Below are 72089 nucleotides of genomic sequence, written 5' to 3'. Positions count from 1 at the left end.
TTAACAGACGGACTGCATTAAGACACAGATCTTAATCCAACAGACACATATAGGACCCTCGACCCACAAACATGACTACAGGCCTCTACAAATACAAAACGAAAACATATGACGGGACAGGGCCCCGCCGTACCCCAAATAGTCAAATATACAGATACATATACCTCACAAAATATTTATACCGACATATGGGCTCCGAATCAAAAGGAGCACTCTGTAATAGCAGGACGTGTGGCCTATGCTGGCAGATCACGGATCTCTGTACCTGCGGGCATGAAACGCAGCCCCCGAAGAAAGGGGGTCAGTACGAAAGATGTACTGAGTATGTAAAGCATAGAGTGCAGAAGTGTAAACCGTAACTGAAACCAAACAGGATACAAAAAAAAAGAATACTGACCAGTATATCAAAATCTGTACCAAAAAGTATGTACATAATGCAGTTAAAAATCGTGCAAAGCTCAGGAACGTGGTCACCCCTCCGACGCAGGTGCCACACACAGCATAACACCAGAAGGTTCAAATCTCCGTACATCCCCGAACACACATATCATCATAACATATCACCAGCCATATCACAGCATAACTCCAAACGGAACCCGGCCCTATGGCGAGGTCTCGGGAACCGTAACACAGCATGCGGCCGAATTAATCATAGGGCGCACGAATCATAACCGGCCCGGGAACCGGTGAACGAAATCATAATAAGGGCACGAGCAGAGTCGTGAGAAAACAATGCAATTCATATATCAAAATACTTTTGCAAACTTGATAAAATCACATGTTGACTCATTAGTCAAAATAGTTCGAACAATTAATCAAAATGGGGTTCATTTCACAAAAGTATTTCCAAAACGGTAATTATAGTTCAAAATATAATTTAGGACATCGTGGCAATCCAAACATTATTTTACAATAGCCAAGTTCATAAACAAAAGTCTCTTGCCGACGTTATACAAAAATGAGCTTTATAGGGCAAACAAAAGAGTTTCGGAGTTAGCGGGCCCACCTCGGGTCAAGTCGAGGTGGCGGACATGAGTTACGGATATTTGGGGTCTATGAGATCATACGGGGAAGTTTCGAAGCGATTCGAATACATTTACAAACGTTTCAGGCATTAGATCACTTTTTAACACAAATGAGAGTTTTATGCTTCAATTGAATTGAATGAATAGTACCCAATTTCTAGTTCGGATTTCCAAGAACAGAATGGCCTCCAAGGCTCCGATATCGACCTAGTATACCTAGGACATGCCAAAAGAAGGAATGGGGTAGCCTTACATACCTTTCTCACTTCGTACGCTCGTTCAAACTCGATTCCCGTTTCGTCCAAAATCTGCAATTGGTCATTGTTACCAATTAGGAATTTCAAGACTTAAGAATGCACTTAACTTCAGTTTTGTCTACCGAAATTTCGGCAGCACCTCCCCTATAAATATAGCGCCCCCGAGAATCATCTCGGCTCAAATAGTAGCAACAACAACCCAACAACATCAACAATGTCAACAATCATCGCAATATAAGGCAACTAGTTCTACTTTCCGACATAATGCAATAACGTTCATTCCGACTTCACACTTCCAAACTAAGCTCAATATTATCATATTCATCACTACTCAAGATCATTACAATACAATTTAGAAGCATTTCATATCATTTCTACAAAATATTCACAAGATATACATAATATACAAACTTTCCGCCCGAGTCATAATTCATTCAAAACTTCTAATCTTTAACATACTTATTCATAACATGCTTCCATATCCCAAATTCATCAACAATTATCATAATTTGCACCTTAACAACTCCATTTTCATAATGTCATAAAATCATACTAAACGACACAAACTTCTACATTCCATTTCAATGCAAACTTATATCATTTTATCTTCATTTACATTGCAAGCATCACAACAACACAACTAACATATTAAACAAAAGTGATTCATTCCCATTCCAATTCCAATACACCTCACGGCCACATATCATCTTTCCAACTCCAACCAAATTCATTCAACTTTCATTTCCAATATACATTCCACCCTACACACAACTAGAATACAACATAAAATTCAACACATCTTAACTACACAACCAAGCACTTACACGGCCACATATATACATACACACCCACTTTGCAAACTTCCATGTTTTCATGAATTCTACTCATTTTCATACACTACAACACAAACAAACCTTCATAACATAATAACATGGAATGAATTCTTACCTTTTTCTTCAATCTCCTTCACTCAACCATGTTGTCATATTGGAGGAACTAGTGCTCTTTCTTCCCAAACAATTGCACCATGTTGTAGAGGGCCTTTAATATAGTAGGAAAATCACAAAACAATAATTTTAGAGGCAAGATTTTGAGGGGTGAAATTCCCCTTGCCTTGGCCGAAATGGCCCTTATCTCCTTGCTCTTCATCTTTTGTTTTTCTCTCTCTTCCTTTTGCTTCTTGAGTCTTCTAATAGATGAAGACTCTTATATTAATTATGTCACATGGAAAAATATTCATTAACTTGGTGGTTGGGCCAAGGCACATGGCCGGCCACCCCACCTCATTTTGGGCCTCATTTTGCTCTTTTATTTGAGCCCAATTAATGATAATTCCCGAAACTAATTTTCAAAATTCCAATTTTTGCCCTTGGCCTTCCTCCGTGTTTCCACACCAATATCTTTCATGAACAACACACACATATACTAATTCAAATCAACATATGGCCTTATTCCTTACAAATCAAAATTATCTCAAATTTTTCCGAATACGCGAAAGTACGGGATATAACATTTATGATATAGCATATTATCGACACTCTATACCCACGACTCTGCCTGCAAAGTCTCTAACATCAAACAAACATCATGGCTCAGATACTCTGACTCGGCAGCACTCCTGAACAAGTGGAGCCTGCCAACTCCGCTGGAACATCTTCTATAACGGCTTTAATACGTCTGGGTGTACCTGCGCGGCATGAACGCAGCCCCCGAATAAGTGGGGTCAGTACGAGTAATGTACTGAGTATGTAAGGCATGAATAGTGACATAATAAAGGAATATACAGTATGAATAATGACGGAATAGACATATGGAGCTTATCTTGGGACAGAAGTAACCTGTACATATGAATGCCGTTCAGGCAGGTGCCATGCATGCTTAGTCCCTTTTTCAGAAAAACAGTACTTCTTATTTACATGTACAGGAAACAGAACATTTCAGAAAACGGTGTCCTTTATTTACATCCACAGACGCCGAGTACATCGGCTCTCCCACCCCTCTCCCCAACAGTGTCCCAACATATTATATATATATCGCATATACAGACGCCGTATCCGGCTCTCCCATATCCCGCGTCCGGGACGAAATCCAGCTGAATCAGGTGGTGATATAACAGTGGCCCTTCCCCTTTTTCCCCATATACATATACATATACATATTCACATTCATATACATATGTCATACCATTGGCATGCATGAGAGCTCAAAGAAAGTCATGTGTCCATCGGAGTGACGGAAGGTCGGTAGCCTCCGATTACATTATGGAACAACCATAGTCGCTTTGTCTCACCTTGAAGGAACGAGTATTGTGAGGCGAGACTACCAATGAAAAGTGTCATTATGAGGAAAACATCAAATAGGGTCATAGGGTACAGTTTCATATACCTAGGACCTTTAGAGTAGTCATTACCTGTAATAGAGTTGAGATATCAAGAATTAATTTAACGTTTCCATATTTTCCTTTTCATAGCAGAACATTTTGCCAACACATCTACCGTAGGCATTTTCTCGTCTTGGACTACATCGTTATCATTATAAGATCATATTCATCGTCTTAGTCATGGAATCATCTTTGTCATACTTATCATAGGCATATTCCCTTTCTTAACATCATCATTATCATTGTCATCATAGAAGTATCCTCGTTAGCATAGTTACAGTACTTGTCACTCGGTGAACGGGATAAGGATCAAAAGTTTTCTTTGGATTCTGCTTCAAAATAGATCAAACGGAACAATAAGGAAAATCCGGGGACCATGGGCCCACCTCGGGTCAAATGAGGCGGCGTACCAAATTTACATATGTTACATGTCATGGCGTTACTTGTGAGGGTTTTAGGGTAGTCGGGTCCTATTTATGCGGGTTCTAGAGGTTTAGGAAATTCTTCCAACATTTTGCACACTTTTTAGTTCAATTCTACTGATTGAAAAAGAGAAAACTTTAGGCGCGGATTCCGGAGGGTAGAGTTATTCTCGAGGCTCATATCCAACATATTCCGTCTAAGACATGCCATAGAAAGAAGGGTGAAGCCTTACATACCTTTTCTGCTTCTTATGCGACTCCAAATTCACGTTCCAAATCCGCCAAAATCTACAAATTGGTCATGTTTACCAAAACTTGATTAGAGCCTTTAGAAGTTGATTCTTTAAAGTAACACTTTGTCTGCCGAAATTTCGGCAGCATTTCCCCTGTAAATGCACCATCCCCGAGAATACGGCTCGGCCCCAAATCAACAACAACAATCCGGGAATTTGACCCGGCCACAATATCAACAACAATATTACCCATCATAATAGCAATATCGACAAGTAATTCAAAACGTCCAAACCAACACCCAACCTTACCCGAAACCTTTCAACTTAATGAATACAACAACAATGCCAACAATTATTCTAGCAATACTTCGATATCAAATTAAATTCACACAATATTTCGAGCAACTCAAACAAGGCTCCAACTCACCCGAAATTGCCTCCCAACCCGAGAGCTACACCAAACACATTCTTTTCCTCAAAATTCATAACTTACACCATCACCTCACACCTTAACAATACAATTCTCCTAAATACAAAAATTTTATAAAATTCACATAAATTTCCAAATCATCCCATAACCAACATAACATTATTTTAAGTCATTAAACTTACACTTCTCGTTATAGAATCCATAACGACGGCATCTAAAATGTCAAACAACATCAAGTTACCATAACTTTCCAAACCCTATTCCATTCGGCCACAACACAATCCATAGGTTTTCATGAATTTCCATTCTTTTCTACACATTACAACACATTACAACAACACATAATCATGCTAAATACATTAAATTCGCTATTCCTACACATTACACCCAACACACGGCCAAACTTGAACATGCAATACTTCATGAATTTCCATCATTTCCATATTCAACAACATGCACAAACCATTTATAACATATAAAAGAGATGAAACCTTACCTTTTTTTTCTTCAACTTCCCACTTGGTTTAGGGTTGGTATATGACATCAAAAAGTCTTCTACTTGCTTCAACAATTACTCCATGTTGATGAGGACCTTCCATTTGGGGGAAATACTAGAAGAAAATAATTTATTTTGATCAATTTCCATGGCTCCATTTGGCCACCCTTGGCCGAAATCCCCCCTCTCTTCATCCCTTCTTCATTCATTTTTTCCAAGTCTTCTTTTCTTGTGAGAATATGACTAATGATCATATATATATATATATATATATATATATATATATATATATATATATCATGTGCGGGGCACATGCCCTCTTTCTCTAGAATTCTCTAGGAATTTCTTCCTTTTTTCTTGAATTTTTCCCATATTAGTCAAAGAAGACTAATTGTCTTCTTATGAAAGCTTTGGCCCCATGTGTTTTTATTATTTACAATTAGCCCCCACTTAATATGAAATAACCACATGCCTCCCTTTCTTTCTTAGCCTAGAGTTTTCCTCCATTTTCTTGAAATTTTCTTAAATAAAAGGATGACCACTTAGCTTATCTCATAAGCTTTATCCATATGACTTATTTTTATTTTGTCCACTATTTACCTATGTATATACACTTAAGCCCCTCGACTTTCCTCAATATTACCATTTACCATTTTGCAATTTCTCCTTTTTGCCCTTAACCTTTCTCAATATTTCCATACTACCAATGTTCATAAATAATATTTATAACCAACTTGTGCATTAAAATAATTTTCGAAAATGGTCTCGCCCTTAACTTTCCACGACGACTTTGGAATTTCCAAACGTACAATATACGGGCTATAACACTTATCAAAGGCATATTCTCTTTTCTAACATCATCGTTATCATTATCATCCTAGAAGTATTCTCGTTGGGATAGGTATAGTACTTGTCATTTGATAATGGAATAAGGATCAAAGGCTTCTTTTGGATTCAGCTTCAAAGTAAGTCAAGCGGAACAATAAGGAAAATCCGAGAACAATGGGCCCACCTCGGGTCAAATGAGGCGGCGTACCAAATTTACATATGTTACATGTCATGGCGTTACTTGTGAGGGTTTAAGGATAGTCGGGTCCTATTTATGCGAGTTCTAGAGATTTAGGAAGTTCTTCCAACATTTTACACAATTCTTAATTCAATTCTTCTGAATGAAAAAGAGGAAACTTTAGGTGCGGATTCCGAAGAATAGGGTTGTCCCCGAGGCTCGTATCCAACTTATTACGTCTAAGACATGCCATAGAAGGAAGGATGAAGCCTTACATACCTCTTGCCGCTCCTTATGCTATCCCGAATTCAAGTCGCAAATCCGCCAAAATCTACAATTTGGTCACATTTACCAAATGTCAATTTGAGCATTCAGAATTGGAGTCTTAAGATAATACTTGGCTACCGAAATTCGGACAGCATTTCCCCTGTAAATACTCTATCCCACCAAGTTCAACTTGGCCAATTTCAATCAACAACAATCCCGGGAATTCAACCCGGCCAAATTATCAACCACAATGCCAACAACAATACTAACAATTTCCATATTCAATCAAAGTTACATTATAACAACTCAATCAATTTACTACTTCTTTCAAAACCTTCCAACTCCAATAATGACAACCTAATAATTCATATCTCAACAACATCATACTAACCACATTATCTTTCATGCATGCAAGAGCCTTACATTCAATTTACATAACTTCTAAAACAAGTCTCCACCTACTACAACTTCACAAGATTATTATGCATTCATTAACAACATAGTATCCACCACACAACAACAACCAAAACATTAAATAAAATTGACTCATTTTCTTCCACACCACTCTACAACTACACGGCCAACATCAAGCATACACACTACAACCCCTCCAAATGCATTCAACTTCCATTATCAACATAGTTTCCACAACAATAACACCCAAACACTAGATGAAATAATTAGAACACAATTTCTACACACACATACATATACTACACCTTACGGCCACAACATGATTTCCTCTTCCATGAGTTTCATCCACTTTTAACATGCTACAACACACAAAATCATCCATAACATGTAAGAAAGGATTAAACCTCACCTTTTTCTTCAATCCTTCACTTGGGTAGAAATCTCAACTTGCATGAACTTGTGTTTTTCTTGCTCTAATGAACCCTCCACCTTGTTAAGGACCCTTTAATTAGTTGTTTGGCTAGGAGAGAAAATTTTTGATGAAAATCTTCCAAGGGTTTGTGGTGGCCGAATGGTCCTAATGTTTTTCTCCTTGATTTTCTTGTTCTTCAACCTCTTGAAATTTCTAGAGAACTCTAGGAATATTTGGAAGACTTGGTCTTCTTTTAAATGGGTCACTAGACTTCTATGTGGGCTTAAGCCCATACCAACATGGGACGGCCAACTTGGCCCAAACCCAAGTCCACTCTTTTTTTTTTTTTGTTCTACAATTCATGAAAAATTATCCTCCAAATTCCAAATTTATCCCTAGCACTCCTCTATGTTTCTATGAGTCGTATTGCGAATTTCCCTTTATACCCTTGACCTTGCTTAACATTCCCGCTTCAAAATTTCCATAAATAACTTGTATGCCAAACAAAATAAAAATAAGGTCTTGCTTGTCATCTTCCCGCGATTATCTTGAATTATTCGATTGCACAAAAATGCGGGATATAACATCCTCCCCCCTTTAGAACATTCGTCCTCGAATGTTTAATTGGCCTCGTGATATATTATAATACTTCGGGGGAGGTCTCCTTCGTAGATAATTCACATATCGCTTAACATATCCATTTGAGGAGCTTAGGTTGCCTCTAAGTCGTAGGTCAATTGATTTAGCTCCGAACGCTGGCTTTGCGTTAACAAGTCCCCTTTATTTGATCTTGAATCGTCACAATCCATTTTATGTCCAACATGCTCTCCCTTCCTTTATTAAGGGGGTCTACGCACGCCTATGCCCTTTAAATAATTGTCGCCTTCCGCGATCTCTAATATTCGTCTTTTTACCTTTGTATAAGGCTACTTTTGTCCTAAATTTCCCGAATTCCTAATACGTTCAGTAATACAAGAAACGGTGCATGATAAAGTAAAATCTAGTTCAATTTAACACCCACATATCGTAGAAAAAAAAAATGCCGAAAGTGTACCTGTGGCCGCATCTGCGGAAGGTTCAGGATCCTGTCGTCCAGCCAATGCGTATATACGGTGCGGAGGGCCGGCTGAACTGGATGCCCCTCCTCTACCTCAGCCACGGCCCGCTGGAGCCTGGGAAGTCTGTCCACAAGGGCGCACAGTCGACGATGAACCGATTGCTGATCCGGCTGGCTGAGTTTGGCCTCCTTCATCCTTTAGTGGGCAGTCACGCACCAAATGGTCAGTTCGACCACAGGTAAAACAACCACCGGTTTCTAGGTAACACTGCCCAGAGTGTGGCTTGCCACACCGAGCACATCGTGGTGGGGGCAGCTCCGTCCTGCTAAAATCAGCTCTGTACTGGGATCCTGAAGCCTTGACACTCTGACCCGGTCCTGAATAGGTAGGACGATCAAACCCCCTATCTGCAAATCGAGGTGGCGCACTGACCACTGATTGGCCTGAATACCTAGGTTGCCCCTGTGCCTGCCCCCCTCTGTACTCACTTATAGTCCCGGAAAATCTGCCCTTTTTTCTGGAACCCTTATCTGAATAACGTTCCTCTCTCCGTAACTGATACTGTTCCTCCAGGTTTTGGGCGTGGGCCTGAATACGAGTAATAGTCATCCCATCCTGGAGTGAAGCCGTCAAGCACTCCTTGACTAAATGTGGCCCCAGCCCACTCACAAATCGGTGCACATGATCCCCCATATTAGCTATCATGGTTGGGGCGTACCTGGCTAACGAGTTAAAACGAAGACTGTTCTCACGTACGCTCATATTTCCCTGTCTAAGGTTCAAAAATATATCAGCTCGATCCCGTCGGACCTCTGGCGGTAAGAAATGTCGCAGGAAGGCCTCAATAAATTCTTGCCAAACCGGAGGGTGTGCATTTGCTCCCCTCGAAGATACCTAGCTATTATACCATAGGACTGCCACGTCCCGCAGCCTGTATGAAGCCAACTCTACGGACTCCGTATCCGAAGCATGTATGATTCTCAGAGTCCTCAGCATCTCATCTATAAAGCTCTGTGGATCCTCCTCTGGTTTTGATCCATAAAACTCCGGAGGCTTCAGGGTAATAAAGTCACGAGCCCTTGCACTCACCGCCCTGTCTCCCGGGTCTACATCTTGCCGCTGAACTTGTGCGGCAACTAGCTGAGTCAATAACTGGATGGCTTCTGTCATCTGCTGGCCTGGAGCTGCTGGCGGTGGAACTGGAGGTGCTGGGGCTGGAGCTGGAACTCTTTCCTGCTCTGCTGATACAGGGGAAGCAGGAGGAGTCTGAGGGGGAGCTTCAGTATAGGACTCGTCTTCTTCTGGCTCCTGTTCAACTCTGCTTCCAGCCGCCAACTTGCCCTTCTGGGCCGCCGTAGTCTTCCTCTTCTTCGGCATTACTGAAATCGTAACATAGAATTAAGAAAAGAACAAGGAAGCCTGGTAACATAGCTCTATCGCACGATCTAGAAGACAAAGAAGGTCATATTTCCTAAATTCCCTGCAGCCTCCTGTTTATAAGTGTGGCACGCTACACACCCATAAACAGGACTCTACTGGACACGGCTCGTAGAAAAACCCCTAGGACCAAACTGCTCTGATACCACTTTTGTCATGACCCAACTCGGGGCCGTGACGAGTACCTGATACTTGTACCGAGTACCCCTTATCTCGCATCATATCCTTATTACTAAGTGGGCCGCATGACCTATACCATTTTTTTTTTCGCCACATAACATTAACATTAGTAGCATAGCTATAAACATAGGCGAACAAACTTTACTAGCACATTATACATCGACGAGGACCCTCAAAAGTACGAAACATCTAACTGTACATGTCTGTCCACAAGCCTCTAAACATAGTACACATATACATAGGAAGGGCCGAATACTGCCGTGCCCGAATATATACACAAAAATAGTACCAAGGAACTGAAGCTCCGGGACAACTGGAGCGCTGCCAATACTGCTGATAGAACTCCTAGGAATCTGGTCCGTCTACCAGCTGACCTGCGCGGCATGAAACGCAGCATCCACAAGAAGGGACGTCAGTACGAATAGTGTACCGAGTATGTAAGGCATGAATGATAACATAGTAACTGCATATAGAGTATAAATAATAACAGAATAGACATACAGAGCTCATCCTGGAGTAGAAGTAACCTGTACATATGTATGCCTTGTAGGTGGATACCATGCAAGCTTAACCCATTTTTCAGAACACGGTGTTTCTTATTCTCGTACACAGAAAACAGTACATTTCAGAAAACGGTATCTTTTACTCACATTTACAGATGCCTAATACATCGGCTCTCCCACCCCCCTCCCCAACGGTGTCCCCATATATCATATCGTATATATCATGCATCACATATACAGACGCCGCGTACGGCTCTCCCATATCCCGCGTCCGGGATGGAATCCAGCTGAATCAGGTGGTGATAAAACAGTTGCCCTTCCCCTTTCCCCATATACATATACATATACATAGACATATTCATACACATATACATGTATCATATAAACAGCATGCATGGGAGCCCAAAGAAAGTTACATATCCATCGGAGTGACGTAAGGTCGGTGACCTCCGATTACATTATGGAACAATCGTGATCGCTTTGTCTCACCTTGAAGGAACAAGTATTTTAAGGCGAGGCTACCAACGGCGAATAGCATTAGAAATAAACATAGAATGAAATCATGGGCATCATAGACGTCAATCCATAGACTTCGAAATCCTTAGAAAATAGTGTCATAACTAAGAAATAGAAATAAGGATCAAGAACTAGTTTGTCACCTTCGTAATCACATTAAATTCTTAGCTTAGAAATCTTAATCATGAAATCATTATGTCATACTTATCATAGGCATATTCTCTTTTCTAACATCATCGTTATCATTATCGTCCTAGAAGTATTCTCGTTAGGATAGGTATAGTACTTGTCATTTGATAATGGAATAAGGATCAAAGGCTTCTTTTGGATTCAGCTTCAAAGTAAGTCAAGCAGAACAATAAGGAAAATCCGGGAACAATGGGCCCACCTCGGGTCAAATGAGGCGGCGTACCAAATTTACATATGTTACATGTCATGGCGTTACTTGTGAGGGTTTAAGGATAGTCGGGTCCTATTTATGCGAGTTCTAGAGATTTAGGAAGTTCTTCCAACATTTTACACAATTCTTAATTCAATTCGTCTGAATGAAAAAGAGGAAACTTTAGGTGCGGATTCCGAAGAATAGGGTTGTCCCCGAGGCTCGTATCCAACTTATTACGTCTAAGACATGCCATAGAAGGAAGGATGAAGCCTTACATACCTCTTGCCGCTCCTTATGCTATCCCGAATTCAAGTCGTAAATCCGCCAAAATCTACAATTTGGTCACATTTACCAAATGTCAATTTGAGCATTCAGAATTGGAGTCTTAAGATAATACTTGACTACCGAAATTTCGGCAGCATTTCCCCTGTAAATACTCTATCCCACCAAGTTCAACTTGGCCAATTTCAATCAACAACAATCCCGGGAATTCAACCCGGCCAAATTATCAACCACAATGCCAACAACAATACTAACAATTTCCATATTCAATCAAAGTTACATTATAACAACTCAATCAATTTAATACTTCTTTCAAAACCTTCCAACTCCAATAATGACAACCTAATAATTCATATCTCAACAACATCATACTAACCACATTATCTTTCATGCATGCAAGAGCCTTACATTCAATTTACATAACTTCTAAAACAAGTCTCCACCTACTACAACTTCACAAGATTATTATGCATTCATTAACAACATAGTATCCACCACACAACAACAACCAAAACATTAAATAAAATTGACTCATTTTCTTCCACACCACTCTACAACTACACGGCCAACATCAAGCATACACACTACAACCCCTCCAAATGCATTCAACTTCCATTATCAACATAGTTTCCACAACAATAACACCCAAACACTAGATGAAATAATTAGAACACAATTTCTACACACACATACATATACTACACCTTACGGCCACAACATGATTTCCTCTTCCATGAGTTTCATCCACTTTTAACATGCTACAACACACAAAATCATCCATAACATGTAAGAAAGGATTAAACCTCACCTTTTTCTTCAATCCTTCACTTGGGTAGAAATCTCAACTTGCATGAACTTGTGTTTTTCTTGCTCTAATGAACCCTCCACCTTGTTAAGGACCCTTTAATTAATTGTTTGGCTAGGAGAGAAAAATTTTAATGAAAATATTCCAAGGGTTTGTGGTGGCCGAATGGTCCTAATGTTTTTCTCCTTGATTTTCTTGTTCTTCAACCTCTTGAAATTTCTAGAGAACTCTAGGAATATTTGGAAGACTTGGTCTTCTTTTAAATGGGTCACTAGACTTCTATGTGGGCTTAAGCCCACACCAACATGGGACGGCCAACTTGGCCCAAACCCAAGTCCACTTTTTTTTTGTTCTACAATTCATGAAAAATTATCCTCCAAATTCCAAATTTACCCCTAGCACTCCTCTATGTTTCTATGAGTCGTATTGCGAATTTCCCTTTATACCCTTGACCTTGCTTAACATTCCCGCTTCAAAATTTTCATAAACAACTTGTATGCCAAACAAAATAAAAATAAGGTCTTCCTTGTCATCTTCCCGCGATTATCTTGAATTATTCGATTGCACAAAAATGCGGGATATAACACATTCATGACCCACATACATGTCTTCAGGCCTCTAAGAGTAACAACATTGTCATATGGCGGGATAGGGCCCCGCCGTACCCCTAGATAGACATATATATATACAACAGAAGGATCTGTACCAAAAGTATATGCTCTGGAACAAGGGAGCACTCCAAAGTAGCAGAATGGATATCCTAGGCTGGCGGGTCACCACAACGAGCGTCTGTACCTGCGGGCATGAAACGCAGCCCCCGAAGAAAAGGGGGTCAGTACGGAATATGTACTGAGCATGTAAGGCATGAAATACGGTAAAGAGGATCATAACTAAAATGGAGATTTACCAGAAACAAGTATGACTGTTAAAAACATCAATACACTTGCCTTATGAAATGAAAGTCATGCATATCAACATCATATATCATATATATATAACGTGTCCCGGCCCTCTAGTGAGGGACTCGGTGAATAAAGTCATCATATGTCGTCCTGACCGCCATCCCCGTATCATCATATCATCATGTACATATACATATAACGTGTCCCGGCCCTCTAGTGAGGGACTCGGTGAACAATGCAGTGGAATTACGCACGAGAACGTGTCCTGTCCCGGGACTCAGTGAAGGAACTAATGACAGCATGCACGAGCAGAGTAGTGAGAAACCATATACATATAAATCAATTTTTTTGGACTCAACAGATAAGTACACTAATCGACACTTGAAGGATCATAGACACGTTTCGAGTCAATCTGAGTTAGCATAAGAAAGTTATGGACGTTATTCATTACAGAAACCTCTACGAACGTACCAAAGCAATCCGAGACCGTCTATGAAAGTTAGGGACATCAATCCTTATAGAACCCTTTTAGGAATAGGGACTTTTTATGCTTTGCTCGCTATTCAATCATACAATAGGCTCGACTATACTAAGTATGCTAGTGTCAAGAAGTGAATAAGAATCGTAAACAAGCTCGGAACTAAAGAATAGAGTTACCCCAAGGTACGTGTCGTATCTTACTTACCTCTAGAACATGCCAAAAGAAAGAAAGGGTAAGCCTTACATACCTTGTCCGCTTCCTAAGCTAATCCGAATTTAAGTCTCGGCTTTCCCAAGATCTACAACGACGTCAGAAGATAGCAAACATTAGCTATAGGTATTTAGGAATCCGATTCTAAGCTAGTACTTCACCTATGGAAATTTGGGCAGCATTTCCCCTATAAATTCAACCAACCCCGAGAATTCAACTCGGCTAAATCATCAACAACAATACCAACAACCACATTAACAACCTCAACAATTAATTCAAAATGCATTCTAATGTTAGCAACCCCTTTCTACATAATTCGACGGCATTTCATTTACATTCAATTTAACCACAACAACCCAACTCACAATCTTTCAAACTCAATAAGAACAACAACAATACATTCCTCGCTTCCAAGTTCATGAATTATACCAACAACCACACGTTAACAACATCATTCATGCAAATATAAGAAACCATGCTAACGTCACATTAACTTCTACAACAACCCACAACGATTACAACTTCATTTTAAGCCATCAATCCTTCATTTTCATCATGGAATCCACAACAACAACAACCAAAAATATTAGATAAAATCAATTCATCACATCCTACTAAAGCAGCCCCTATACGGCCACAACCCACACACACATGTTTCATGAATTTCATCCATTTCTACATACTACAATTGTTACACCTCGGAAATTTTTTCGTTGGTACGAAAGTGAATGAACTAGTGATGAATATGAGTGCATGATGTCCATGAGCAAGAAACGACGTTTGATGACCTTAGGCGAGATTGCAAAGGTATCCGATGTGAAATGAGAAAGTTGGCTAAGTTAAGATGAGATATAAGGTGAGCAATGCATGTGCATGGACGTGGGTGATTAAAATGAGAAGTCTAAGAAATATGGGAAGTTGCAGATTTGCAACTGCCCAGTGGTCGTAAAGTGCTAGGACGGACCGTAAATTGGTATACGGTCCGTAAACTAGCAGGTCGTAAATTGGCATGCAAAACTTCAACTTTCTGCCAGTTGAGGAAATGGCTAAATACGACCTGGAGGACGGACCGTAAAGTGATTTACGGCCCGTAAACCATGGTCGTAAATCACCATCTTGCAGCCTTAAGTTTTTGGTTCTGAATATGGTTAAAGACGACCACGAAGGACGGTCCATAAACTGGAATACGGACCGTAAACCCCCATGGACGACCACTGTGCACTTCAGTTCAGATTTTGCAAGTCATTAAATAAAGGGACCAACACTTGTTTTATTTCATTTCAACATTACACCACTTCTCTCTAAAACATCTCTCTACATTTATTATCCAAGTTTTCAAGGATCATAAGTCATCAACAACATAAAACAAAGTGAATCAAGAGTAAGAACATCATAAACGGTCATCCAAGTCAAGAAATCCAAATGGAGAAAAACTAAGGCTTTGCTCAAAGTGGAGTATTATCAACTAAAGCTTGTTCCTACAACTTCTAAGGTAAGATTCATGATATTTATATGATGTTTAAGATATTGGAGAGTTGAAATGCATGGATTGTAGAAAATATGGTCAACTAGGTCATGAATGATGAATAGTGACATTTTGAGGAATAGTTTGAATTGAATCACGAATGTTGTTGTGTTGTGATATGAATGTGTTATAAATAGTATTGAGATCACGAACTCGACACTTTGGACGAATGGGCGAAGTTGAATGTTATGACCATAAATATGGGTGAATTAGAAGAAAATTGAGAAATCTAGATTATGTGGATGATATGAATGACTAATGACCATTGTTATGATATTAATGAAGGTAGAAACGCTAAGATTGGAAGGAAGCGTGCAAGTGTAGAATAGTCCGACGAAAAGGTATGTAAGGCCGACCCTTCTTTCATAAGGCATGGTTCCTTGGCCAAACACTTAAATCCTCTATATGAGTACGTTGTTTTCACTGGTTGATATTCCGAGCTCATAAGCTCACGATCCTTGATATGTACTACGATTGTACCACGCAATTCATACGACGAGTAGGCCTATGATATAGAAGTAACGATAATGACAACGATAGTAATGATAAGGATGATAATAATGATGCTAAAGGTGCCTATGGCTATTATACTTATATGTGTGCCTATGAAGGGCTATAATGAAACCCCGAGCTTATAACGCCGGGTAGAATATATGTATATGATTATGTATAAAGTATGTATACGGTTACGAAACACGCGCACACCTCTGAAGATGGTACGGATAACCCTGAAGCCTTGGTAGGGCCAGGTATGAGTAACCTTGAGCCTTGGTTGGCCAAGTATGTATGAAACACCGATCCTATGAGGTCGGGTATGCTATGTATATGAAATGACTAAGTATATAATATGAATATGAATGTGAAAAGACTATGTATGAGAATACGACTAAGGACGTGTATACGAATATGAGCACGAGTATGGTACGAGTACTATTATGGAATACGGATGATGACGTAGGTGTACGAATACGTATGAAAAATAGGAAGCCCCTATGAAAGGAAAGTAAGTGTAATGATGATGATGTTATTGTCTCCCCTCCTATGCTATTTCATATGTTGTTCATGATGCTTATTTATTGATATTGCTCATGCTTTACATACTCAGTACATTTTTCGTACTGACGTCCTTTTGTTTGTGGACGCTGCGTCATGCCCGCAGGTGCACAGGGAGACAGACTTAATCCATAGCTGCCTATTCAGAGATTGCATAGAGAGCTCCATTTCCTTCGGAGCCATATTTTTTGGTACTCATTCTTTTGTGTATATAATTATGGGCATAGCGGGGTCCTGTACATTGATATGGCATAAATGCCTATGATGATATAAGTGTGTTGTTGTCCAAATGGGACTAGTTGACGAATGAATGGAAATGCATGTATAATTATGTGGCTCACCCAGATGTAAGCATAAGAGTAAGCTAAGAGGGTGCCCGAGTGGGCTAGCACCGGGTGCTCGTCGCGGCCCCGAGTCGGGTCGTGACAACAATACACACAAATCATCCCTAACACATAGAAAATGATATTAAACCTTACCTTTTTCACTAAACTTCTCAACTTGGCTAGGGTTATAAATTGCACAATAAATGTTTTGCTTGCTCCAACAACTACTCCACGTTAATAAGGGCCTTCCAATTGGTTGGAATACTAGAAGAAAATTATTTTTTTTGATCAACTCCAAGGGCATCAAATTCGGCTAGCCATGGCCGAATACTTCTCCAAGTTTCTCCAAGTTTCTTGAGTTTGTGAAGTGATGAAGAATTATCTTGCTATGTCATCTCTCAACTATATATATACTTAGTCCCTACAAATACAAGGTGGACACATGCCCCCACTCATGGCTTGAGTTAATTGGCCAAGCCATGGGTGGGACCCACACATGCCACACAGCCACTTATGGCTTTTTGTGGTTCATGAACAAATAAATTCCTAATTCCACTTTGTCCTTAATATTCCATACCAATAATATTTATAAGCAACTTGTGCATTAAGGCAAAACCGAAAAATAGCCTTGCCCTTAACTTATCGCGATTATCTTGAAATATCCGAATGTACAAAATACGGGATATAACAAATGATGTTCCCACACGTAGATAGTAACTCTACATACCTTAGTCGCTCCAAAACTTGAATTAAAGACTTGGGCTTTGAAGAAGATTTCCAAAGTCTTGAATTCTTGAACCTTGGGATAGGTTTTCTTGAAAACCCTAGTTTAGGAACAATGATTTCTTGCTTAGATTATTAGAGTATATATATATATTAGAATTAAGTTGGAAATGTTTACTCAAGTTAGAAAGGGATTAGGAACTTGAATTCAACCTAGAATCATGATAAAACTTACCTTGGAAGGTTCTTGGGGCTTGAGACTTGTTCTTCCTGACTTTAGGGTAATTTTTCGTAACTAGGGGTGTTAGGGAAATAAACGCCAAGCTTAAATATAACTTAAAACGCGAAATCCCAACTTTTAACCCGAAATCGACCTGTTTCGCGATGGGTCCGCGATGCGGGTCCATCGCGCGACAGTCTCCAGGTCCATACTGAGAGTTGCGCGATCGGCCCGCGATGCGGGGCCATCACACGCGCTCTAACGCGCCCTCACGTGCCCCGTGTGTCGGTTCTATGCAGTGTTCGGTAAAATGGTCATAACCTCTTGTACAGAGCTCTGTTTGGGCTCCACAATATACCGTTGGAAATCTATTTCAAAGAGCTACAAATTTCATGTTTTAAGTTTTCTCCAATTCCCAACGGAGTTTCACGAAATTGGACTGGAAGGCAGACGTATCGAAAATTTAGCCGATTCTATAGAATTTTAAGTGTCTTACTATTAGTCATATTGAGACGATCATATCTCCTTGCTCCGATCTCTGATTGGCCTGGTCCTTATATCGTTAGAAAGGTATTTCTACGTACTACAACTTTAATTGAGGGTACTTTCCCAAATTCCCAACTTTTATGGCTGCCCGAAGTAGGCCTATCAACCATTTTCGCAAAACGTTCAAACCTTCAGTTTTTCCACTAAAACTCTAATGATATGAGTCTAAACATAGTTCCAAGATACGAGGTGTTACAATATCCCTTCTTCCTTGTAGGGACATCATATACACCTTAACTTGCATTAGTCTATTCACCGCACAACAACCCGTAATTCCGAGGTGTAACATATGTGGGCATACCAGGATAGATAAGATTAGAAATGAAGTGATTCGGGATAAGATGGGAGTGCCCCCCCAGTAGTGGATAAATTGCGAATGCAGGTTGAGACGGTTTGGACATGTGAAGAGGAGATGCAGATATTCGAGTGAGAAAGCATGAGAGGTTGGTTGCGGTGGGCCTGAGGAGAGGGAGAGGTAGGCCAAAGAAGTCTTAGGGGGAGGTGATTAGGCAGGATATGACACAACTTTAGCTTACCGAGGACATGATCCTTGATAGGAAGGTGTGGAAGTCGAGTATCAGGGTGAGGGTTAGTAGGTTGCCGCGCTGATGTCTTTTCCATACCAGGAGTATTAGTAGCTTTTATGTATACTTATTCTTAGATCTCTAGTGCTACATGCTTGTTTCTTTCATTTCGTTTATCTTATTGTCTTGTTGTTGTTACTGCATTTTATTATTGCTGCTTCTTATCTTTCCTTGAGCAGAAGGTTTATCAGAAATAACCTCTTTACCTTTACAAGGTAGGGGTAAGATCTACGAATACTCTACCCTCCCCAAATCCCATTTGGTGGGATTATAATGGGTATGTTGTTGTTGTTGTTGTTGATTTTTGTGGGGAAACAATCTTGTTTTTTTGCTGTAAATTATTGATTTTACGTTGAAAATCAGATTACTATTTTGAATTCACGCCCGCTGGTTGATTTTTTCGAAAATCGATCGTTATGGGTTTATTGAATGGTAGTGGGTGATTGTTCTATTAAGAAGTATTGAAAAATTAATGAAGATGGAGATGGAAAGTTCATTGAGTAATGGAGTTTTGGCGGAGAAGGAAACACCATTCAGTTATACTATACAAACTAATCTGATTGTAAAATTTAACCCTATTTAGAGTTTGAGGCTAGCGCAGCCCGGTGCACTAAACTCCCGCTATGCGCGGAGTTTCGGGAAGGACCGGACCACAAAAGTATATTGTACATAGTCTTATCCTGCACTTTTGAAAGAGGATGTTTCCATGGCTCAAGCCCGTGTTGGTGACATGACAACAACTTTACCAGTCACGCCACTCCCCTTTATTAGAGAATATATAGCAATAGGCAGGAGCGGAGCTAGGTAGGTTCCAGGGGTTCATCCGAACCCCTTCGGCGAAAAATTACAGTGTATATACAAGATTAAAATTATTTTTTTATGCATATATAGTAGATGTTGAACCCCCTTGACTTCTTCGTGTATTTACTTTTTCATATCTTTGAACCCTTAGGTGAAAATTCTGGCCCCGCCACTGGCAATAGACTGACCATTTGTGTCCTCCCCATCTTTTTGTATTTTCTATAACTTTACTCACCTGATTTTAAAGTTTATAAATCTCAAAGTATGAAAAGTTCTTTTCTGATTGCAGAAAAAAGAGATAGAAGTACCATTAAGTCGTGGGATTGATTTTTTTCTAATAATAAAAAAATAAACTATACTAATTTAATTTTGGTTATAACCAAAATTAGACTCAAACTAACCTATGAATACCCCTTCACAGCCATCAAAGAAACAAATTAGCTTGGCGGGAAAATCCACCAGTTTCCTACCATCTCTTCTCAACTGAACAAAAAGGGGTATTATGGACAAATATTTGGTTCCTTCAGATCCTTCTCCCATAAACCCCAAACCCACTAAGAGGTAACTTTTTTCCTTACTTTTTTTTTTTTTACAGTGGTGAAACTTCTAATATAGAAAAAGGTAAATAATTTAATTTACTTGATTTTAGGTCGCAATGGAAGAGAAGTCTATTGGAATTGAATGGAAGATTTGATCAGAAGTATCAGCATGATGTTTATGGGTTACTCATGCAATCTTATTCTGAGGTAAATTATGCATTTATATACATTTTCTTTTTCAATTTTTACTACTCTCTCGGTCCAATTTAAGCGTCTTATTTTCTTTTTGGTCTGTCCCAAAAAGATAAGTTGACATTTCAAATATACTATATGTCAAGTTTAACCATAAGATTCAAAATACATTTTAGTACATTACACACAGGGGCGAATTTATAGCCTTGTTTATGGGGCATGTGAGATATGATCTAATATTATCTGCTGACGCTCATCCTCTCAAAAGGCTAAATGGTGCACTTAGTTGAATGCTGAGTTATTTACCTGCTGAAACAGGGATCAATTTCCCGTTAATACTTTCTTTTTTCTCCTTTTTAGTGGTGCACCCATGTTATAGAAATCATATATTCGCCACTGATTACACACATCGTCAAACTAAGACACTTAAATTAGAAAAGAGGGAGTATAATATTTTGGTTGCTCAATTGTGTTGTAACTTTCTTTTTGGTTGTTTTCTTTCTTTGTATTTGAAGGTTATGGCATTACCCCATACTTATCACATCAATGGAGTGCCTTGTCCAACACATGTACCGCTAATCTATGCTTTTTTTTTTTTTTTTTTAATTCGGGTTTCCAATTTTTTTGCTAGATTGTTGGTAAATTTATCATCACATTTATTTTTTGAGATAAAATTTTTCTTGTACCAACTAAGGTCCCGTTTGGCCGTGGATAATTTTCACTTTTTCCTGGAATTTCACTTTGGAATCATGTTTGGACATAGAATTGTTACAATTTTCCAGAATCCAAAAAACTCCAAATACCTTTTTTTTTTTTCAAAATTTTCACTCCGAATCACTCACAAAAGATCAACATTTTCCAAGTTGTATTCATGTCCAAACACAACTCCTATTTCCGAAATATCATTTTTCAGCTTTTTTCCAAATACCACTTTTTTTTTCAAATTTCACATTTTTCTTTTCATGTCCAAGCACCCACTAAATTTCGTTAGTTTGGATTAGGAAATTTCGACTTTACTGCTTTACATCAATATCCTTGATTGTGAAGGGAAATTTTGCATCATAGTAGCAATTTAGATTTGATCCTTTTTTATTTGTTTGTTATAAATCTTTAATTTGTTCTTCCTCATTTATTCTTTTTTGAGGTTCCAGGTGAACTGGTTTCTTGGTGGTGTTGAAAATCCGTTTGGCGGGTACTGTCTTCTTTTAATTTGTTTCCATTTATTTGGTTGTTGACTGGAAGCAATTGAATTATTATTTGTGTTCTTGTTGATGGCTCCTCTCTTGATTTCATGTCCTTCTATTTCCAGAGATGGTATCTCAGCTTTGGAATTCGATAAAAAGGTAACCGCTGGATTACTAATCTCGAGAACTTGATCTGAAGCATTGCTATTTATTTCTTTATCAAGTTAGTTGTCTTCTTCCTATTTTCCTTGTGATAGTCATTGGGATGCAGTTGTCCACATTATATGAAATATAAAGTCAGTTCCAGGCAAAGGACTACTATTGGAGGATTGAGGCCATGAGCAGATCGTTGGATGTGCAGATGCTTCATTGAGTAGGATCATCTTCTGATAGACGTTCTACATCTGGATATTGTGTTTTAGTAGGAGGTAATTTGGTTTGTTGGAAGAGAAAGAAATACGTAGAGGTAGGGCGAAGAAGAACTGTGGGGAGATGATTAGACATGACATGACCTATCTTCAGCTTACTGAGGACATGACCATAGATAGGATGGTATGGAGGTCGAGGATTAAGGTAAAAGGATAGTAGGTAGCCGAGTGTTTTCATACTCTTATGTGGGAGAGGGGAGCTAGTCTCCTATACCCATCTTATCCTTGTTCAGTAGTATTACTTAGTATTCTCATAATATCATATTCTTCATTTATTACTACTACTGTTGCTTTATGTTTTTACTGTCGTTATTTTTCTTTCACTACTACTATTTTTCTTTCAGTACTACTTTTATTACGTCTTTTGAGCCGAGGGTCTATCAGAAACAACCTCTTTACCCCACAATGCTAGGGTAAGGTCTGCATTCATCTTACCCTCCACAAACACCACTTGTGGGAATACACTGGGCGTGTTGTTGTTGTTACTGTTGGAAGAGAATGAACTATAGTGTGGTTGCTTGATTTAGTGCAGCAACAGTCAACAGAATATCGAGCAATAGCTAGCAATAGCTGTAACAACTTGTGAGCTAATTTGGATCAAACAGTTGCTCTAAGAATTGAAATTTGGACAAATCAGTCAGATGAAACTTGTTTGTGATAATCAAGCTATAGAGAAAGGCTGGATTAGAGGCTTTGAAATTGAAAATGCTGAAGGTAAATCTATGGAGACATCACATATTTGTATGCTGATGATACGTATTGTGTTGGGCAAATCGTGAGAAAATGTTGCATCTGAGAGTGGTTCTGTTGGCTTTTGAAGCTGTGACAGGTTTGAGGATCAATCTGGCTAAAAGTTTTTTATTTTTCCTTAAATGGTTGTGTCTACTGATATTTTGGGTTGTAAGATTGAGAAGTTTCCTACTACCTTACTTGGGATTACTATCAGGGGCTAGGTTTAAAGACAAACATATTTGGCAAAGAGTTCTTGATAAGTGTGGAAAAAGCTTTACTCCCTGGAGGCAACAATACCATTCTTTTGGAGGAAGGCTAGCTCAGGTTAATTGTCAGTCTCTATCAAATAACAAACAAACCGAACAAGTTTTTGGGACAGTTTTCTGGTTTATTTAGAACAAAAGCAAAATTGCTATTACAACTAATAACTGAATTGGAAAATTAATAAACTGATAAATGGAGCTTGATTTAATAAGCTTCCATGGCAGAATTCAGATGTCTAACGAGGAAGAAAGAAATTGGATGAGAAGAGAAAAGGAGATGGGAAATCAGAATTGAGAGGAGAGAATTAGGAAATACCCGTAATGTTCAATGATGATTGGCCGGACACGTTTGTTGAGCTTATAACAAACTGTCCAGCTGGCACGATTTGGTCCATTGGCTCTCATTGATTGAGGTTCAATCTCCCCCGCTGGATTGCGATCAGTTATTTCGTGTCCTCTCCTCAGCTTCGGATCCCCACAGCTACATTTCTTTTATACTATAATTATACTTATAATTCTATAGGGCATGACATACCCTTCCTGTACAAATAAATAATCCTCGTCCTCAAGGATTAGCATCGAATTCTGGGAACTTGGATTTGATGAAATCATAATCCTCCCATGTAGCATCTTCAGGAGGCAAATTAGACCATTGAATGAGTACCTTAACAGCAACAATATTGCCTCTTCTCACAAGCTATCTTTGTAACATAGCAACTGGCTTCACTAGAAATTGGCCTTCTGTACTGGTCATAGGCAGAACTGATTGAACAACCGCTCTAGTGCCAATCTTTTCCTTTAATAATGAAGCATGAAAAACATGATGGACCTTGGAAGTGGGGGGAGGGGGGGGGGGGGGGTAACAACAACTTATAAGCAACTGATCGCACCCTATTTAGGACCTGATATGGGCCATAGCTAAGTTTCAAGTTCTTTGTGAGAGCAATGGAAGTTTGTCTACAGGGTTGAAGTTTCAAGTACACCATGTCACCCACTTGAAACTCTCTTTCTGTTCTCTTGGGATCAGCTTACAATTTCATCCTTTCCTGATGATTGGCCAGACGCGTTTGTTGAGCTTATAACAAACTGTCTAGCTGGCACAATCTGGCCCATTGGCTCTCATTAATTGAGATTCAATCTCCACCGTTGGATTTCTCCAGGGCATGACATTAATAGTGAGTTAGATGGTATTACAACATACCTGATGTTCTTGCTACTATTCCTGCCAATATAGAGAAGAAGATTGACCAGATAAGGATATATTTTTGTGGAAGGACGGTGCTGAGAACAAGGCGTTTCATTTGGTTTAGTAGAACACAATAATAAGACACAATGAAGGGGGGGGGGGGGGGGGGGGGGCGTAAGAGTTACGAATTTAAAACTTCATAACCAAAGTTTGCTATGCAAATGGTTACGGAGAGTCAATGTTGGCAAGGTAGCCCCTTGGAAATCTGTGGTGGAGATCAAATATGGAAGACAAGGGTTTTGGGCTCCTAAGGCTGTGAATACACCTTATGGAGTAGCTGTGTGGGAACAGATAGTTCCTGAGGAGAATTCTGCAAGAGTGTCAGCATTGTAGTTGGTAATGTGCAGAGAGTTAGGATGTGGAAGGACAACCAGATGGTACTAGACTGCTAAAAGAGCAATTTCTTTGCCTTTACAGTGCAGTGAATAACACGGACATGCCTTTGCAAAAAATGCATTCAGTGAAGATAAATCAGGGGAGGCAAGATGTATTGCGCTGAAATCCAAGTAAGAAAGGAGCTTTTTTGTCAACTCTTACTACACAGAATTCATTAAGCAAGACACTGAATTCAGATCTATGTGCCTTGGAGGCTGATTTGGAAGACCTTTGCACCAACTAAAAAGGCTTGTTTTGGTTGGATGGCGGTCCTGATGCATGCTTGACATAGGAGAATTTGAGGAAATGACGCTTTAAACTTTGTAACAGATGCTATCTATGTGAACGCTCTTGTGTATCAGTTGATCATCTTCTACTGCACTGTAATTACACCTGGCAGATTTTGACCGGGGTTATGGAAATTCTTTGGTGTGCAATGTGCTATTCCTGGAAATTTCAGAAGTCTGTTAGGATGCTGGAAGTCTATTCGTTCGGCAGGGAAATTTCAGAAGATCTGGTTGACCATTCCGTTATGCATAGCATGGACAAACAGGAAGGAGAGAATAGGAGATGTTTTGATGGCAAAAAGGAGCAAGTCAAGTAGTGAATTATAGATGCACCCAAAATATGTATTACTGGAAGAATGGAAACTCTGTTTTTAATTTTCAGGTTATGCTAAACTTGTTAAATTTTATAGGGATTTAATGTGATCAAGTCTAGGCCTTTGTATTTTGCTGCAGTACCTCCTTTGATGCTGCTAATTAGTAAAACTTTACCTTATCCAAAAAAAAAAGAACTTATCATTTACACTTGGTTCAGGATTACCTGATTCCTTTCCCACCGGTCCCTTCTCTTAGTTTAAGTTTCTTGATCTGTTCTTCAATTCTTCATATTTTATTGCATCTTCTTTTTTGGCAGGGCATATATCTAGCATCAGTGACTAAATCGGGTTGCTTAACTGTGCATGACTACGAGAGTCTCTGTTGTAATGGTAAGGGGTATAAGTTTCGTCATCATGTGTATTTTTTCCTAAATTTATGTTCCCTTGAATTTGTTGTATAATCTGATTATATTAAATGGAATTGAGTGAACAATCATTTAGTATGATAAGTCTGTACTCTGTTGGAATTGTCTATGTCTTACCAAGTTGGGCCTTATTACGCTGGCCAATTGTAGTGGTATAAGGTATAAACATGCAGTTACATTAAAGTGCGAGATTAAAATTGGTTAAACTGATAAAACATTTAACCAACGATTTTAGAGATGAAATTTCATGTGTGAATTTAGTAACTCTGGAGTATCCAGGTTAATTATGAATAACAATTTTTTGGGTGATGATGTGCTAGAGATATTTGACCCTTTCTTTATTGTAACTTTGGCAGATAGCTATACCTAGTTAATAAAGTTAGTTTGCCTTTTAAATAGGATGAAGGGGTGATAGAGAAGGCAATATAAGTGTTTAACATGATCTCATTCTCTGTCTTTTTGGATCCTGCAAGCAAGAGAGAATTTTCAGACTGTCTATAAATTATAAGACTCGATAATTTGTATGCATTTGTGTCTGCACTGAAGTCTTGGACATATTCTGCTGTTGAGATACACCATTTTCCTGTTAAAAGTTTTTGTAGGACACGAAAGTCAATAGGAAGAAATATAATTTCCCTTGCAACTATCCACGAGATAATACTTTTCAATTGCTATCAAATTCTTAAAATTATACTCATCTTCTAATAATAACTAAAACCACAGATTGGCCTTTCTTATAAAATCGTTCTTATTTACATAAGCATGTTACCATGGGGTAGGTATTCCTACTAAAACTTACTTGACTCCGGAATTCCATCTATGGGAAGATCTTTTGAAACTTAACTCAGCCTCAGCCATCTAGAGTTGGCTAATGAAACAGGACTAATCTTTTTCCCTAATCAACCTGCCTTCTGTGATATCATCTTGGACTATTGAAAGACCAAACTAGACAAGTCCTACCCGCTTTGCCTTTTGATGTAGTTTATTGTTGAGCTACTTCTTATACAATGTTGTGGAATTTGAAAATTTCGTGTAGGTTCAAAAGAAGATGAAACAAAGCAGTTGCTGCACATTTCTACTGGTCAACAACTTGATGTTGTCCGATGGAATGTTTCCAACCAAAATGAGGTTTGAACACTTCCCCACTGCAAGATCTTATGCAATGAAAATAAATTAGTCTTTCTATATTATGATAACTTAAATATCATGATTTGAAGTCTTCATGTAAGTTGATAAGAGTATAGGCAAATCTGGTGAAGTTGTTGAAGGACTAGTGCATTAATTAGAAAATGAGAAAATAGCACAAACTCGAGTAGCAGTGGATGAGTTACCAAGATTCTTGGTAGGAAGCTAAGCACAGAATAAGTCATTATAAAACATAAAAGAAAGACAACCCAAAGCTAAAGAGGACACCCCAAATTATATTTCCTTAGGCCTTTTGTAAAACAAAGCTAAACTTCAACGGATGTCCTTTATTTAAGTCTATGCTACATGAACTGTTGGTTTTCTTGGATGTAAGTTGAACGACCATGATGTGGTTATAGGTACTTCATACGGATCTTAAACAACACCAAAAACTTGCTAAAAGATGAAGATACTTTTGTTAGATTCATCCAACCGATGTGATAATTACAATCTAGTCCATGTAATGTAAATCTAGAGTAAAAGCTCGTTGAAGGCTGTTGCTGGCCTCTAGAAATAAGAATGCCTAAGACTTGAAAGATACAAAATGATATTTAGGGCTCATTTGCTTTTATTAAGATTAAGACGTTTGAATCTGAATGCACATATGAATATTAAGGTGTTGTAATAAGATCTAAATACTAAATAATTAAGACTGTTTGTTTTCTCAATATCTGAATATATAAAGCTTGTCTTTATTTAAATTAATAAATACAACAACATACCCAGTGAAATCCCACAAGTGGGGTCTAGGTATGGTAGAGTGGAAACATACCTTAACCTTACCCTAGGAGGTCGAGAGGTTGTTTCTGATAGACCCTCGGCTCAGAAAATTTATAAATATAATATTTGAAAATTTATAAATATAATATTTAAATAAAATACTAAATTAATCTAATACTACATCAATAAAATATTTATCAAAAATTATATGGCTGTTGGTGGTGGTGATGGATAATGCTGGTGGTTGTGGGTGTCGATTGGAGATTGTGTTGGGCGATGATAGTGGCTAGTAGTGATGGTGGGTGGTGGCTGACAGTATTGATCAACAGTGATTGTTGATAGTGCTAGTTGGTGGTGGCAGCTAATAATTGTGATGGACGATAGTGATAGCTAACAGTGGTGGTGAATGATGACGGTGGTTGCTGATATATAGTGGTAGTGATTGTCAGTAGTGATTGGTGGCTGTGATGGTGGTTTGTGGTGATGATTATAAATGGTGGCTAACGATGTGATGACCGACTCTGGTGATTGGGGGCTGCGATGGTTGTGGTTGAGGATGGTGGTTGTGGATGGTGGTAGTTAATAATGACTGACAACAACGCAGCGGTGAAAGTTGATGGAATAGTAGTGAACTGCCATCTTTGTAGAAATCCTTGAGTATACATCTTAATGATAGTAAGACTTTGTTATAGATCATAATCATTCATATCTATTTAAATCCATTCAGTGGTTGTAAAATTAAAAAAATAAACCCACTTAATGATTAAGATCTGGATGATTAAGATTCAGATAAAAAAAAGACCTGGATGATTAAGATTCAGATAAAAAAAACAAACACACTTAATGACTAAGATTTGCATGATAAGATTAAGATTAAACTTTCATTATGTGCAAACAAATGAGGACTTAGTTTCAACTGATCAGTTTTGTCCAGCTTTGCACCACATAATTTTTTTGTAGCTGATAGGAAACTTTCCCTTTAAGGTCTGGTTCTCTCCTCTCGAAATTGATTAGTTTTCATCTTGTTCTATCTGGAATGTATGACTTTTAGTTGGACTTTAGAATTAACATGTCTTATTTTCTCAAAATCAGGTTGCTTGCACATCTATGAAAAGTTCAGAAGTACGTATATTTGACATTGGTTATGTATCTTCAGAACCTGTTGAAGTAAGTACCATCTCCTGCTTGACTTAAGTTTCAAATAATTACATTTTGCTTCATCAAAAAAACAATTACATTTTGTTCTTCTAGTGTATAGTTGCTTCATCTGTCGTAGTTATCTAAATTTTATCATCCATAGGGCCCAAAAGTGCAGATAAAGTAGTTAATTCTAAATGATTTGAAGCGAGTTGTTGTTCTTTTGCCTTATGTTATTATTTGCGCAGGTGTTAAGGAAAAGGCATACTATCTCCGTTCATGGGTATAATGCTCATAAAGGTTTCACTGATATAGCATTTTGTTCCCATGATGACTCAAGGTCAGCAAAACAACCTTTTTAACAATGATTTCAGTCTAGTTAATATGTTTCCGAAATAACTAAGAACTTAAAATCATGATCACATGTCGTGTCAAAAAAATCTTTTATAGCCCAATGCTGACAAGAGCTTGTTTGTAATGCTACAATTAGATACTGTTACTGAACAAGGCAATAGCGTATTTTCATGTGGTCTATTCCATAATGTGGGAGGTACATATACATAATGGACTCTAATGAAAGAAATCAAAAGAAAATTTCATGAATCCCTATATGTGTACTAGCTATGTATATTATACTAAAGGGTGTCTAGATGCATTCTGTAACACCCCTCAAGCTAAAGCATAGATATTGATCATGCCCAACCAGTGTTATCAAAAGCGAAAAGCGCAAAAAAAGCTCTAAGGTCGGCTGGGGCTTTAAGCGCAAAGCGCAAATAAAGCGTGGGCTTTAATGAAAAAAGCGCAATGGTGCAAAAGTACGGATATATATATGTTTAGTCCAAGACTAATAATATTAAGCATGAATGACAAATATATTGACAAAGAAACTGTAAAAACATTACGATGTAATGAAATATCAATTATCTAGTGTCACCTCTTCAAAAGAGGCATTGCAAGGAAAAGTATGTCTTAGAGCTTTGATGATGACACTGAAGCGCACATAAAGCGAGACAAAGCGCTCAACATGTTTTGAGCCTTGCTTCAGGGCTTAAGCGCGCCTTTGACAACACTGTACCCAACTTGTTACAAAGATAATTAACTCGAGTAACATTCAACGTCTTTGTGAACAAATCAACTAGTTCTCCTGTCTTCACGTATTAAGTGGAAATCAAGTTATCCTGAATCTTCTCACGAATAAAATGATAGTTGTTGAAGTGTCCCATGTGGGATGAAAAAGGGATGGGTGTGTCACGCCCCGAGCCTGGGCCTGGGCGTAACAGGACACCCGATGCCTGGCTACATGTGACCGAGCGAAACAACCTGGCTGAATTAACATGTGATATTATAACATACTGAATGCGAAAAATAAACTAACACATGTTGATATACTGAAAGTCTAAATGATATAAATCAAAATGTGAAAACGCTAATATAAGTCTGAAGCATATAAATACTGAGAGACTGTAAAATAATGATAATGCCCCAAAAGACTGGGGCTTACCAATCAGCTGACACAGGAAGTAGCGAGCAGATTCCTCGTCCTGTAAGTCGTTACCTGTACGCGAGATGCAGGCCTCGGGCAAAAGGGACGTTAGCACATTTGAATTGCACTGGTATGTAAAGCAACTGAAAGAAAGAACTGTAAGTACTAAAATTGAAACTGAACTGATAACTGAAGAGAACGAAAGAAGTAAAGATTTGAATACTTCCTGTTCTGAATGGAGAATCACCTGTTTAACTGAAAACATAATTTGTGGCCTCAGGCCCAATAATATGTGGCCTCAGGCCTAATATATGTGCACAAATCTGTGGCGTCGGGCCCAAGTATACGTATACATAACTGTAGCCTCAGGCTAAAAAATACAGGTGTTCAACATTAAACAATTTACATAAAAGAATTGAGAATCATACTGAAAGGTACAACACTGACATACTAAGCAATGATTCACTGAGACATGTATTCATGAACTGATTATCAGAACTGAAGCTTTAACTATTTATAAATATGCTGAGTATTCTAGACTGAGACTCATGGGTGGCAAATACAAGTCTTTATTGATTACGTACTGAGCTCACAACGTTTAGAATGAAAGTCATGAACGAATTACGAAACTAGAGAATAGAAGATCTGCAACTATTCAAGGAACTAAGCTTAACTATATTTCTGAGGCAATTTGTGACGTTGTAAAAGAAACATAGCGTAGGGAGAATCATTAACATTCCCAAACGTAGAGAGTTAGCCTCACACACCTTAATTCCGGCCTTTGAGCGAAACACAACGTTCGTGAACCCTTTTAACCTTAATCTATAACAATACAAGTCAAAGTGATTCAATATTAGCAATAATACTCATGCTTTGGCCATCTAGGCATTTCATCAAAAACTTGGTGGGCATAAAGCTTCACAACCTTCGTTAATGGTGTTTTCTTCACCCAATTAGATAGAATTGACACCATTCTTCATCACCCATATGATTATAACAATATTAGGTCAGCAATCCTAAAGCCCTACATAGTTCATATGATTCTCTTTATCAAATCCATTTACTTATCTCTCAAGAATTCATCAATTCACAACTACAAATGATTAGAAGGGGAAAGGATTACCTTGTTGATGTTCAACTCCTTTGAATTCGAATTCTAGGGTTTCCACGTCCAATGATAACGTCTCAATCAAGGTTTTATGGATTAGAAGGGTTTAATCACGTTAGAAGGGTTTTAGAAACTTGAATTCAACCTAGAATCATCATAGGACTTATCTCGGAGGGTTCTTGAGGCTTGGGACTTGTTCTCTCTGCCCTTAGAATGATTTTTCGTGATTAGGGGTGTTAGGGAAATAACCCCAAGCTTAAATAGGAGTTAAAACACGAAAATCCGACTTTTTGACCTAAAATCCGACCTTTTCCGCGATGGGCCATGACGCATGGCCATCGAGGGACCCCCTGCAGGTCAAAGTTCAGAGAGCATGATTTCCCGCGCTGGTTCCACGACACGTGGCCATCTCACGCGCCCCCACTCGAGACGCGTGGTCATCACGGGTGGCCCGTGTCGACTTATGCATAGTGTTTTGTAACGCGAATAACTTTTTGTATAGAGATCCGTTCGACCTTCACCATATATCGTTGGAAAGGTATTTCAAAGATCTAGAGCTTTCATGTTTTACGTTTTCTCACATTCCCAATGGATTTTCACGAAATCAGGCTGGAAGACAGACCTATCAAAAACTTAGTTGATTCTATCGAATCTTATGCACCTCACTATCCGTCTTTATTCTAAAATAACTATTTCCACCCATACTCATCCCGATAGGACTTCACATGTCTAAAATGTCACATTAATACTCATTTAACACATCCACACCTAATCCGAATTTACGGAATGTTACATTATCTCCCTCTTAGGATCATTCGTCCTCAAATGATTGTCTTGGCTATAATCGTGACTAACTCTGAGACTCTACGGAAACTTCGGTAGAGTTTACTCTGTAACTAAGCTACCTGAAACTTACTAGCTGAGACACGTGATCACTGAACAGACATGAACACATGCATACTGAACTGAATGAATATATGATTACTGAATTGCTGAGATACTGAACTGAATAGGTAATGACTACTGAACTAACTTAATACTGAGCTGACTGAATACTGGACTGACTGAATACTGAAAGACATGGAGATTATAATATAAGCTCTGAATGAAAAGGTTAGTTACCTTCAACATGTTCTGCTTGCTCTTCAAAGAGATGGGGATACCTGGACTTCATGTCCTCTTCGGCTTCTCATGTAGCTTCTTCACTTTCTGATTTCTCCCTAGTGCTTTTACTGAAGCGATCCCCTTAGTTCTCAACTTGTGAACCTGACGATCAAGGATAACCACTGAAATCTCCTCGTAAGACATGCTATCTTTAACTCTCGTGATCTTTATAGGAACAACCAGAGACGGGTCCCCAATGAACTACTTCAACATAGATACATAAAGTACTGGGTGTACAACCGCCAATTCTGGTGGCAACTCTAACTGATAAGCTACTTGCCCAATCCTTCGTAGGATCCTATAAGGCTCGATGTATATGGGACTGAGCTTTCCTTTCTTCCCAAATCTCATAACACTTTTCATAGGTGAAACTTTCAAGAACACCCAATCATCAACTTGAAATTCCAAATCCCTATGACGTATGTTTGAATAGGACTTTTGGCTACTCTAAGCCGTTTTCAAATGCTCTTGAATTAACTTGACTTTCTCCATAGCCCAGTGGACCAAATCTGGTCCTAACAATTCTGCTTCGCCAACTTCAAACCAACCAATTGGCGATCTACATCTTCACCCATACAGGACTTCGAACAGTGCCATCTGATACTAGAATGATTGCTATTATTATAGGCAAACTCAATGAGAGGTAAGTGATCATCCCAATTACCTTTAAAATCAGTGACACATGCTCTCAACATATCCTCAAGTGTCTGAATAGTGCGCTCTACATGGCCATCTGTCTGAGGATGAAAAACTGTGCTGAGGTTTACTCTTATGCCTAATCCTTTCTTTACGTCTATCTATATCTGGGACACATTATTTTTCCTTGGTACCTTATCATCATCTCTCACTTGTTCGAAAGCCATCGTCTAATGCTTGTGAATCCCCTCTTTCAGCTGCAACAAGTAGGGATCATCAAACTGTTTCTCCTTCACTTCAGCTACTAAGGAGGAATAAACCCTGTTCTGAATAACAACTCCACCATCTTCGGAGTCCAAAAGTTTGAACTCCTCGGTTTGCTAAACGATGAACTTCTCTCATCATGATTCCATTGTCTGCCTCAACATGAGCTAAACTACCCATAGTTGATTTCTTTCTGAGATACTTTCTGAAATACTCATAGTACTGCTGTGCGCTAAATCTTGACCAACACCCTAAAGATTAGAGTCTCGTGCAATAGCACTACCCTTGTGACACATAGCTGGGCATGATCTCATAGCTTTTCTGTGATCGTTTTATCAACAATAACTAAGCTCGACGATCATTCTACTCACTTCGTGTTTCTTACACATGCCAGGCACATTCCTTGTGGCGATTATATCATTTTGCCCTCATTACTGAACTGAGTTTCTTCATATCCCATGCTAACTATTCGGGTTTCAGATGTCCAACTGGACTTACTGGCGATTTTCACATCTCCCCCTTAGACCAAAGGTTAAGGTTTTGTACTTGCGGATCCTTCTCTTTTGTTGGGATCCGAACAACTTTCCTTATCTTCTGCAATTCTTTTCACTTTACGTCACTGACGACTCATATTCTGACTCACTTCTGAGCAATCTTTCTTACTAGGAAAACTGAATTACTTACATGGACCGGGAACTAATGTATTCGCAACTATCATACACAATCTTAATGATTTAACTCTGCTCACACTGTCAATCTTAGGGAAACCCCTTTTCGATAACTCTTAGAGGCTATTCTTTGGTAGTTTGCTTCCTTACGGCTTAGCTGATTTCTTCTTTCACTATCACTATCCTTCGAACTTAACTTAAACCCTTTGGGTTCTAACACTCATTCGGTGTATTCAAACGGTTACCCACTCACTAGTGTTAACTTGACTAAGTAAATCAAATTGTACTTCTACTAACTTGCTGAGAATTGCTAATTCACTTTATCTACTCAAACCTTACTTACTATTCTTCTGTTAACCATCTGCTAGCATCATATTCTCTTATTCTGCTCTGAATACTAAAGTGAAGCATAAGGTTATTCCTAACTTCCCTCATCACCCGACCCTATTCTACGGTCACATACCATCTTTTTTGAATTATAGACATGGGTCACACTTAGGGAAATTTCATTTGTCTTAAACGAAATTGGAATACCTAACCCCAAACTTTCTATACATTTCAAATCATATCAGACTATACACATCCGCGATAAACACTTGCTCACATAACCTAAGAGGGAACTGTCACATCTTTTTATCTCATAATAATATCTACTTCTTATAGTAACTTACTAATGTAGTACTTTCTAGTTCTGATCTAAATAAATCCGAACAAATTAAAATCATTCCCTGAAATTCAATATCGGCTGCTCTTGGTTCTCATTTCGTACATCATATCTTCTTAGTCATATGCATGAGTCGTACGAAAAACACATCTTTGGTAATATCAAACGTTTCTGACTCCTAGGTATTTTGCCCTTAGGCTCTTTTCTGTCCAAAACTATAGTCATCAATTCTATGCCTGCTCCGACTAACTTCATAACATGTTATCTCGTAGGGTCTTAAAGCTGAGCTATCATCCTTATACTTGTGGCTATATGGCCCAAAATAAAAATAGACTTCTTCTGTAAGGTATAGGGCTTACATATACTACCATGCACCAACTTGTCCTTCAGAGGGTACTATCACCGGATAATTTACTTCATGCGCCGTTTGGGTGAGTCTTCGGTCTTAATCCAGACTTAGAACATGCGAAGATTTCGCTATAGTCATCTTACTTACATTGTCTTTTAGCACCCATAGGCATCGCTATATACTCACAAGAATCTGGATACACTGACACTTATCTCTAGAGAGTTTATTAATTCAAAAATACAAATGATTAGAAGGGGAAAGGATTACCTTGTTGATTTGCAACTCCATTGAATTCGAATTCTAGGGTTTCCACGTCCAACGATAACGTCTCAATCAAGGTTCTATGGATTAGAAGGGTTTAATCATGTTAGAAGGGTATTAGAGACTTGAATTCAACCTAGAGTCATCATAGAACTTACCTTGGAGGGTTCTTGAGGCTTGGGACTTGTTCTCTTTGCCCTTAGAATGATTTTTCACGATTAGGGGTGTTAGGGAATAACCTCTAGCTTAAATAGGAGTTAAAACACGAAAATCTGACTTTTTGACTCGAAATCCGACCTTTTCAACGATGGGCCCGCTACGCGTGGCCATCCCGGGTGGCCTGTGTTGGCTTCTGCGCAGTGTTTTCATAACGCGCATAACTTTTTGTACAGAGCTCCGTTCGGCCTCCACCATATATCTTTGGAAAGGTATTTCAAAGATCTACAACTTTGATGTTTTAAGTTTTCTCAAATTCCCAACGGATTTTCACAAAATCAGGCTGGAAGACAGACTTATTGAGAACTTAGTCGAGTCTATCGAATCTTATGCATCTCACTATCCGTCTTGATTCCAAAACAACTATTTCCACCCATACTCATCCCGATAGGATTTCACATATCTAAACTGTCACATTAATACTCATTTAAAACATCCACCTAATCCGAATTTACGAAGTGTTACAGGGTGGTCTCCTTATATGGTTTGGGCAATCCTCCCTTTATGAGCTAGCTTTTGGGGTAGAGTTAGGCCAAGATCCATTTTTTTCACATGGTATCAGAATAGGAGCCATCCCAAATCTTGTTGACCGATGTTGGACCTCCATATTAAATTGCCCACGCTCTAGATGTCCAGGGCTAGGTGTGAGGCGGGGTGTTGAAGACTCCTACATTGGATGATAAAGGGATGAGTGATCTCCTCATATGGTCTTGGACAATTCTCTCCTCATGAGCAAACTTTTGGAGTTGAATTAGACCAGGATCCATTTCTTACAATAGTCAACCTCAATATGTTTACTTCTTTCATGATAAACCAGATTTGAGGCGATATGAAGGGCACTTCATTATCAAACCAAAGTTTTGCTAGGGTAGTATGTTTCAACAGAATTTCAGTTAACAGATGATGTACCCACATAATTTCACATGTAGATTGTGCCATAGCTTTGTATTCAGATTCTGCACTGGACTGCGCTATAATATTTTGTTTCTTACTTCTCCATGACACTAAGTTTCCACCAACAAAATCACAATAGCTGGTAGTAGACCTTCTATCAATCTTGGACCCAGCCAAATCAACATATGCAAAACACTCAATATGAGAATACCCATGATTACTATATTATATGCCAAGTCCAGGGGCTCCTTTTAAATTGCATAGGATCTGTTCCAAAGCTGCCCAATGTCTGATTGTGGGTGCGGACAACTAGCCACATTTACTGCAAAGGCAATATCTAGACGAGTCGTAGTGAGATAATTTAATTTCCTAGCTCACTTCAATATCTTCTAGATCATCAAATGGATCACCATCATCTTTTAAGATGCTCATTAGGAAAAATTGGAGTGCTGCAAGGCTTGACAGCCAACTTTTCAGTTTGTGCTAGTAGTTCAAGAATATACTCACTGAGATAGAAAAATCCCCTTCTTGCTTCTACTTCTACACCCAACAAGTATTTCAGTTCTCCCAAGTCTTTCATTTGAAAGTTAGTGTGCAGGAAAGACTTGAGAGAAGAGATCTTTGCATAATCACCTTTTGCAAGGACAATGTCATGAACATACACAATAAGGAGAATAGTTCTAGCTGTTGATTGTCGGTAGAAGAGCGAATGATCATATTTGCTCTTTTTCAAACCAAACTCCTAAACTACCTCACTGAATTTTCCAAACCGAGTCCGGGGACTCTACTTCAAGTCATATAAGGACTTCAAATGACAGGTCTTCCCATACTCCCCTTGAGCAACAAAATTGGGTTGTTGCTCCTAATACACCTCTTCATGGAGATCACCACGAAGGAATGCATTCTTAATAACCAACTGATGCAAAGGCCAATTCTCAAAAGCAACTAGAGAAACTACAAGTGAACAGAAGACAGTTTGACAAACCAGGGACAAGGTATCTGAATAATCCGTAAGTCTGCGCATACCCTTTCGCCCCAAGTATGGCGTTAAGTCTTTGATTGGGCCATGTGGATTAACTTTGATGGCAAAGACCGACTTGCATACCACTGCTTTCTTTCCACTAAATCCCAAGTGTGGTTTTCCTCTAAGGCATGTATTTCCTCGAGCATTGCTTCAGACCATCCAAGATAATTCAAAGCCTCCTTCAATGTTTTGGGTACAAAAATGGCGTCTAGAGATGCAATCAAAGATCTAGACGCAGGAGATAAGTGGTCATATGAAATAAAATTAGCAACGGAATATGTAGGTTCGCAAGTTCGTGCACCTTTGCCAAGAACAATAGGAAGGCCAAGATTCCAGAGGATCAGGTGGAGAAGGATCTGATGACGAATGAACTGGTACAAGACACGTATTATTCTTCTCTCGCCTCTTAAGTAAACCTGGACAACTGGTGGTCTTGATGGAGCAGATGGAACTGGTGCTGCAGGCACAATAGTCGATTGGTGCTTAATTGAAGAATTACGCGATGTATGAGAAATAACATCATCTGATTGTTTTGTCATGACCCTACTGACTTGGTAAACTAGCCACTCATCTTTCTCCCACCTGACTTGTAGAAATGGGAGGTGCATAGAAGAATGGTGTAATCTCTGAAAAGGCCACATCTGTTGACAGTAGATGTTTTCCAAGATCAGTAGAGTAACAACGATACCCTTTTTGAAAATGAGAATAACCTAAGAAAACACACTTCAAGGCCCTGGAGATCAACTTGGTAACTGATGGGTGAAACATCTCGAACATGACATGTGCTCCTAAGCCATAGAAACTACATTGGCCCAAAACCATTTAGGAACCTTTGTTTGGAATAATAGAGCCCGATCCGTCTCAAACTCCTCCGCCGAAACCAAAATTATTTTATTAGAAGACAGACTTGGGCCCACAATACAATTAAATTAATTATCAGTCATTTTTCCAGTCAAACTCATAGTAGCAAGATTAAATATAAGATATATAGGCAACACTTTACCCACAAACAATTCCCACAATCTTACTCAAAACCAAACAAGCAAAATCGACAACTCGCCAAAAAGCAAAGTGCAATATCAAAGTTGATTGAGCATTATTTAACGGACCTGGATAGATGCAAAACCTGATAAGCCAAACAAAGCATAGCCACAAAACTAAAGCTAGAAGCTCCAGAGAACACTGTGGAACATCTAAAGGATGGAAATCTGAGAGAAAACGAGTTTTGAACCCTAAAGAACAAGCTAGAAGCCCCAAATAGTTGGAATCTGAGAACCTAACGAGACCGGAGGTTCGAGTCTCAAATCTGGTTTGAACTAAGCAGGGGAAATCACGTTCCAAACAGAGTTAGATGACCAGAATTGCATCTGAAACACAATGGGGACAAGAAAGCAAGCATGTTATGATGAATTAGAGCTGCAACCGCCGGCATACACACCACCACGCACCGGCGCATGAGAAACTACTGTTAGTTTGGCTACGACCTATGCACTCAAAGAACCAGGTTCTTGAGCAGCTATACAAGGAGGTAAAGTGCGGAATATGTAAATCAACACAAGTATTTTAGCGTGGAAAACTCCTTGCTTAACGGAGGAAAAATCACGACTTACTTTTGTAGGAATTTTCCAAACTCTCCACTAAACACGAGCAACTTTTAAGGTTACAACAACTTGTACACCTAATGAACTGTTCCAAACAATCCCTTCGACAACTCTCTTCAATAATTCCCACAATTGTTGGCTCTCTCTCTACTCTCTCTTCAATGACTCTACCCAGTCAATGAAGTCCCTTAACTCAACAAACAATACAGTTACTAAGAATGTAAATAGATGGAACCACAAGAACCTAACTATTACAACTCAAGAACAATATGATATATCTTGATAGTAACAGGTTCTTTATTGCTGTTGTAGTTAGCTCCTTCGAGACTCTAGTGTTGACTCTGCTCTCACTCTAGATGTCTCTCTCTGATTGTGGTTAAGCTCCAAAGCTTTTGACGTGCTGTATTTATAGGAGTGAATGACCGCCTTCAATTCTCCAATAGACTAGGTACCATTAATTGTCCGAAACCAATCCTTGTTTGACATGAATTGCCTTCTTTCCTTCTTCACGCGTAATCAGTAAACCTTCTCCTATTTCCATGCTAATTCCATGTGTTCAATTTATGATAATATTTCCGTATGTTGAACTCCAGATCCTTCTTCGAATAGGAATGAGTTAAGACCTCCAATTCTTCAAGTCTGCACGAAATAGCTTCTTCAAACTGTCTCCAGTTGTTCTTCCAAAAGGACCAGTTCCTCTGATTAGTTCCTCTAAGTAGTTCCTCTTCAGTAGTGATTGCTGTACCAGTTCCTTTTGGAGATTTGTTAAGGATCTGGTTCTTCAACATTTTCCTTCATCCTTCCTTGTACTTGATTGTCTCTTGTACATAGTTTGTCAATCATCAAAACTTCATTTAAGCTCTGAACTATTATTGAGACCACAACATCTCAACAACTACGACCTGAAGATGGTGGCACGTGAGAGCAAACCGTTGCACACCGAGAAGCCGGGAAAATATCCTTTGACCGGAAACCCTGTTCTGCCTCCTTCTATTATGGAGGTGAGTCTTTAATGAGGACCCAAAAAAGATGAACACTTTCTCAAGAATGTATGAGGAAAGCTTCTAAAATTTGAGCAAAATTTTGAGCCCTAATGGCTTTGATACCATGTTACTGAAGGGAGTAATCTCCATATCATCTATTCCATAATGTGAGAGGCACATATACATATACGTTGAACTCCAATTAAGGGAAGTAATAAAAAGAAAATTCCTTGGATCCCTATATGTATGATAGGCTATGTACATTATACTAACGGGTATCTACATTCATTCTAGGGTGTCTCGATGCATTCTGTAACAAATACTGTCAGCTCTTTATTTCTTCATAATTTTCTTTGTTATATCAGATGAAATTAGCAAAGAAATTTCAACTAATAAAATACTTGATTTCCTGAAATTGGTGATGATTTGAGAATACATAGTTTTTTCTGTTAAGATAAGTTAAAATATTGATAATACATAGCTTAGTTGATAACCTTTGTATTTTAGATTATAGCAATGGTTCAATTATAGAGTACAAAGTCAAATTATCAATAATGAATATACCAGTTAAGGTAATTAAATGCCCTCATGTTACTTACTTAAAGTCTGAATGCTGTTTTTTTTTTTTTTTTGGTGCGCAGTCGAATAATATTTCAATAATGTACAGGTTACAGTAATAGCATATCTTGAAATCACTTATATAATGTCCAATTGCTAAATTATGTCACAGCACTGTCCATTTCATCTCTTTATTAAGGGGTCAACTCTCATATTTGGGATTTTACACTAAGACCAATATCCAAAGCAGACAGATGATTTGGGCCAATATGCCTCATTATTGGTTTTTCCTGGAATGGGCTTGGAAGAAAAGATTAACTTAACTTTCAAGAGCCAATGCTAAAGCTAGGAAATAATAATGGAAATTCTTTATCAAGGCTTGAAGCGCTTTGGTTGTTCTAATTTACTTTAAAGTAAAGCTAAGTTTGGATAATAATAATTCTTGTGTTTATTTTACATAATTATTTCATAAGGTAAAAAAGGGTAGCCTGGTGCACAAAGCATCCTGCATTAGCAGGGTCCGGGGAAGGGCCGCACCCCAAGGGGTGTGATGTAGACAGTCTACCCTAATGCAAGCATTAGTGGCTGCTTCCATAGCTCAAACCTGTATAGGTCACACGGAGACAACTTTACCGTTGTTCCAAGGCTCCCCTTCAATTTTTTCTTAAGGTACAACCTTAAATATATGTAACATGTAATTTATAGCTTATCTTTTCTGATTTTCAATATAATATTAAAGTATAATATTAGGTTTGTAGTTCCACAACTTCCATATTTTGTTCTAGGCCCTAATAAATACTGATATGCTTGCTTCAACAGGTTACTTGCTTCTGATGTCTCTGGTGTTATAAATATATGGGATAGAAGAGTCGGGGGTCTTCCATGTCTTGAGCTAGCAACCAATTCTAGTAGTCCTCTTAACAGTGTCAAATTGAATGCAGATAATCAGGTTACAATTAAGATGGATTCTTTTTTTTTTTTTTTTTTTTGGTTTTTGCTATCAATAACTTCCATTTGCAAATGTAAAGCCTTGGCAAGTAATTCTTCTTTTCTTCTTCCCAAAGACTGTAGAGTTATCATTTTTTTTCTCTTCTCAAATAGTAGGTTATTTTTGGAGCTAGCAAGCAGGGAACTATTTACATGTGGGATATTCGTGGTGGAAGATCGTCTGCAGCTTTCCAGAATAACAGAGTGGTATTAATATTCTGCAAATATGTTTCGTTATGCTAGGCTTCCAAACATGATAGAGCATATAGGAAAATAGTTTGTTACTTTGTTGTCCATGCCAGATTTAATTAGTTGACTAATAAATTTCAAATGCTCCTGTGTTTTCCCTTCCATTGTAAGTTCTCATGTCCTTTGTATTTGTTGAAGGTTTGAACAGATGTAGTAAAATGTCTTCTTTCACAATTTTTATAATAAAAGATGTTACGAACTTTAGTCGATCAAAAGGGAAAAAAAGGACATTTGGTCGTTGATATCATGTGAACTATATTTACACTGTCAATAAGTAGAACATGAGAAAGTAAATGATTTTTGGTTCCCGATGACATTGGTAAAATTCTTAACAGTGTCTAATATAGAGCTTTTGTTTTTTCAGGTAAGTTATGCTCCTATAACAGCAGTTAAATTGGCATCTGAGCTAGAGAGAATTGATTCGTTGAAGGTATGTTAACTCGTAAGTCATGTTAGGTAGCCATTATCTTATTCTACAGTAATAACTATAGTGACATCATCTAGTCTCTCCAATTCCACAAATATATTGTAATTTATGGTTCTTCATGGTATACTTATTATCAAGCCAAGTTGGGCATTGGAGCTAGTATTTTGCACGTCTAAGTACAGATCTATTACAGATAATCCTAATAATCTATTTTTCAGATTTTCTTATCTATAGCTTTTCTCATAATTTACATACATTTTCTATTACTATCTTATTCAAGATATCACTATGCAGGCTCAGTCAAATATAGTTTCGAACGAAATACACTCCATTGATATAAATCCATCTTGCCAATATCAACTAGCATTTCATCTTGACGATGGTTGGTAAGTTGGAAAGTAAATGCATAGACATTTTATTATTTTATTTGTTGTATGTATTTGTACGCCCAGTGTGCTGAATTACAGGTTGCTTATTGGATGTCTTTTCTCTGTTATTATTGGAATGCGTTCTATTGATGTCAGGTCATGCACATACTCCCTTTTGTTTAACAGAGAAGGTACTGGAATATATTTAGTAGACCTCTTGTAATGTAATGGCGGTGTCAATAAGATTATTACAAATTTGAGTTGGAGTAGGAAACTCACTGAGTGATAATCAAGGATTTTCACATGACCCATACACTTACCATGCTTTCAAGGCTTTAACATTGCGTTTTTTCTGAATATTCCTGCATGAAAGTATCTGACTTATGACACATTAGATTCTGAAGGAAATAATATCTGGTATTTTCATATTTTGTGAAACAAGATATTAGCTCATAGCACAAGATATTCACATTCTAGGGCAATCTGTTATAGAGGGAATTTGTTTTAAAAAAGATTCCATTACCAGCTAGAGCTGAGCTTGCATGACATCTTTTAGCAAGTACCAACCCTTTACTTGGTCTTGTGGTTGTCACTTGTTAGAGCAGAAAAGCTTCCATCAAGTAAGATGCATTATAGCATGTATTACAGCTACAAATACTTGGCATTTCTTAGTTGAAACGGTTTAATTCAAGGATTGAATGCAATATATCTTCACGTCCTCTATGGTGTCCCAATAATCCTTGTAGACTACAGATGTGCCCTCTTAAGTTAAAAGCAATGCCTTGGATCTTTTTTCTTTTCTTTCTTTAACTAATGGTTATTTGAAGGTAAATCAAAATAAACGAGCAAATTTCTGGAAAGCCAAATACTATATAAGAAACAAACAAAAACGTATTGATGAACAATTTTATCAAACTTTGTTATCACTGTATAGGCTTAAAATGGTAAGATTACATAATCAGCGATTCCTTATTTTGGGGGTGGGGGTGGGGGTGGGGGGGGTGGGGGTGTTTCATTTTTGGTTTCTTACCGGGTCTAGTTATTGATTTTTATAAACTGGTGTTATTTCCATTTTTAGCTATTTTTCGGATAATATACAGCTTTATATTTACGTATGTTTGCAACCAAGAGTGTGGTCTAATTGTCAATGAAGTGGATGCATACTTTAAAGACTAGGGTTCAGATTCTAGCCGAGCTAAAACTACTACACCTTCCGTCCCAATTTATATGATATAGTTTGACTAGGCACGGAGTTTTTAGGACAGAAATGAAGACTTTTGAAACTTGTGGTCTAAAATAAGGCATAAATATTTGTGTGGCTCTAAATCATTTCATTAAAGGTAAAAGGGGAAGTCTTAAGTTAGATTATTTCTACATATAGAATTGTATCATTTTTTTAAGGACCGACTAAAAAGGAAAGTGTGTCACATAAATTGAGACAGAGGGAATTGGTGATTTCTCTCGCCTTGGAGGCTAGAGTGACCCAGTACATGTGTTGGTGTTAGAAGTAGGTACACAGTTGAATAATCGAGGAGCAGACAAGATGGTCTGGACACCACCATTATAAAAAAAAAGAAATTACGTATGTTTCAGGTGATCAATATTCATATATTAAGTCTCTTCTATAGAATTGTTAACTGATTATATGCAAAAAAGATGGTGCGTGGTGACAACAACACCATAACAATATACCCAGTATAGTCCCACAAATGGGTCTGGGGAGGGTGGGGTGTAACGCATACCTTACCCCTACCTTTGTGGGGGTAGAGAGGCTATTTTTGATGGACCTTCGGCTCAAGAAAATCGTTTTTCAAAACATGGTTCTAAAGAATTGCAAAAGTAAAAACTATGATGAAATATTGAAGAAAAAAAGTAACAACAACAACATACCCAGTGTAATTCCACAAGCGGGGTCTAGGGAGGGTGGAGTGTACACAGACCTTAACACTACCTCGTGAGGTAGAGAGACTGTTTTCGGAAGACCCTCTGCTCATGTGCAGCAAATCAAAACAGTTATGAAAAAGAAAATATGGCAATGAAGAAAACATGGCAACTAATATGGAAAGCATTACAGAATATACCGAATAAAAAAGTAACAACGAAACAATGTGATAGCAGCCTAGCAGGAATAAAATAAACATATATCAAATGGCAAAAAACTACCTGAATAGGGATAATACTACGACAAACATTGCCCTAGACTGCCACCACGCCTATCCCACCTAAAAACGAGACATCGCTCAACTACCTGCTAACCTTCTACCCTAATCCACGATCTCTACACCCTTCTATCTAAGGTCATGTCATCGGTAAGCTGAAGCTGCGCCATGTCCTGTCCTCTTTCCAATACTTCTTCGACCTCTCCTCATACCCACCATATCCAACCTATCATACCTCCTCACTGGTGCTTCTGCGCTTCTCCTCTTCGCATGCACAAACCACCTCAGCCTCGCTTCCCTTATCTTGTCCACCACGGAGGCCACTCTCACCTTGTCCCGAATATCCTCATTTCTAATCCTATTCCTCCCAGTATTCCCACACATCCACCTCAACGTCCTCATTTCCGCAACTCGCATCTTTTGAACATGGGTGTTCTTGACTAGCCAACACTCCGCCCTACAACAAGGTCGGTCTAACCACTAATCTGTAGAACTTACCTTTAAGTTTTGTTGGTACCTTTTTATCACATAAAACGCTAGAGGCGAGCCTCCATTTCATCCACCCTGCACCAATACGATGTCTGACATCATCGTCGATCTTCCCATTTCCTTGGATTAAAGACCCAAGGTACTGAAAACTCTCTCTTGGGGATGGCCTGTGAATCAAGCCTCACTTGCACGCCTGCCTCATGCGATGCATCACTAAACTTGCACGCTAAAATATTCTGTTTTTGTCTTGCTCAACCTGAACCCTTTAGACTCCAGTGTTTGTCTCCAAACCTCCAATCAGTATTGATCTGCAGGTAACATACACCATGGCACTTTGCCTTGAATATTCTGCGTCAATTCATCCAACAACTAGGTAAAAAGAAATGGCCAAGACCCGAACCCTGGTGCAACCCCATCTCGACTGCGAAGCGCTCTGAATACCCACTGCTCTGAGTACCCACTGTTCTTACCTAGGTCTTGGCTTAATTGCCCTAATGTATGCCACCAGTACACCTCTAGCCTCCCAGCGTCTCCATAGGACCGCCATTGGGACTTTGTCGTAAGCCTTTTCTAGGTCAATGAACACCATATGTTAGTCCCTCTTCCTATACTTCTCCACCAGTCTTCTTACAAGATGGATGGTTTCTGTCGTCGATCGCCCTGAGATGAATTCAAACTGGTTCTCGGAAATGAACACACCCTTTGTCATCCTCATATCCACAACCCTCCCACACTTTCATTGTGTGGCTAAGCAGCTTGATACCTCTATACTTGTTGAAGAAAAAGGTACTAACAATAAAAATATTAGAGATAACCAAGTAACAGAAACAACAGTAGTAAAAAAATTGGAGAATAAGATAATGCTAGCATTATAAAAATAATACTGGTAAGTGAATAGATAGGTGCTCCAGACTAGAACCCTGTTCTACCATTGGAAGAGAGAAAACACTTGACTACCTACTAACCGTCTGCCTTAATCCTTGACCTCCATGCTTTTCTATCTAGGGTCCTGTCCTCGGTGAGTTGAAGATGTGTCATCTACCTCTACCTCTTCTCAAACCTATCACCATCAACCTCTTGCACCTCCTCACTGGGGCACCTGTCCTCTTCCTCTTTACATGCCCGAACCATCTCAGCCTCTCTTCCCACTTCTTGTCTACCACGGAGGTTACTCCCACCTTACCTCGTATATCTTTGTTCCTAATGTTGTCTCTTTTAGTATGCCCTCACATCCATTTAAGCATCCTCATTTATGTTACCTTCATCTTCTAAACGTGCAAGTTCTTGACTGGCCAACACTCCACCCTGTACAACATAGTCGGTCTAACAACCACTTTATAAAATTTGCCTTTAAGTCTCGATGACACATTCTTGTCACATAGGACACCGGATGCGAGGCTCCATCTCATCCACCCTGCTCTAACACGATGTGCGATATCCTCATTGATCTCCTCACTTCCTTGGATTGTACACCCAAGATACTTGAAGCTTCCCTCTCGTGGATGAATTGTGTATCAATCCTCACTCCGCCTTCCACCTCCTATGATGCCACACTGAACTTATACTCCACATACTTTGTTTGAGTCCTGCTCAGCCTAAAGTCTTTAGACTCTAGGGTTTGTCTCTAAATCTCCAGTCTATCATTAACTCCCTCGCGTGTCTCGTCGATTAAAACTATATCGTCTGCAAATAACATATGTGCCTCTTCCATCAGTACGTTGACATCCTCGTCTTTAATACACCTCACTTGCTCTAGGTCGCGAGCCCCCCTCTCCTTCCCCTTGACGAGCCTATACAACTTTCTTTTCCCATCTTTGTCCTTTCATTCTTCATACAAGTGTTCAAATGCTTCCTTTTTTGTCGTTGTAACCGCCATTCTCGCTTCCTTCTTCGCAGTTTTATACTCTCGCTGTTCGTCCTCTTTTCACCTTCGGTTTTGCTCTACAACAACTTCATGTAAGCAACCTTCTTGCCTTCCACTTTCCCCTGGACCTCTCCATTCCACCACTGGTGCCCTTTATGTCCCCTAAAGTTATCCTTTGAGACCCCTAACACATCTCTACCTGTTCCCTAATACAATTAGCTGCCCTAGTTCACATACTATATGCGTGCCCACTAATCTTCCATAGCCATCAACTTCTCCCCCAACTCTCGAATGTTTTCCTTAGTCAAGCCCCCCACTTGATCCTTGGTTGGTCATACAAAGCTCTCTTGTTCATCTTTCTTTTAATCTCTAGATTCATTACCAAGAGCTTATGCCAGGTTGTCTCTTACTCAGGATAACCTTACAGTCCTTACATAAACCTCTATCACTTTTCCTAAGGAAGTAGGTAATCGATTTTAGTCTTTGTCACAGTACTAGATGGTGCATGATGGATTGGTGAAAATGTTAACATACCTTGAGCTCCTTATTCTTAAAGGGAAAAGGCATAAGTACCCCCTCCCTCCCCCCCGCCGAACTATACCCGAAGTTCTATGGACACACTTTACCTTTTGGGGGTCCTATTACCCCCTAAACATTTTTTTCTGTATTTCTTTGCACCTTATGTGTTGACGTAGACCCAAATCCCAATTACATTAGATGCGATCTATACACGCGCCTGCCACATCATCTTATCACTTTAATTCTTTTTTTAATTAATTTTTTCTCGTTTCTTCTTCGTTCTTTTTGCTCTCCTTTGTCTAGTAGCAAAAATGAAGGTGATTTTGTGAAATGGGTAGCGGCTATAGAGTTTTTTGATGTTGAGTGATGGCTAAAGCTTTGGTGATTAGAGGAAGTCTGGTGGTGTTTTGGGTGAAATGGGGGTGGTTCGATGAGCGGACAGGAATGCTAGGGACGGTTGGTTTACGGATCTGCCGTAGAGGGTGAGATTTGAAAATGGAGAAAGAATTTCGAATCCACCATTGTTGAACCTTGGAAAAGCTTGAAGAACAAAATAATGGGTTTGTCGAAATTCTTAGTTGTTGGCCAAATTGATTACTTTGGTTTGGTAATAATGTTGTTGTGAAGTTGTAGTTGAAATTTGAGCTTGATTGGTGCGGATTTGACTGAGTTTTTATTGAATTTTGAGACCCATAAATGAAGAAGATGGAGAACAAAATTAATTAAACCAACTCTATTTCACAAAAAATTTATTGATTTCCTGGAGAACAAAATTTAACTGAGTTTTTCGAGTAGCACAGAGCTTCCATGGAGTTTTTTAATTTCTAAAAAATTTAAAAATAATAAAATTTGATTCTATTTCACAATAAAGAAAGGAAATTAATTAAAAAGATATCAACTGAAATTTTAATGTTAATTAATTATGTTTACTAATTAATTGCAAAGTGTCCAACTAAAAAGGGACACACGTCCATATGAATCATAAATTTAGCTTATTTGTCGCCTCTCACATGCCTCCACGAGAGTGAGCACACTCTTTGTGCCACCTCAGCACCGAAGGGTGTATTTATTACACTTAAAAATAGTTTCGGGTGGTGTGGGGGGTAATAGGACCCCCGTAAAGGTAAAGTGTGTCGCTGGAACTTGTGGTTGTGCCTTTTCCCTCTTTTTAAACAAATTTTATGTTTTTAACCAGCGCCCCCCCCCCCCCCCCCCCCCCCCCCCCAAAAAAAAAGCACATAAAGCATTCATCTTGAAAAGTTCTTCATTTACTGGATATCTAGCAGCAGGACGCGAATGTTTTGTTAAAATAAAACACCCAACATAGGACGTGTACCTGATGAGATTGCCGAAGTTGATGTTACATCTGCTAATTTTGCCCGATCATTTTTTCTGAATATACCTTCATACTTTTGGCATCAAGCAGCCACGGATATTTCATACATGTCTCGAATGCATACACTAAAGTGTGAAAGCAAGCGGATGCAATTAAATAGCATTCACCACTTTCTCCTGTCTGTCAATGTATACTTGTGTGCAACATTTATTCCCAAGTACTGATTATTAGCTATTATCAGTAACCAAATGTGACATAGTACCAAAATTTTGGTGCTGACTTGTTTTGTCACTATTACATATATCCTCCTTAATTGTTTGTAAGTCTCATTTTTTTTTTTTTTACAGGTCAGGCGTTTTGGATGTTCATAGTTTGAAAGTCACACATATTCATTGTCCTCCTCCACCTTGGTTGTGAGTAAAAGACATTTCTAGTTCACAATGTTTCTAAAGAAAGATTTGTTTACTACTTTTGTCTTAATTTGTTTATTATCTTCTTCCTGAGTATAGGGATGTCCTTGATTTGGATAGCGTACATTGTTTACGGAAACCTTCATGGCTGCCAGCATATTCGGTAAGATTAATCCTTCTGCTGCACACTATCTGTTCGAAAGTTGAGTGAATGAGTGAATTCAGTTGGCCGTTCTAGTGGACTGGTCAATTTTATATTTTATTTTATAAAGTATAATGCATTTAATTGGAAGTCTTTTGGCATCGTTAAGTACTACAGTTTGAAAAAGTAAATAAAATAAGAAAACTCATGACAGGTAGCAGAAGATAATAGTTTTTTCTCCATTTTTAATTTAAAATTTAAAACTTTACGAGTGTTTTCTGTTGAGTTTTGACCCTAAGCCATCATGCTGATATTTTGATCATCTCCCATGGATAACATCATGACCGGGAGTGCCGATCAAAATGGCTTGTTTGCTTCTATAATATGGATGGTGAGAGAAATTGGTTTTTACTTGACTGTACTAAACCAGCATCAGTTAATTGTGCACGAGGAAACTATATGGAAGATACTGATATTTGAGGGAGGATTATATCTCAGGGGATTGTTTCTATGAGTCTATGAGCCCCTGATTCAAAGGCTGATTTACAATGATGTGGATCATCCTTTTACATCTTTTGTTCTTGTTTCATTTTTTTTGGGGGGGGGGGGGGGGGGGGGGGGGCTGGGGGACGGAGGAAGGGGGGAGAAGGTGCTTTATGAATGCTGTTTGAGATGCTGCATGCTCTTTGTTTTTTTGTGTGGAACATAAACCTCGGAGAATTTATTTGAAGTGAAATCGATGGTCTGGTTGTTATTTACAGCTTACCCTTCTTTAATTTTTAATTTTGTAAAATACAATGACAATGGAGCAATCTCCTTACATCATATTCTAAGAGAGTTATTTGTAGGTGTACCAGTAAATCTACCTAAGGAAACAAAATCAGAAAATACCTAAATAACTCTACCTATGTATAATATATGAAGATGTGTCTATGTATATTCTATAACAATTTACATATATGTTAGTTCAAATAGAATCTTTTATTGCAATGTAAGTTCTTATGTTATACTGAGGTTTCTTTTGCTGCAGATTTATGTGGTTGGATCATCGTCAAGTAAAGGGCTCTTTCTTTTGGATTTCTATCCAGATCGTAGCTCCCCTAGCCATGTGGATTTCAAGTAATTTTCAGTTTTCTTTTCTTCCCTTTGACATATTTGCATTAGATGGCCATACTGGATTATTATTGTTTTCTGGTTTTACTTTCATGGTACTTGGTGCAGATCTTTTCATATGATTTCTTTGCTAGCCATAGTGGAGTGTTTTGATTTTCTATTTTTACTTTCAACGTACTTGATGCAGATCTTTACATATGATTGCTTTTCGTCTTAAATTTGTTAGAATATTTGCTTTTGGATTGCAGTAACTTTGTTTTACTGCTTTTGAATAACTTTGTTTTACTGTTAGTAATTAGTTAGTTAAAAATATATTCTGCAAAGATTGTTCTAGACTATGTTAGTTAGTTAAATATATACTCTGCAGAGATATTCTAGGCTAGTTTATGAATATCTTTTTTACTGTATTTTCCCTATAAATCCAGAGCTAAACATTAATAATATAATTCTCTTTGATTGCATTACAGTATATTTTTCTCTCAGTAATTTTTTTCTCTGTTATTTCTTACGTTTCTTTGTTAAAAACCAACAATTGGTATCTAGAGCCATTTTCTTGAGGGACCTGTGAGAGATGGATTCTGAAAATAGCTTTTCTCAAATAGCTCCTCCTGGCTTTGATGGTGAGAATTATCCCCTATGGGCAGTAAGAATAAAGACTTATCTTGAGGCTTTAGATCTTTGGGAGGCCGTGGAAGAGGATCATGATGTGCTTCCGCTGCCAAATAATCCCACTGTGGCCCAGATCAAAAGCCAAAAAGAAAAGAAAATCAGAAAATCAAAGGCGAAAGCAACTTTGTTTGCTGGCGTGTCTGCAATAATTTTCACAAGAGTTATGCCTCTCAAAACAGCAAAAGAAATTTGGGACTATCTGAAGGAAGAATACACAGGAGATGAAAGAATACGAGGCACGAAGGTGTTGAATTTAATAAGGGAATTCGAATTGCAAAAGATGAAGGAATTTGAGACCGTCAAAGAGTACTCAGACCGGCTTCTTGGCATTGTTAACAAGGTAAGGTTGCTTGGCACTAAATTTAAAGATTCAAGAATTGTTGAAAAAATTCTTGTTACGGTGCTTGAAAGATACAAAGTATCCATAACTACCTTGGAAAACACAAAAGATCTATTCAAGATTACCTTGGCAGAATTGCTAAATACATTACAGGCACAAGAGCAAAGGAGGCTTATGAGGCAAGATGGTATGGCTGAATGAGCCTTGATAGCCAACCACAAAACTCAAAGCAAAGGTAATAATTCAAATAAAAATTACCCACCTTGTCAGCACTGTGGCAAAAAAGGTCATCCTCCATTTAAATGTTGGAAGAGGCTAGATGCACAGGAAACAAGAAAATCAGAATCGGGAATGGTGACTATATTCCTGCAAAAGGAAAAGGGAAAATTTCACTTATAAACAATTTATGGGTCAAAATTACATATTCATAGCCCATATTTTAAATTACAAACTACAGCCCAACATTTCATGGCCCAACTTGAATATTCACCTTTATACAACAATATACAACTTTATACACCTACTGTAGACAATGTATACACCTTATATAAAAGTGTATAATGATGTATAAGAGGTGTTTATACATACTTTCACACAATATACAATATTATACAAACTTATACAAGAGGTGTTTATACATAAGAGGGGTTTATATATAATGCGTAAGAGGTGTTTATACACACTTTTACACCGTATAAAAATGTATAATAATATACTTTACCCGATTATTTTTGTTAATTACTATTTGTAATCAAAGATCATCTAAACGTGTTCAAATAGCATTTGAATACTTGTTAGGTTTGGTTGAATTGTCCATCTAGCTGGCCAAATATCTTTCTCTAGAAGTTATCCGATTCAACCTAGCTTTGGTTAGACCAGTGTCATTATAAAATATATGCTATTAGTATTTTAACAATTTGCCTTGGGCTTAACAAATTTTTTTCTTTATTCAAATTTATAAGATATATATATATAGTTTCTTGTATTGGCTAGAAAACACGTGGGTTAGGTTATTATCAGACAAGTAAGTTGTTTCTGCATCAGAGCTAATCACTTATTTGATGACATATTGCCGAGGAGAAAAAAAGAAGAACGAGAGAAAGATCTCAGCGGAGAAGATGCGGCTAAAGCGGGTAAAAGAAATAATATGTGCTAAACCGGGTAATTATTTTACCCTTATTAACATAGAGCGTAAAAATCCCAAAGGAAAAGGGACTGTTGCAATCAAAACAGGTTCAGGTACAAAAATAATTTCAGATGTCCTTTACGTGCCTGATATTGATCAAAATCAGTGTTGGCCAGCTAGTGGCAAAAGGATTTAAATTGATATTCGAAGATAAGTACTGTTGAATCTTTGATGCCACTAAGCAGGAGATTTTACGAGTTAAAATGAGGGGTAAAAACTTCTCATTAAGCCAACAGAAGATGAACACATGCCAGAATTTGTTGATAATCAAGAGCTGCAACTTGGAGATATGGATCAAGCTAACTGTAAGACCAAAGATATGATAGATTTGTTCACGAAGTCAATTCCAGCCAAGTTTAGAATTTGCAGTTCCAAAACCAAAGAGGAATGTTAGAATATTTGCTTTTGGACTGCAGTAAATTTGTCTTACTGCTTTTGAATAACTTTGTTTTACTGTTAGTAATTAGTTAGTTAGAAATATATTCTGCAGCGATATTCTAGGCTAGGTTAGTTAGTTAAAAATATACTCTGCAGAGATATTCTAAGCTAGTTTATGGTTATCTTTTTTACTATTTTTTCCTATAAATGCAGAGCTAAACATAGCTAAATAATATAATTCTCTGACTACATTGCAGTAGATTTTTCTCTCAGTAATTTTTTTCTTTGTTATTTCTTACGTTTCTTTGTTAAAAACCAACAAAATTCTTAACTGGCCAACTTGACAAAATTTGGGAATTCAATATTGTTCATTTTGGTTTGAGAATACGGCTTATATGGGTTATTCTTTTTATAGTGAGGAGATGCAAGAGCTTTACGGAGTAAAGAGCCAGCATAAGCAAAATCAATTCATTCCAACAACTGAAGGTGTTACTGCATGTATTGCTCATCCCTCGAGTGGAACCATTGTGGTTGGAACCAAGGTCTGTATACTGAGATTCACCTTACCTGATGGACCTTATTTGCCAGTTATGTTCAAAATACTTCCATATATATGAAGCCTTTGCTCATGTCGTCTTATCGTCGTCTTTTTGTCCCATTTTGTATTATATTAGTTCTGTTTTGATACATTGCAGAACGGTTTTTCTTTTTTTTTTGATGAATTTTTCTATAAACTTGCACTGAGCCAGTTATATAAAAAGAAATTACAAGTTGTGCAACTCCCTTATCATGTCTAAAGATAAGGATCCGTGTTCAAGGCTAAGTATATTTGTCCTGCCTTGAAAAATTCTACTGTTTCTTTCAAGACAAATAGTCCATCAGATGACGTGTGGTATAGTGTTCCAAGTCTTCAGGTACTTCTTGTTCAATCCCTTTCTTTTCCAGCCATGCAGTAGCTGAAGTGGAGTTGGTCATGGACCAGCTAAGGGCCAAAAATTGCAAAAAGACATGCACCAAAGCTGATATATGACCTTGCAATGCATACAAAGATGGCAGATGTCTTCAGGATATTCTTCACATATGTGGCAGACTGTTTTACACCATTTAATTTATTATGTCTTTTATATACCACTTTCACAAGTTTCAAGAAATTCAAATAATTAATCAAATTCAAAATTTGATGTTATGTTTTCTCTATTGGCAACCTTTGGTCAATCTTTATTTTATTGTTTACTTCTACTATTAGATACATAATACACAAGTCAAAATGCTATTTTAAGGACAATGAGGATGCTAAATGGCCATCCAACCTAGGAGGTGAGGGGCAGTGGGCTGTAGGTTTCACTCCTGCCACCTTTCTTCAGTTTCTTGTGAATTTTCCTGTGATTTTTCAGATGCAGTTCCGTTGGAGGCAGCCAGTGCCCTTAACTGTTTTGTCTATACGAAAATAGAACCTCCATCTTTATAGTCAAAGCCTAAGTCACTCTGAGACTCTGTTTCGAAGGGATTTTAATTTTTAGAAGTGAATACAATTTTGAAATGCTTGTTGTCTCTGGGAACCTCTTACAATCATTGTCTAATTTATTGCCTATCTTGTTAAGACAATGCTTTTCTCTGAACAGCATGCTGAAAAACATGTAATTAATAGAAGCATACATACCAATTTGATGCCAATTTTTGTTCTAACAAGTTATTATATCCTTCTATGGATGCAGCCGTCATCGCTTCTGGTCTTTTCACAAACATGCAAGTCATTTAAAGGTGCACATGATTCTGCTTGCTTTGAAGGCAACCTTAGAAGAACCAGCTAAATCTCGCTAAATCTCGCTCGCATGCATGCTGATACATATCTACCAAACTAGAGTTGTTCAGTGGCACATTCTAACAAGTGCAGCAGGAAGATATTGACGAGGCATGAGCTTTAGACGATGTGTAAAGTTTTTGTTAGAGGGCAAGTTTTCAGACCACATATCATTTGGAAGTGTACAAAATAGTGTATAGAGGCTGGTAAAGATTGCTCCAGTTGCTTTATGTGTGAATCATGGAAGAGTCTATTGTCGGATCATATTATCTGATCTGAGTAATGATTAACTGAAGTTGATTACAAACCCAGTTAGATCCTTCAGCAAGTGCAAGAGGTGAAACAAATCTAACCTTCAACTTTATGTTTTGTGGTGGCGTAAGTCATAAGCAGTGTGTGCAACCGTATCTACACCTATTTACTTAAAATTCTGGATCGTCTTTGACATTTTACTTCGTAGTTTTCATGGTATACTTGGTGATCATTCCTTTGCACCTTTAGCATGCATATCCCTTCATTATTGTGCTTAAGCAACGATATTGCTTGCCTGCAATTTCGGGCAGATACCACCATCCACAATTGAGAGCACCTATACACCCCCCACCCTCTCCTCTATTCTCTCTCTCTCCTCTACTCACCCTCTCCAACGGTAAGATCTGCCCCCCACTCCCTTACTCTATCCATCCTTTCCTCTGTCGCTGACACCGACGACCACCGGCGGTACGTTTTCCGGCCGGCTAGAGCTTCCTCTCCTCTCTTCTCTTTTTTTCCTTTCTCTTTCCTCCTCTACCTTGCACCAGGAAATCTTCCCCTAGTAGGTTTCCGGTCAGGTCTGCGCAAGTACACAAGTATTCGGCAGAATAAGGCGGCGAACAGTATTTTTCGGCGGTGAACAGTATTTTTCGGCGTGAATAGTATTTTCGGCAGTGAACAGGTTCTTTTTACCTGGAGCTGGTACCTCCTGTGGGCAGTATCCATTCAGCCTTTCAAATTTTGCCTGCTTTACTTTATTGTATATTTGTTTCACTTTGTTGCCTTTAGCTTAACTTGTGCTTTAGTATTGACCTCTATTTGTCTTGGATAAACCTTTGACTAGTGTTTGTTTGCTTTAATGGCTTTAGTGAGGGATGGTAGACTAGGGTTATGTTCTCGGTCGGGGACGGGGGCTAGGGGTGGGGGGGGGGGGATAAGAGAGCTTCTAGGTTGAGAGTAGGGTCTTGGAACATTGGGACTTTAACGGGAAAGTCCATAGAGCTAGTTAAGATTCTTAAGAAGAGGATAATTAATATTGCTTGCGTCCAGAAGACAAAATGGGTAGGACCTAAAGCTAAGGAGGTGGACGGGTATAAGCTTTGGTTCTCGGGTAAGTCGGGAGACAGGAATGGGGTAGGCATCTTAGTTGATAGTGAGCTAAGGGATCAGGTGGTCGAGGTTAGAAGGGTTAATGACAGGATGATGACGATTAAGTTGGTCGTTGGAGGGTTCACCCTGAACATTATTAGTGCTTACGCGCCGCAATTGGGCTTGGACGAGGAGGTTAAGAGGCGTTTGTGGGAGGATTTGGATGAAGTGGTGGGAGGTATACCGCTTACTGAGAAGTTATTCGTATGAGGAGATTTCAATGGACACATTGGGTCTGTTTCGAGGGGTTATGATGATGTGCATGGGGGTTTTGGCTTCGGAGATAGGAACGGAGGAGGAGTCTCACTCCTGGATTTCGCTAGGGCTTTTGGCTTGGTGGTAGCTAACTCGAGTTTCCCTAAGAAGGAGAAGGACTTAGTAACCTTTCGTAGCTCGGTGGCTGCGACACAGATAGACTTTTTGCTCCTTAGAAAGGATGATAAAGGCCTTTGTAAAGACTGCAAGGTCATTCCGAGTGAGAATCTTACGACCCAACATAAGCTATTAGTGATGGATTTGGAGATCAAAAGGAAGAAGAAGAGGGTCGCCGATGACCGGCTGAGGATCAGGTGGGGGAGTTTGACTTTGTCTAGTGCCCTAGAATTAGGGGAGAAGTTGATGGCTTTGGGAGCGTGGGAGAGCAGGGGAGATGCGAGCAGTATGTGGGATAGGACGTCCAGTTGCATTAGAGAAGCAGCTAGAGAGGTTCTAGGAGTCTCAAGAGGTTGCCGTGGTGGGCACCGAAGAGATTGGTGGTGGAATGGGGAAGTCCAAGGTAAAGTGGAAGCAAGGAAGCAGGCATATGCGAAGCTGGTAGACAGCAAGGATGACGAAGAGAAGCAGACGAATAGGGAAAAGTATAAGATGGCGAGAAAGGAGGCGAAGTTGGTAGTGTCGGCAGCGAAAACGGCAGCGTTTGAACGCCTTTATGCAGAACTAGAGGACAGAGGCGGGGATAAGAAGTTATTCAGGCTTGCCAAGGCCAGAGAAAGGAAGGCACGCGACCTGGATCAAGTGAAGTGCATCAAGGACGAGGATGACAAAGTGTTGGTGGAGGAAGCTCTCATTAGACGGAGATGGCAGTCGTACTTCCATAAACTCTTGAACGAAGAAGGGGACAGAGACTTTGCGTTGGGAGATTTGGAGTACTCTGAGAGGCATCGCGATTGTGGTTATTGTAGGAGTATAAGGGTCGATGAGGTTAAGGGTGTTGTCCGTATGATGTGCAAGGGAAGAGTGACCGGACCTGACGAGATTCCTGTGGAATTTTGGAAGAGTGCAGGAATGGCAGACTTGGAGTGGCTGACTGGGTTGTTTAATGTCATTTTCAAGACGGCGAAGATGTTCGAAGAATGGAGGTGGAGTACAATGATCCCTTTGTACAAGAACAAGGGCGACATTTAAAGCTGTAACAACTATAGAGGTATCAAGTTGCTAAGCCACACTATGAAAGTGTGGGAAAGGGTGGTAGAGATGAGGGTGGGGAGAGACGTGTTTATTTCAGAGAACCAGTTCGGATTCATGTCGGGGTGTTCTACTACTGAAGCCATTCATATTGTTATGAGATTGGTGAAGCAGTATACGGAGCAGAAAAGAGACTTGCACATGGTATTCATCGACCTAGAGAAAGCTTACGATAAAGTGCCAAGAGAGGTTCTGTTGAGATGCATAGAGGCTAAAGGTGTACCTGTGGCGTACATTAGAGCGATCAAGGACATGTATCATGGAGCCAAGACCAGAGTGAGGACTATAGGAGGAGACTCGGAGCACTTCTTAGTTCTGATGGGTTTGCATCAGGGATCAGCCCTTAGCCCATTTATATTTGCCTTGGTAATGGATGGATTGACGCGACAAATTCAAGGTGAGGTGCCATGGTGTATGTTGTTCGCGGATGACAGTCTTGATAGACAAGACTCGCAGCGGAGTCAACTCTAAGCTAGAGGATTGGAGACAAACGTTAGAGTCTAAAGGATTCAAGTTGAGTAGGACCAAAACAGAGTACTTGGAGTGCAGGTTCAGTGGTGTACCTCAGGAGGCTGACGTGGAAGTGAAGCTTGGTACCCAAGTCATTCAAAAGAAAAGAAGTTTCAAGTATCTTGGGTCTATTTTACAAGAAAATGGGGATATTGAGGATGATGCACACATCGTATTGGTGCAGGATGGTTGAAATGGAGGCTCGCTTCCGGAGTGCTGTGTGACAAGAGAGTGCCACCAAAACTTAAGGGCAAGTTCTACAAAGTGGTGGTTAGACCGACTCTGTTGTACGGGGCAGAGTGTTGGCCAGTCAAGAACTCTCACGTGCAGAAGATGAAAGTCGCGGAAATGAGAATGCTGCGGTGGATGTGTGGGCACACTAGGGGAGATAGGATCAGGAATGAGGACATCAGGGACAAGGTGGGAGTGGCATCGGTGGAGGACAAGATGCGGGAAGCGAGGTTGAGATGGTTTGGGCATGTGAAGAGGAGAGGCATAGATGCCCCAGTGTGGAGGTGTGAGAGGTTGGCTTTGGACGGTTTTAGGAGAGGTAGAGGAAGGCCAAAGAAATATTGGGGAGAGGTGATTAGGCAAGACTTGGCGTTGTTTCAGATTATCGAGGACATGACCTTAGATAGGAGGTTGTGGAGGGCTCAGATTAGGGTAGAAGGCTAGTAGGTAGTCTCGCTTTTCTATCGCACTAGTAGGTGTAGCTTTGCTCTACTTTTTATTGCCCTATGTTTCCTGCTTTTATGTGTTGGGTCTTGTCTCTCCGTGCTGTTTTATCATGACTTCTTTGCCCTTGTTTTGTTTTTCATTTTCGCATTGCTTTGATTTGCCTGTCAGTATCTGACTTTTCTCCCCTTGTTTTCTTGTTTTCTTTTGAGCCGAGGGTCTTTCGGAAACAGCATCCCTACCAAGGTGGGGATAAGGTCTGCGTACATTTAATCCTCCCCAGACCCCACACTGTGGGATTCAACTGGGTATGTTGTTGTTGTTGTACACCATCCACAATATTGTCCTGCTTATCATGTTAAAGTTATGGATCCATCAGTTTGTCCAGGGGTTATAGGGTTATATGTTGTACAAATAATCCTCTTTTTTCCCAAATTATATTTTTCTATTTTGGTGTTTGAGTACCACTTTGACCCAACTTTTCGATTGAAATTGGAAGTGATTATCTTTTTCATGATGAAACTTTATAGGATGTAGGATAGTACGTGGAGGTTCATTTATCCTTCTATTCTTTCTAAGACCAATGCAAAGTGAGTTCAGAACACTTACACGAAAATAACCTAAGATTATGCTTGACTGGCTTTGCATAGGAATTCTTTTAGGGGTGAGTTGAATATGTTTGGTGGTGTGCTTAGGATATTGCATAAGCGCTGCTGGCTTGTCAATGGGTTTAGTTTTTACTATGTAACATTTCAAGTGGTGATGGCCCATACACACACAACACATATATTAGAAAATTTTATTTACATATAAGAGAAATGTTTGTGAAGCACAATTGGATGACACCCTTTATATCGTCTTGCATTTAGGATTTCCGATAGATTTGACATATTTATGCTTTGCTTTTGACTTGACTTCAAAGGAAAGAAAAAAGAAAGGTAAAACTAAAATAAAAAAATCTATTTTGCCATGATAAAAGAAATGAATAGTCAATTAATTGATAATTTGTTATTTGAAAACTCAATAGACTGGTTACAGGGTATTAAACATAGCAATTCATTATAAGTCAACATGACAAGATGAACTCAAGAAGGTGACAACAGTAGAATTGTTTATTTCTGCATGCTTTTAAATTATTTGAAGTATTTTTTGGGAGTGAAAAGAGAAGAATGAAAAAAAAAAAAAAAAAAACCCCATAAACATACAACTTAATTAAGCAGAATCATTCTGAGCGAAATCAAGAGATTTCTTTCCTTCATGAGCTTTTCCAAAAAAGTTTTGCATGTAATCACCAAACAAGACTTCTTTGTAATGAGCAACACCATCACTTTCCACAAGCTGAGGCAATGGACCTATCTTTTCACTTGGCTTTGGTGTAGCAAAATATGGAACTGAAACTCTTGATGCTGAACTTGTTGTACGCACTCTATGTTCCGCGCTTTTGTATCTCCCATTACTTAAGATCTAACTCCAAAGCCAAAAACAAAACAAAAAAAAAAAGTTAGAAGAAAAAAGTTTAATATGCAAGAATATTAGGCACTACTTCCTTCGATTATTTAAAGATCTAGTGTAAATTTCATAAGAGTTAACTTATATTCAGACTATGTAAACCTATCTAGCAACTTAAAAGATAACTACATATAATCGTCCATATATATAAGTGGGTCTGTATTCTAAAGAAAAAATGTAGGTTATTGACTATAACAAGTTACAATACACTTATAGTGTAATATTTTCTTAAACTTTTATTGAATATATAATTTATATCCCCTGTTTGAGTAAATTATTGTAATACTATAAAGAGATAACTATAGGTAATTGTCTATAAAATGAAAGTAATAACCTAGAAAATAAGATAGATTTTATACTACAAGAAGTCATAATACACTGACAGTGTATATGTCAGTGTGTGTATAAGTGAAATCCATTTTATAAAATTTTAGCTTATACACATCGATATGTAAAATTCCTTACACCCTAAATGAACTACGAGTAACCATCCATAAAGGTGGGATCTGATTTCGTCCTAATCTATCTACTAATATGTCTATGTTACAAATTTTATTTATTCTATACAAGACATCGTTCAAAAACTTCCTAAGGACAGGATAACGAATATATCCTACATGTAAATTTGAACATATATAAATACTGAAGTAGACGTTCTTACTTGCATGGTATCTCCAACGTTGATAACTAAAGCACCAGAAATGGGAGGAATCTCTATCCACTCATCTTTTCCTTCTTCCACACCTTCTTCCAATTTAACATATAAACCACCAATTCCATCTTGTAGTAAAACAGTTAGGGTTCCCATGTCCGAATGGCGTCCGACGCCTACTGTTAGCTCTGGATTAGGGCAACTTGGGTAAAAATTCATGTTTACCATTTTTAGCCCCGTTAGTGATTCCAATTTTGCTTCATCTAGTGTTACTCCAAGATTTCCAAATAGTATCTCCAATAGTTTCCTCACCATTTTTGTTGATGACTTCAAGTATTCAAGAGCCAAATCCCTGACATGTGAAAAAAAAAAAGAGTTCAACTTCTATAGAAGCGTAGAAAAAGTTTATAATTACAGTGTAATATAACTTGTAGAAAGTTGCCAACCTTATTTTTCAGGGTAGTAACTTCAATTTGTTGTGAACAATTACCAATAATTATGTTTTAAGTGAAATGAGAATGTAGAAACTCTTATACTACTATTAGTGTATAAAACTTAAACCCATTCGATAAAGCGTGAAATATTTGCTAGGACGAAATAGGGTTTGAGAAGGAAATGTGATAGTAGTGGTAAAGGATTATAAGGGTGACCGAGGTCACAATAATGAGTGAAGGATGTACTTAATTAGTAGAGTAATATAAAGAAGTAGTAGTAAAACATTATGAATTGGGATCTTTGCGAAACTATGCCCTTTTTCTGTCGTCAAAACTAAATTTTAAACACTTGAAAAATGAGAAAAAACACGTGAAAAAGGTTTCGTTATGCCAAAAAAAGAAAAAGAAAAAAGAGTATCATGAGGTAGTAAAATCAATTAAAGAGTTCAACTTCTACCGCGTCAGCTTACTTAAAAAATAACTACACATGACCTGACCTTTCACAAAAAGTGAGATAAGGTAAGTTAGAAAAATAAGATAGTTATGATATATATATAAAAGGTTCCTAAAAATGAAATCCAAAATGAAAAAGAGGAAGTGAAGAAGGGTTCCTACTTGCATTCAACAGGCCATTGTGCATGTGCCTCATCATCATTAGTATACATCATACTAACATAATCTTTCCATTCCAGTGCCATTTCCTTTTCAGGGACAAAGCTAGTCCCATACTTTACCAAAGGACTTGGACTCACTCCTTTAAGATAAACAGCTTTTTTCATAGGAGGTTGAGCAAAGAAATTATGGGCTGAAGCTTTAAGAGATTCCAACAATTCCAAAGTGACACCATGATTAACCACTTGAAAAAAACCAAGTGTCTCAGCAGCCAATGAAATAGCTCCCACCACTTGATCATGCTCAGGTCCATGTAATTTTGATAAATCAATGGCCAATAGTTGATCATTTGAATTAATGATTTTGTTGTCAATTCTCTCTTTTGGTGGTTGAATGTATCTTTCTGGTACCATCTTAATGCCATTGTCTACAAGACCCTTTACTCCGTTACCCTTTTGGACCACAAAATCAAACAAGGCATTACCTTCATCAAAACTTGGGGCCATATTATATTCTTGGAAATTAATATTTTCTTTTTTCTCTTTTGGGCTGTTGGGAAATCAAGATATGTTGTGATTTCGATGATGAAATTGGGCTTCCTGTCTGTACCATTTATAGTAAAAGTTTTTTGGATATATAGTCAAGTTTGATTTTATATTCAGAAAGCAAGATTTTGGCACTTGAAGTTGTTGGGAATGCTATGATCACTTTAAAATAAAAATAAAAAACATCTATGGAATGTAAAAGACATTTTTTTTAGATTCTTTATTCTAACCCTTGGTTGAATTAGTTTAATTGTTTTGTAAGGATCAACAAAAAAAACCATATAATATGGATGTCCAAGACAGTCCTATGAGATGAAACGTTCATAAAAAGCACGATTTTGAACCTATAAGTAGGTGAAGACAAAGAAGACTTTTTAAGCTTGAATAAAATTCTATCAAGTTGCAAAACAAATATCAGTTGGTTTTAATTCTTGAATCACTTAAACGAAGATCTAGTAGGTCGCACTAGAATCACACACGCAATATTGCACACTATTGGTTAGTGAAATAGTAGGAACAAATTTACCCATTCAGATTTTTATCGAGCTATATTTCTTCGAAGATTTCACCATTTCAAAGAAATAAGGGTCTGACTCTACATTCTTGATTATTTTAATTTTTTATAATGTTATCATTTGTAATATCACTATAGAGTGTGTTATAAAGTCTGTGATGATCATAGAATATTTAATTTTTTCTTCTTCTTATTTTTCTTTTTACGGCTCAATAGGATTAGTAAAGTAAGACCTAGCCCCCTTTCTTGTATTTTTTCCTTTGAGTTTCGCGTTTATTATATATAAATATAAAAACTACCCCTTGTCTAGTGGATTTGTTTAAAGGGAAAAAAAGATACTTAATGATACAGGATGAGATCACACTTTTTTTTTGTTTTGTTATTAGTCAACTGCAAACAGAATTGATAGTATTTCATGTCAAAGAATGATTTCTAACTATATTAGATCAAAAGGGAGATGACTGCAAAACAAATAAAGGATTAAAAAAGGAACATAAGCATGGTGTACCATTGTGGGCATCTATTATGGCATGAACCATGATGCCTTTTGGTGGTCAAATTTGAGGCTTTGCACCAATTTCAGTGTTTAGCTGATAGGAAGAATGTCTTACAAACTTTTCATGAAGACCCTTAACAACAGAATGTATTACAACGAAGATGTTATCTAACCCCAATCCATTAGGCGAACTCGTTATCAAGAAAAGTTCATTTTAATTGTGAAAATGTAGTAATAAGCTTTTACAGCAAGAGTTAAATCAAAAGCAATGTTATAGAGTCACAAATGACGAAACATAACATAAACCTCTCCAAGGATTGGTGCTCTAAATCAGGAGCGACTAAAGATTTAAAATACAACAGGTCTTAAAAATACAATACTATTCGGACACTAGAAAAAACAAAAATACAGTACTATTCGGACACTAGAAACAACAAAGACACCTAAAGAGAAGCAAACTCCAGGTGCAATGAAGCAACATCTCACTATCGTAGTCGCCAATCAGCTCCTATGGGCGCTGTCCATATGTTCTACTGAAAGATCGGTACTGCACAAAAAGTACAAGTAGTATAGCATGTGTGCAATAAACAACGTGTACGTACCTAGTAAGTATCATCGGCAGTCTCCGACAGAGTAGTGGTGAGGGTTGACTTGAAATACTTACTTAATCCACATGAGCAAATAACATATGATCTAAACATATAAACAACATATATAATTAACATGTTATAGGATGCACGAAATCCAAGATAATCAGCACAAGCTTGGCATATAATATGATATGCATCTAACATGAGTCAGAATCAAATGTTTTTGATATAGGCTCCATTTTTATTTATAATCGATGCTTCAAACATATTTGTACGCACACCACCTGGGGTTCTATCACAACCCAAAAATCGTAAGCCGGGAGACACTTAACCCCCACCCGGTAAGTAAGCCAAAAACCGATACTAACCAATTGATTAAATTACTTATGTGTAAAGTAATGAAAAAATACAAAATATCCATAATCAAGTCTTTATAATAATAGTCGAAAGTGCGGAAATATTAAAATACCACCAAGACTGGTGTCATGTGTACAAGAGCTACTACGAGTATCAATACAAGTATGAAAGACAGAAATACACTGTCTAAGGAATAATAAGACAAAAATCATAAAAGGGATAGAGGGAGGATGGTGTTGCGTATCAGCCACACAGCTCACCATGATCTCCAAATCAGCAAGTCTCGGACTCAGTAGGCTCCACAAGACCCTTCTCGTGCTCGGTACATAATCTACACCACAAAGAGTCCAACAAGTGTAGTATGAGTACGGAAAGCACGTTTACTCAGTATATCTCATAGACCGACAACGAAGAAGTAGTGACGAGATAGTTAAGAAAATCTTATTAACCTTACCATTACCTTGACATTGAACAGTCAAATAGCAACAGAACAAGGAATAAGTCACATATCAAGGTAAGATAATCAGATAATCACTTAATCAAGTAATGTATGTATGATGCAATGGAATGCAATACAATATGCTCTAGTAAACTTTTTCTCCCAAACGCACACGCAAGCGCACGTGGTTCCCTGGTAATATAGTGACTTTAAAGTCGGATATCGTATCCACAGGGACTTATGATCAACGATATTGAACAAGTATTTTCCACAAAAGGTTGTTCTGTTTATAAATTACTACGAAGATTAAAAGACTAAGTAATTATGCTGACAAATTGTCACGAACGTTGGTTCAAAGCTTAGATTTAACACAGAGAGATGGGTATTCCAGGGTTGTGGTTGGTTCACCAATCCTGTTGAGTTATCCAAGTATTCTGCCCTAGCAGTTTTATTCACGATTGCTAATTAATCGAATTATTAATGCTCATAGTGTTCTCCCGAAGTACTAATCGCCTATTCAGAACATTTCGCCACTTATATTCCTATGGAATTGACTTGTTAAGAAAGCAATACACATACGGTATTTAATTGAACGTGATGATTAACTATATTCCTATCTCAACCACAAATCCTTGCCTTCTCTAGGGAATTAGATCACACCCACTTTACTTTTTCTCTAATCTAACAACTTTCCAAAGTTTGTGTATTAAATAGTAGATAGACTTAGACTGTTGCGCATCAATCAAACAATTAAGAATAGAAAGTAAAAAAATAATCACAATTGAATAAACTACTAAGATAGAAATACTATTCAAATGTCAATAATCATGTTTATACCACAGCCCCAGAACTATAGAGTTTAGCTACTCATACTCAGATTACAAAAAAGATTGTTCATGTTTAATCCATGAAATAATGAAGAATTAAAGATAGAAGAGATAACCCTACGAAGATAGCTCGAATCCTTACTCTTGTGTGCTAAAACAGTCGAACCCCTTCACAAACGAGCTTAAGGAATATTTATATGCTTTGGAAAAGTTTCAGAAAGACTTTCCAAGCCCAACTCATACTTGGCTAAAAATCTTGACCCACTTTGGTCGCGTCGCGAGTCCCGCAGAGCCAAAACTAGACTCGATGGACTTCGCATCGCAATGAACATACGAGCTTCAGACTTAGTACAGTTTCCCAGCTATCTTCTTCTCTCGTCACAATGTGATGTTGATCGCACTATACTTGGGCGCGCTGAGCTTTGTATATTTCACACTGGCCTTCATCATTGGTCAGGACGCGACATCCACCGCGATGATTTTTGCTGCGATGGACCTTGCATCGCGAGGTAGTGTAGTTGTCCAACACTTAGCCATTTCTTCACATGCTCATCTAGTGATCGCATACTTAGCCGTATTTGATCTTTTTTCCTCCAAAACGGAGCATTTTCAATGTAGAGTACCTAGATTCAACATTTAAGCTCAGATTAGTTCCATATCTTTGAATCAACATTAGTTAGGTGCATTTAGTATATTTAGCTCCAAAACGAGGTAGAAACGTGAGTAAAGTAATGCGGAAACACGTATAAATACACCAAACATCACCACCCCACACTTGAATCTTTGTTTATTATCGAACAAACAACTAAACACACCCACTTTCTATAGGAACATCTCACCAAACTATGCCAATTTGAATAGGCCTATTCGAGCTACGGCCACTACTAACATTTAAACATATGCGAGCAAATTATCAATTAACCTATGCATCAACATCAATTTCAAGCATATCAACAACCTCTTAAAAATACCCTAGCCTCAAAAATTGGTTCATAGATATCAATTCAGGCAAAAATGGTTATACAGCGTAATAGAGAAACCAAACATATCACTTGTCTCTAGCCATCACGTGCCCTCAACATAACATAGGAATTGCCCAATGTTTATCAACAAAATCAAGTAACATCATATGCAAAAATATCAAAAGAATAACACTCACTCTCGACAAAAAAACATCACATGCTCATACGACATACCATAAGCTTGCCCTTAGTGTTATACTCCACTAATCATAAGCACATCAAGTCTAGGATCAAATATAACTTAACAGATTGTAATGTAGACTAAGAGATGCGTAGGAATTATTTGGATGAATAGTGAATAACCTCAACAAGCACTTTAGTACATCACACTTTATTTCCAATTATGTGCTCTCTTTGATTTGTCAATTCTTTAACCATTCTTTTCACTTCCCCTTATAATGTCACGACCCAAATTTAGGATCGTGAGGGCACCTACCTTATCCCACCTGGCAGGCGAACCTTTACCAACCAATCCACTAATAAAATCAATTGACAACGTAACAACATACAATAATGATTAGTAAGCATGAAGCATAACTGCCTTTTTTAAAAAATTTAGAAATTATAACTTCCCAGGACCTAGTCTAGACGTGTACAAAAGCTTCTACAATGCAGAGGAACAAACTTAAAATAAAATGACACAACTTCTGCCCTGGAGCGAGATGCACAGAAGCAGTAGGAAGATCTCCACCACTACATCTAAATGAAGCCTTGAAGCGACAACCTGAAACACATCTACACCCCCAAAGGAATGTAGCAAGAGTAGTATCAGTACACTACACATACTTGTAAGCATCATAGGCCAACTAAGATTAGTTCACGCAATACAGTATAAAATCAATAAGATACACAGATAAGTACAGTCGTACACCTTTATGAATCCTCCCTCACAAGTGACAACTCTACCCTAAGCATATTCATATCCTCTTACCATTACCATATCAGCCTACCAACTAGAAAATAAAGACTAACAGGCAACAATCGATTTCAGCTCAGAAGGACTCCTAGTTTGACGGGCCGACTCAACAGCACAACAATTTAAATAGACATCAATCGGTAATAATTTATCTATTAGACAATAAAAGTAAGCATGAGCAATGAGGGTGACGATAATATTTCTCCCGTACATTCCAACCTTAGTCATTCTAGTGGGATCACATTAACATAACCTCCCTTCATTTGTCAAACAAGATCGTGAAATTACGTGTAAACATAACAACTTAACAACAAGGAAAAATCAAGTATAATGCACCAGAATGAGTCAATGTAATGCAGCCAAGACGAGTATCACTTCTATCCCACGAATATAGGTAAGTATAATGTAATGTAACCATAGTTAGTATCCCATTCGTACACACATGCTAAATGGTATTGTTTGCCCAAATAGCCATGACCTAAAGGGGACCCATGGTGTCCATGTACCACTTGCGCTGAAACTGACCTCGGATCACGAGCCCTTAACTAGGTCACATTCTCACCCCCTGTCAAATGTGCCTTTTCGTGTGTGTGTATATATATGATGTCTCTCATCACAATGTGTATCTCACTATTTCCAGTTCATCAGTAAATATAAAATATGATCAGTCAACAATATCAATAGCAATATCACATGGCATCATGCCACAAGTCATAACAAGACCCAGTTAACTACACTCATTAATCACACAAATATAATATCCGTTAAATCATGACATGCTGTAATGATCAACTAAGTATGTATGCAAATCCCCACCTTCTAACATAATCACTCTAGGAACATAATGTTTCACCTCGTAATTTTGTACGTGAAATCTATTAGGCATTAGTTGTTTTAAGTGTAGACCTGGAGGAATTCCCAGGGTATATGAGATTGTATGCACCTATCTTATGGTTACGAGGGTTTAAGTTCATATAATAAGCTACAGAAGGATTGAAGGGCAAGTGGATCAAGGAAATTAAGTTTGTTGGATTTTATGGAAAAATATGAGGGGCCATTTTGGTCCAAATTTGAGAAAGAATATCTTTTAGTATATGAGGAGTTTTGAAGCAAAGCAAAAGCCTAAATTGAAGCTCATGAAGTATAGTTTCCAACGCAACAAACCGATCGTTGATACAACATCATAGTAGAGAATTATGGACATTATAAGTTAGGCAGGCAGAGCAGGGCGCGCTGCTTCAGTCCTACAGTGCTACAGTGCCAACCGACTTTACCCCACTATATAAGGGGAAAAACCCCATTTTTTCTTCTTAAAAACTTCCCAAATATTCCATAAAATTCAGCAAGTATATGGGAGCATACATACAACATAAAAGTGAGGATTTTGAGTAATTTCGAGTGACGGAGTATTAATCGAGGTCCGGGTAACGTGTAGTCGCGATTATAGTTTTGTCTGGCGTTGGAATTGGCTTGGATTCGAAGTAAATATTGAAGATATTGCTGCTCTAGGAAGAATAAGTATGAATCTCTCCTTATTAATATTAATTTTAGTTTATTTACAGAGATAAAGTTATTAAATAGTCGTATAACAAGTTGTTTAGTTGAGAAACTTGGAAAACATCGTGTGGGATATTTTATGGAGCCTACTGGTGTTGATAATGTCGTTGTGATGTTGGTATTGTTGTTGTTGTTGTTGGTTATTAGATTGTGATTTCAGGCAAGGCATATAAACATGAGAGATGCTGCTCGAATTTCGGCAGATTCTAAACGGATTTAAATTGAAGGCTTAAGATAAGCATGTGACAACGAGCCTAACAATAGTATGAATGGTTTACATGTAGATTTACGAGCTTGGAAGGATAAATGTTGAGTAGTTAAGGAGACCAAAAGGTATGTTAAGACTATTCCTCTTAAAGGCATGATTCTTTTCCTATGAAGGCATACACGACTTCCATAATACCTTATTTCCAAAAATACTAGCAGTTCGTGATTCTCAAAATCCTTATGATGCTAAAGACGAATGTTTTCTATAAGGACCATGATGAGGATTATGATGATCCCATTTCTGGAGATTCCAAAGTTAGGGTTTTAAGGTCATTATGAGATTACTAAGTTGGTTTCAAGATTTTTGATTATATTTGTTGATGTTGATTTCATCTTATGATTTTATTCAAAAGGCATAATTCTATGTTATGATTCCATATATGTTTCCATAACCTTCTTACTTCCAAAAGCTAGAAGTTCATAATTCTTAAAAGCTTCGTATGATACTAAAGATGAGGTGTTTTCTATGATGAACATGATGATGATGATCTTAGTCGGCTGGGTAAAACACCTGTTATGCAACCACTGATCAGTTGGTATTACACATCGAGTCCCGAAAGGACTGGGTACTTTACACACCGAGTCCCGAAAAGGCCGGGTACATTACACACCGAGTCCCAAAAGGGTCGGGTACGTTACACACCGAGTCCTGAAAAGGCTGGGTACGTTATGATGATAATATTATATATATATATATATATACATATGTATGAATTTTTTTAAAAGGCTAAGCATGCATGACATGCGCCTTATGAGGCATCAAGATGTACAGGTTATCTCTCTTATTCCATGTTACCTTTCATATCTATATTATGTTGTTATTCATGACTTACATACTCAGTACATTATTCGTACTAACATCCCTTCTTGTGGATGCTGCGCTCATTGCCGGCAGGTGGGCGGGGAGACGGATCAGACTCGTAGGTGTTCTATCAGCGGATTCTTAGGAGCACTTCACTTACTTCAGAGCTGCAGTCTATTTGGTATTGGTCCTTATGATCATTTGTATTCTATGTAGAGGCTCGTAGATGTGTGTGTATAGTTAGACATTTTATAGCTCCACCGGGTCATATTATTGTATAGTATATTGGTAACCTTTTCGGTTGGTGATGATGAGCATAATTGCAGATGATTATATATAGATGCACCATTATGTTATGGTATGTGTCCTTACAGGTTATGACAACCATGAGCTACCCTTGGGGTCCACCCAGAAATGATTATGAGATGTATTCTTAGAGGTACTTGGTAGGTTAGCTCCGGGTGCCTGTAGTGGCCCTCTGGTTGGGTCGTGACAACGTGGTATCAGAGCAGTTCGTCCTAGGGAGTATCTACGAGCCGTGTCCAGTAGAGTCTTGTTTATGAGTGTGAAGCATGCCACACTTATAAACAAGAGGCTGCAGGGCATTTAGGAACCATTGACCTTTCTTTCTTATCTCATATCGTGCCATAGAGATAAATCATAGGATATGATGTCCCTGATCCTAACCCAAATATTTTGATCATGGATAAGCAGTTGATTATGCCACTACGAGGTAATTGCTGAGAATTGAAGTTGTTCATTCGAAAGGTATGTTTCCTGTTTTATTAATATGGATAGACGTTGATATAAGAACTTGAGCAAGATATTATGGGTTTGTGATTACTCTGTGGGGCATTGGATGTGTTTTCTGGGCTGTGTGCAGGAATGAGGTAATAAGAATTACAGAGGAAACTCTGCCAAAATTTTTGCAAATTGAATTGTTTGCATGTCTTAGAGAAAGAGTAAAGAGAAAATGTGACCATCAGCCGTTTGATAAGTCATGATTGAAGGAACAACTATGCGACGCTTTAAAAGTGAAGTTTTAGAATGATCTTAATTTAATTTAAATGAGGAACCCTGGAGGGAAAAATGATTAGTAATTAAAGAAACTGGAATGAGTTGCATCCGAGATTTTGGAGGATTGAGACCTATTGGAAACATAAAGAAAGTTTACATTAGGAACTCAAATACGGTATTACGATTTATAGATTAGATTGGTTAGTAAGAGATAACAAAGAGATATTGATATGGAAAAGGAAGTTAACGAGTACGGGAAAGTTCCACCCT

General features: G+C 38.3%; 2 protein-coding genes across 5 annotated transcripts; one reads left to right on the top strand and one right to left on the bottom strand.

The window, feature by feature from the left end:
• Positions 1-20170: 20170 nt before the first annotated feature.
• LOC132644062 (uncharacterized) lies at positions 20171-55665 on the top strand. Of its 4 annotated transcripts, none has more exons than XM_060360611.1 (18): positions 20171-20437; positions 20526-20622; positions 21123-21176; positions 21759-21799; positions 21917-21950; positions 25754-25826; positions 26898-26989; positions 28859-28933; positions 29152-29243; positions 41596-41725; positions 41881-41970; positions 42377-42442; positions 42734-42825; positions 49522-49587; positions 49684-49747; positions 50757-50845; positions 53828-53954; positions 54311-55099. In XM_060360611.1, the coding sequence occupies exons 1-18, from the start codon at positions 20379-20381 to the stop codon at positions 54440-54442; spliced, it is 1473 nt and encodes a 490-aa protein (XP_060216594.1). In that variant the 5' UTR covers positions 20171-20378; the 3' UTR covers positions 54443-55099. The 4 variants fall into 4 exon arrangements, with proteins under 4 accessions (XP_060216594.1, XP_060216597.1, XP_060216598.1 ...); XM_060360615.1 differs by having other exon boundaries at positions 20173-20437; positions 54358-55098; XM_060360612.1 differs by lacking the exon at positions 54311-55099 and adding an exon at positions 55128-55665 and having other exon boundaries at positions 20176-20437.
• A 4809-nt stretch (positions 55666-60474) lies between these two features.
• Positions 60475-63140, bottom strand: LOC132644063 (scopoletin 8-hydroxylase). Its single transcript, XM_060360616.1, has 3 exons — positions 62474-63140; positions 61434-61776; positions 60475-60727 (listed from the first exon to the last, which is right to left on the bottom strand). The coding sequence occupies exons 1-3, from the start codon at positions 62974-62976 to the stop codon at positions 60476-60478; spliced, it is 1098 nt and encodes a 365-aa protein (XP_060216599.1). The 5' UTR covers positions 62977-63140; the 3' UTR covers position 60475.
• Positions 63141-72089: the final 8949 nt, after the last annotated feature.

This window comes from Lycium barbarum, chromosome 6 (assembly GCF_019175385.1).
Source record: "Lycium barbarum isolate Lr01 chromosome 6, ASM1917538v2, whole genome shotgun sequence".
Taxonomy (NCBI): Eukaryota; Viridiplantae; Streptophyta; class Magnoliopsida; order Solanales; family Solanaceae; genus Lycium; species Lycium barbarum.
This window is presented reverse-complemented; position numbering and strand designations above follow the sequence as displayed.

Bases quoted from the DNA above. Each gene is read 5' to 3' on its own strand.
- LOC132644063 (XM_060360616.1), bottom strand. From the start codon at position 62,976: ATGGCCCCAAGTTTTGATGAAGGTAATGCCTTGTTTGATTTTGTGGTC. The intron at 61,777-62,473 runs GTAGGAACCCTT...TTCACATGTCAG, and splicing joins CAATGGCCTGTTGAATGCAA to GGATTTGGCTCTTGAATACT. The intron at 60,728-61,433 runs GTAAGAACGTCT...CTTTGGAGTTAG, and splicing joins ACGTTGGAGATACCATGCAA to ATCTTAAGTAATGGGAGATA.
- LOC132644062 (XM_060360611.1), top strand. From the start codon at position 20,379: ATGGACAAATATTTGGTTCCTTCAGATCCTTCTCCCATAAACCCCAAA. The intron at 20,438-20,525 runs GTAACTTTTTTC...ACTTGATTTTAG, and splicing joins AACCCCAAACCCACTAAGAG to GTCGCAATGGAAGAGAAGTC. The intron at 49,588-49,683 runs GTGAGTAAAAGA...TCCTGAGTATAG, and splicing joins TGTCCTCCTCCACCTTGGTT to GGATGTCCTTGATTTGGATA.